Source organism: Lathyrus oleraceus, chromosome 5 (assembly GCF_024323335.1).
Source record: "Lathyrus oleraceus cultivar Zhongwan6 chromosome 5, CAAS_Psat_ZW6_1.0, whole genome shotgun sequence".
In the NCBI taxonomy this organism is placed as follows: Eukaryota; Viridiplantae; Streptophyta; class Magnoliopsida; order Fabales; family Fabaceae; genus Lathyrus; species Lathyrus oleraceus.
In genome coordinates, this window is record NC_066583.1 from 210,432,291 (window position 1) to 210,504,379 (window position 72,089).

Here is a 72,089-nt window from a genome sequence, read left to right on the forward strand (position 1 = left end):
GAACCGTGAAATGCAGTTCAATCTAACTAAGAAACCACAAACCTCTTTTTCTGTTTTCGGTTCAGGCATCTCTTATATTGCTTTTTCTTCTCTTTTTTTTAGCAGGATCAACCTCGATGGCTCTTTCGCTCACAATAAGCCTCAGCAACTTACCGGACCGCACTCCGAAAGTGCACTTATTCGGATTCAACCTCAGCTTGAATTGTCTCAACCGGTCAACAACTTGGCCAAGTCTACCGGATGCCCCTCTTCTGTTTGGAACTTTGCTATCATGTCATCAACATAACATTCAATTTCATGATGAATCATATCATGAAACAAAGTCACCATGGCCCTCTAATACATGGCACCGGCATTCTTGAGACCGAATGGCATCACCTCCGCTCTTGACACTCGCCTCCAAGGCGGCCCCAACTTTCACTTCTTTTCATACCTCATCGGTACCCGGATTAACAACCTCGACCTGCTCTTCATGCGGTTGAATCACCTTCTCCTCTTGTCTCAACAACCTGGCTAATCTTCCGGCAAATCACAAATCTTCTTCGCCTTCTTTTTTGGCATGATAGATCGAATTGTCGAAGTCATACAAAGGTGTAACCGAATTGTTATCAATGAGATCAGGAGAATAGTCGCATCTACATGAATGCGGATTCGTGCATTGCTTTTGAGGTCGGAACAAGACAAATCAAAAGGAAGGAAAATGAAAACAAACATTGCCATTTTTATTTTTTAAAACTGTAAAAATAAATGAAAAACAGGGAACACCGCTTTTAATGCGAAAAACATCCATTTATTACTGATGCAAAATGTTGCAAAATGAAACACATGAGATGGCCCTTACAATGGACCATTACGTTTCGGGCAAAACGTATGGCTTTCATGCAAACAGAATTGAAAAACAGAAACATTACTCTTCACGATGAGTGACAGTGATGATCTTTGAGGCCTTCCAGTTCCCTGGTACGCACGATTTTATCCACGAGTCAAGCTCGCAGTCACTGTCAATCTTTTCACCCACCACACATGCGTAACCTGGATCCAGCATTCCAGCACTGGTGAACGTGAACGATTGACGACGTCCTCTGTTCTGTTCAGACGAGTCTTGGCCCGACTGATAGCCAACCCCGAACCTATCTGCTTTGACCACAATGTCTATCATTCTTCCCCAGCCTGGGATCCCTCCATTTCTCACCACCTCCATGACATGTTTGTAAGAAGAAATGGACGGCCTTTTATCTTCTTTTTTTTTTAGCAAAAATGGCATTCTCCACCTTGACGGTTTTAAACGCTTGACATGGTATTTCACATATTTCACCGTCCATTTTCGCCTCTATCATTCTCTGAACCGCTTCCCTCATCATTGCACACCCATTTGTAGCGACAGCCGCACAACAATTATCACAACCAGGGAAAACTCCACTCTTCATCAGATGTTTCTGGACCACAGACATAGACATACTCAACTGATCCACATCTGTCATCTCTATCTTTCCCTTGTCCTCTGACATCACGTTTACCCCCATAGGACCATGCATTGGCACGGGGTCAACATTAACAACCGGTGTCGGTGCAAAACTGATGGCTTTAGAATCCACCAAATCTTGAACGACATGCTTAAAAGCTCTACAACCCTCAATGTGATGTCCGGGTGCCCCAGAATGGAAATCGCATATGGTGTTCTCATCGTAATTTGCAGGCCTCCGATTTAGTCCTACAGGAACCAATATCCTCGGCTGAACTAACCCAAGATCCCTCAACCTCTTAAACAGAAGGGTATAAGTCACGGGTGGCTTATCAAGCTGACGATCCGTCTTCCCTCTTTTCACTTGGCACCCAACTTTCTGTGCTCTTTGTTGAGGTGGCTGAGGTTGTTGTTGTACAGATTGTTTACCAGTAGGAGTAGTCACTGCAGTATACGGGTGGTAACGATCCCTACCGTGTTCCTTTCTGGTATGCACACCACTTGATTCAACCTCCTTCTTGTGCTGACCATTACCAGAGGGCTTATTTACTCCAGACGACAGAGCATTTCCCTGAATCTTCTCCATTCTCAGCCAGTTTTCAATCCTCTCCACCCTCTCAGCAATTGCTTTCTGCCCCAAGGAGAGCCCTTGCACGACATTGAACAACTCCCTCATCATCTCTTTCAATTCGAGAATGTCGGTGTTGGGTGGATTCATCATTCTGGGTTTGTTGAGTCTGGCAGGATATTGGAGTGGACGAGCTATGTGCGGAGGAAGATCCGGTATGCGGGACCAGTGATTCTTCTGTCAACCAAACAGGTTAGATACTGACACCTACAAAACAGAAAACAGGTTAATATGACTCACACATGAATGCAATGTCTATCCGTATGAGGAACATTCTGTCCTTCGATTTTGGCTTCATCGAGACGGATAATAATTCGACAATAACATTCTAACATCAATATGTCTCTCAACCAGAATCTCAATCGAGAATGTACCCTGAGTATGGATAGGCATGAGTTAGTTGTGGATGAATGCAAAATGGAAATGATGCAAATGCATGAATGCAAGTCACAGTGCCATCCTCCAAGTCATCTGAAGATCAACTATACTGGACCGGTCTCTGAACCAATTACAACCATCTGAGGGCCCGAGTAACCATAAATCCAACTCAAGAGGTTCCGAAATAAACGGAACGAAGGATATATCACCATCATCACAGGAGATCCACTGAACGGATAACACCAAGATCCTCTGAACCAGTACCCTTGGATTCAACCCGGGGATCCGAAATAAACGAAACCCACTGATAAATACCGCGGACAGCACTTCGGCGTGTCAGAAATAAATCTATAAATCCATTTGAACCAAAGTCACCATCACAGAATCACTGACAGAACCTGTACTGTAAGAATCAACCCTCCCCTCACAGGTGAAGTCTAATAAGGTCATCCTAAGGCAGATAATGGTCTCGACAATCGGGCAAAGATACTCAACGGGTTTGCCCTTTTGGGTGTGCCGTTGCAGCTCTCTTAAGATCATCTAACCCAAAGATCCGGGAATGAACGGTCAACAACTCAAAAGAGATAATCCAACCTGAGTGGAATACTCCAAACGGAAGGACTCTCTCAGATGAACCTCGTCCGGCTGTGGTATGTCACGTCGCAACTGTAACACCCCGAATATTTTGGATTAATTTAAATATTATTTTAATAAGATTATTGGAAGGAAAAAGGAATTATTAAATAATATTGGGAAATATTATTATTGATGTTATTTATTTTAATATTAATTAAATAAATAAAATAAATGGAATATGAAGAGTGGAAGGGTAAAGGTGGAATTGGATATAAGAGGCCAAAAGGAGAACTCAGTTGGTTTTCACGTGTTTTGCTTCAGAGTCAGAAAAAGAGAAAGAACTGCAGAAGAGAAAGGGAAGGAAGAGGAAAAGGCCAAAGAGTGCTCAGAGTTTCCTTCAATCCAAAGAGGTAAGGGGTCTGAATCTTATTAAACGTTAATATGCGAGCAATTTCGCGATATCTGTTGGATCGTTGATAGATTTTGGGAATTTTAGGGAGATTGGGAAAGTTGGGGTTTTTGAGGGAAATTGTCCGATCTGTGAGTTTTGTGACGTTATATGTATTGTAATCGAAGTATGTTGTGTATATATAACTGTTGAATGTTGATTTTGGATTGTTAGCCGTGTGGTGTGAGTTATAGCGAGCAAAGAGGCAAAGCTGCGCTGGTTTTCGTAGCAGGGGAGTTCTGTTCGCGCGCGTTCGCGGCGCGAAGCTCAGTTCGCGGCGCGAACTGAGCAGGATTCAGAGGAGTTCTGTAATTCACTGTTCGCGACGCGATCCTTCGTTCGCGGCGCGAACTGAAGCGAAATTGATGATTCGCGACGCGAACCTATGTTGGCGGCGCGAACTGATAAATCCAGAATCTGATGTTAATGAGTTTGGAGTACGTTGAGTTGCGAGACTCTTAGTAGGTCGCTGTAATTGTATTATAACAATTAATAGTGATTATATGATGGTGTATGAGGTGTTTATGATGATTACATGTTGAATGTACATGTTTAATAATAAATGTGTTATGTAATGATGTGAAATCGATGAAATGTTGTTGTTGTTTTGTTGAGTTGTATATCATGTTATTAATGATGATGATAACATGACTATATGATGTTGTTGTTGCTATGATGATTATTATGCATGTTTGATGTGCATGCATTCAAGAAAGGCCGATGCCTAGTGATGAACGGACTGAGTTCCAATGATGTTGTTGACTCCGGGCTTGTTGAGAGGCTTGGTTCCTTACGGGGAACTCGGATTCTATGGTGATGAATCTGGGAGTGGTGATCCTGTAGTGGTCACAAAATGGGTATACCGAGTCGTGTTGAGTCATGCATGGGTGTGTGCATTGCAATTGATGTGTTGTTTTGTTGATGTTCATAAGTTTGTTGATTATAATGATGATTATGATGAACTGTGTTGACATGTGTGCAATATAATTATATTATATTCTGTCGTTATATTATTGTTTAATAATGTAATTCTCACCCCTTCTGCATGTGTTTATGTTCATCCATGATGAACAATGTGCAGATAAAGAGGAGTGGCTAGTGTTGAGGTTGAAGAATAAGTGTAGAGTTATTCTACAGAGTCGAGTCAAATGCTCTGGTCATGTGACACCGGGGTTATGGGATTCGATAGATATTATGTTATTATTTCCGTTGTTCATGATGGTTAACATGTTGAGATCTTTTGTTGAGATAAATGTTGAAACATTTTATGAATTGTTAAATGATGAATTATAATAATTGTGTGTTGTCCGCTGCGAAGTTTTAATAAAATAAATAATATGATTTATGTTGTGATGCGATAAGTGTTATGTTGTAAGAAATGTAAACTCTTCTACATGTTGTACTCTGATAATCTATTTAAATATGTCGTTTGGGTAGAAGGGTGTTACAGCAACAACATGCTGATCCAGCAAGTGAGGAAACGTGAGACCACGCTAATCCTAGGTGTATACTCGGGCCTGGGTTTTAGCCCCACTCAGAACACGCACCCCAAATCAGAGGAACCAACCTGTACAGAATCCAACACAATGATAATATGATGCATGCAAACATATATGCAAAGTATATACAATCACAGTACAACAATCATAAATGCAATAAATAAAGCAGTAAAAGCAACCAAAACTATCCTAGAGAGCGCTAGGATTGACTCGCTTAGGGAAGATGGACCAGCAAGAGGTCAACTTCTATAGTCCCCAGCAGAGTCGCTAGTTGTCGCATACGCGAAAAACAACCGGCGGGAAAAGACACAGAGCCGCCACCGTGCGTTATTTATCCCAAAGGAGGGAAAGGAAACGCTCGAAGTAAACCTGGAAAAGAAATGGTCTTACGACCAGAGATTGCTAGATACGGGAGTCGGTTACCCAAGGGGAAGGTATTAGCACCCCCTCACGTCCATCGTACTCGACGGGATCCATGCTCGGAAGAATAGAATAAGGTTGCCAAATAACTGCTCAAAAACGTGCACAAAGCTGGAATAAAACACAGATGAAAGACACAGGAAACGGACTCGGTAAGATGTCGCATCCTGGGCCTACGTAGTTTGTCAGAAACAAACATCAGAGTTAACGTAGTTCGGGGACAGGGGAAACGTGCTCGCTAGGACATCGCATCCTATGCATACGTATCTTCTCTAGAGTAAGAATCAGAGCACTTGTAGCTCAGCTAACGCACGCCGAAACAAAACACTGAAACAGGGACGCTGAGACGTCAAACGAAACACACAACTGGAAACGGAATGCCAATCGCTGGTCTTACATCCAACTCCGAACAAACAACAAACAAACGGGAAACCGAATGCCAATAGATGGACTTACATCAGACTCCGAACAAACAAACGCAAATAGGATACGGAATGCCAATCGCTGGTCTTACATCCATCTCTTAACACACACAACACAAAAGGGTTGAAAAAGAAAAAGGGCGCCCGGAGAGATCAGCTCAATCTCCTGCCTATGTACCTCATCTGGTATGAGGATCAGGGAGACGTAGTTCCCCTTAACAGGGAAAAACTAAATCCTAACCAGAGACTAGGGAGATAACAACTAAAAGGGAGACTACGACTCGAGCCTAGAAGTTGTCATGCAAACGATCCCTAAGTTGAGGTCTCTAATCAGCACCTAACTCGCATAGGGAGCAAGCTAGCCTAAACAGCAAATAAGCAATCACAGGTGAACAGGTATCACACACTATATGCAAACAAGCGGCTCATACAAGGCTGGGCTTTAGTCGAAGGGTCATATCAACCTCGACAGACAAGCCAACACTGGAAGGGGTGTCTGAGGCTCTTAACCACTGACATTGACCGTCAGGGTGAGCAGATGAAAGGTAATGAGGATAAGACCTCATAGCTCTTAACCCGGGCCTGGGTGAGCTTGAATCAATGAAAGTGTGGGGATCCAGAATGAGAGACCCTATTCCACATGACTGACACAACAAGATTTTGGGTGTTTATCCAAAAGCATCAGCACGTAGTGCGAGCATAATGGAAGACTCAACTGAATAGCAGGGGATTGATTGCAAATCCCTTCTATCTGTCAATGCCTCTTCACTTAGGAAGACTTGAAGTGCATGGCATAAATATAAACAGTCACAAACATTGTCTCTTAAGGAGGGCTTCAGACAGGTGCCTGCCAAAAGAAATGACAGGGCTTCCAGACTACATGGAGTTAGAGGATGATTACCTAGGTGGTATGCCAACCATAAGCAAAGCAACTCAAGCAATGAGTTAAAGCGGCTAAAGTACCTGTAAGAAAATCAAACAAGTCAATATTCACATTCAGACAAATCCAACAAACAGTCAACAGTGTTTCTATCTGTGCACAAGTCAAGCTCTATGTGTAAGCATTCAAGTAATTCCACCATACTCAATGAACCTACAACACAAAGGATTAGTGGACAATATAGTTTGCATCTCAAGTCATGGAATCAACATAAATCATTGGGTCTAGGAGCTTGAACCTGAAATACAAAGCTCAAAAGATGAGTACAAACCACTAGCACAAAGGCTAGGGTCAAAGGCATAGCAAAAAGTCAAAACAGAAGTGGATATTCAACATGAAGCATCTTTAATCAAATAAGAACATGTTCTAAAAAGGACCAAATCCAAATCATCAAGCAAAATCATTACATGAGCAAGATATGGCAAAGGCAATTTCAAAGCACACAATTGGTCATCAAGAATGAAAATTCCATATTAAAATAGAAATGAATCAAACAATCATGGAAATTTTTATGTGCACACAACATGTCAAATACAAGCATCATGCAAAATATTGGAATCAGAAGAGCTCATTTGACCTATAAAGGAAAATGCACAAGTATGACATCAAATTGTGTGACACACATTGTCACACCATACATCCATGTGTTTAAAACAGAGATGAAAAATGATAAAAATACCAAACTAAGCCTCAAACATCATTCAACATGTTGGGAATCATCACACCAAATTTCAAATCAATTGGCCAATGTATGAGCATTTCACAATAGAATGAATGAAGCATGTCACATTTGCATACATGTCCAAAGGATCAATCACATTTAAAATTCCAGAAATGATAAAATCCAAAACTCAACACCACAAAATCATAGACAAACACATGAAAATGTAGGAAAAAATTGGGAATTAATTGGAATTATTTTCAATTTTTAGTGATTTTTTGAAGTTGGAAGAAAATAATGAAATAAAATGTGAAACATGTACATGAAAATGAAGTTGAAACATAAAAATGAGAAAACACATCAGGGAGGATCTGTAATACCCCAAAATTTACCCTTCATTTTTCCTGAAAAAAAAAACGAAAAATAAAAACGAAAAAAATAAAATAAAAACGAAAAATAAAAATAAAAATAAATAAATAATTAATTAATTAATTAATTAATTAAATAAATAAATAAATAAAATATAACAAATTATTTTGGACTTGGGTCTCCCTCATTTGAGCCCACTACCCACGAAAATCAGTCTATAAATACTGAAGTTTCAGTAGAGGAAAACACACTTGGAGTTACACTGGGAGATTCACTGGAAAAAGATAGTGAGAGAAAGAAGACAGAACAAAGGGGGATTTTGAGGAGAAACAAAACACTCTGAGGTTTCCTTGGAACAAAATCCTGAGGAAAAAGATAGTGAGAGAAGACCTGACAGAGAACTCAGAGCAGCCTCCAAACCCTGAAGGGAACTCAACTTGTAAACCTCACGGGTGCAACTCAATTTCAATCAAGCTCTCCAATCAGGTTTGCCCTATATCCATCATCTTTATGCCTTTAATTTGAATGCTCTAAATGTATGAGGTATTATGGGTGAATTTGATACCTTTTTTGTGAGCCTTTTGTGAATTTTGATGGAATTATTCATGTGGTTACATTTTGATTTAGGGGCAACTCTGGGTTACCCTATTTTGTTTCTCTAACCTGTCTTTGCGTTGCCATGGCATTGTTTTCCCTGGATTTCACCTTGTTTGTCTAACCTTTCTGTTGAGTTTTCGCGAGGGCTATCATACTCTTGCAGGGATACCATCCGGAGGTTTATCCTGATTAATCGTATTGACTGATTTTCTTTGATGGTCTAGCTGGAGAGATCTCAGGGTTGCTAATCCTTTAATTGCTGTAACTTCGGATCTTTATCCGTGTGGTAATTTTTTCCTTTTCTCGTACTTTATCGCTTTCTTAGCTGGAAGACCTCGATAGGAGGCAATGTTTGGGCCCCTTGGTGGCATTTTACTTTGAGATACATGTTTTGTGTTTTGTATTCATATCCCCACATGTAGTGCGGTTCCTTCGTCAAGGACTGCCTGTTTGCCCTCGAGCATCCCAAACCCTAAAACCCAAAGCAACACGTTTACTCCTTCTACTACAGGCGAGTAAGTCTCCAAAGGTCGAGCATCCGGTAGATTGCGTAGTAACGTCGTTCGTCCAAAACCCAATCCATAACCCCGTAGTTAGCCGAACTACGGCTTGCTCTCATTCTCATTCCAGATGAGATACGTAGGCATAAGACGCGATGTCTTAGCGAGCACACATCCCCCCAACCCATAGGTCAGCCGAACTACGAAGACTCTGATTCTCATATTCAGATGAGATACGTATGCAGTGGATGCGACATCCACGCGAGTCATTTTCATTTAACCCTTTTTGTTTTTTTTGGCAAACAACACAAGATAAACCCACACCCTTTAGACAAGAATTACAAAAGTGGATCCCGTAGAGTACTACGGATGCGTAGGGGTGCTAATACCTTCCCTTCGCATAACCGACTCCCGAACCCAAGATTTGGTTGCGAGACCCCGTCTTGTCCTTTCCTTTTTCAGGTTTACTTCGAGCGTTTCCTTTCCCTCCCTTGGGATAAATAACGCACGGTGGCGACTCTTCTGTCATTTTCTTTCGCCGGTTGTTTTTTCGCACACTGTATTTTTCAGGTTGCGACAGCTGGCGACTCTGCTGGGGACCCGGTTTCCCTAAGCGAGTCCCTCCTAGCTTTTGTAGTTTGTTTGTTTATTGGGTGTTCATGCTTTTGTACAGTTATTTATTTACCTGCTTTACCTTATTGCATTGTGTACATATCATTGTTGTATCTGTTGGCTGGCTATGGCTGCTTGGTGATCTTTGTGAGATGAGTTCTATACCCGAACTCGAGTGCACTTAAGATAGGAGAATGGCATAGTCCTGTCAACTTGTGTGGAGTATTCCTTAGCAAGTTGACTTGCAAGCCCATTCACTTGGTGGAGGTCATGTTGAGATCAATAATGTCACATAAGTAAGTTGTGGTTAGACATTACTTGTTCCAATATAGACCTAAGAAGCCAAGGACCTTAGTTTACCAAACCCATCTTGGCCTATTCGTAGGACGTAGTGCGAAAGTCGTTCAAGTGTAAGATTTGATACGATTGTTACGCGATACTACACTCATAAGAGTCTCTCTTGAGAATATTGTTGGAATACGAGTAGTCGTTCCTCTGATAATATCCGAAAGATTGGATTATGACTATGGGAACCTTTTGTAGAACATGTTTGGCAGGTTTAAACCTTAGTACACTCCTTTTGGGTGGTTCTTAACCTAAACTCCATGCTCGTGACTTGCGACAAACCCTTGATTCATGGTTGATCTGATCAGGTATCCTTAATATCAATGAAACTCGGGTATTGATAAGGTGTAAACCATAATCCGCCAAAATGGGTGGTTGATATTAAGGATAACATGATCCATCCCATGACCTTTGTTTGGTGTACTCTTAATTTCTCTCCAGACAGTGCAACCTGACAGATGTTCAAGTAGATACAGCAATCCTGATTCCCATGCCACTGCACTGCATTCACATCATTTTGCATCACATCATTTTGCATTCATAGTCATTCACACATGTTTATCCATTTCTGTGGGGTTTATATCTTCCACTTGATTCTAGTTGGAATTTTCTTGGTTCTCATCAACGGCTTAGTCTTTTCTTACACAGTTTATCAAATGTGAGACTGGAATCAAGGGGGTAGAATACCTTTGGAATTGATAAACATGTCATTGCATTTGCATATTCATTAGCATGTCTTGCATAACAGGTACTGCCGCAGGGGTGACCATTCCAGCTACAGCACCACTACAACAACAACAATCACAACGTCAACCAGCTCAGTATCAACAGCAGCAACAACCGGGTAACAGACCCACTTATCAACAGAGGCAAAGGATGATGGATCGGCGTTTCGACACCCTTCCAATGTCGTACGCCCAGTTACTCTCTAGTCTTCAACAACTATAACTTGTGCAATTGCACACTCTGGCTCCTCCTGTTGGTAGACTTCCGGTGGGTTACGATGCCAACGCTAGGTGTAGCTTCCACTCTGGGGCACCTGGCCATGACATTGAGAACTGCAAAGCTTTTAAGCACGTAGTTCAGGACCTCATAGATTCAAAGGCCATCGACCTTGCACCAGCTCCGAATGTCGTCAACAATCCCATGCCCCAGCATGGTGGTGCGAACGTTAATTTGGTAGAGGGAGAAGCCAAGTCCATTAAGGATGTGTTGAAGTTGAAGACTCCATTGTTGGATATCAAAGGATGCTTGCTGAAGGCCGATGTCTTCCCCGGTTGTGGGAAGGGTTGTTTGGATTGTGCCACTCAGAGTGGAGGTTGTTTGAAACTACAACAGGGTATTCAGGCCTTGCTCGACAAAGGTATCCTCCAGGTTGAGGGTCTGTCTGTCCAAGAGTCTGCGGAAGGGGTTGAGGAAGAAGGGTTTGAAGATGCTACTAATGAATTCGCAAATGTTGTTCCTACTGATTCTGTAATCCATGATGTAACTGAAATGGATTCCGATGTTTCGGATGTGTGTACTTCAACGCCTCAGACTCATCAGGGGCCGATTACTTTCTCCAGCGCTGGCATCATTCAGTATGGTCAAGTCTCTGCAGTCGACGAAGAAGATGGGGATAGTGATTGTGACATTGACAACTGGGTGCGTCCGAGGATCCCGGATGAAGTCATCAACAATTGGTCTTCTGAGGAGATTATCCAAGTCACTCTTCTTGAAGAGTAATTTTCTTTGTTTATTCATGCATATCCAAGTCTTACGTTCCGCCCAGGGCGTAATGACTCATTGTAGGGCTCATCTATGTGACACTTGCATTTTTTATCATAAATAAAGGACGTCTTTTTGCATTCAAATATTTCGTTCCCTGTCTTTCTATTTTTGCAGTTTTTCAAAATAAAAAAAATGGCAATGTTTTGTTTAGTTTTCACTTCTTGTTCACACTCATAAGCACATACCATCACTCATGCAGATGCACATCACCAGATCCTATTGATAACGGTTCTACTATGGCTCGCTTCGACTTTGAAAATCCAATCTTTCAAGCTGAAGAAGAGGATGATGAAGATTGTGAACTCCCTGAAGAGCTTACCAGGTTATTAAAACAAGAGGAAAGGGTTATTCAACCGCATCAAGAGTCTGTTGAAGTGATTAATCTCGGCACCGAAGACGCCAAGAGAGAAATCAAGATAGGGCCTGCTTTGAGAGATGATGTGAAGAAATGGCTGATTGAATTGCTGCAAGAATACGTTGACATCTTCGCCTGGTCTTATCAGGACATGCCCGGGCTGGACACAGACATCGTGGTACACCGCTTGCCTCTCAAAGAAGGTTGTCCTCCGGTCAAGCAGAAACTCAGAAGAACAAGACCAGAGATGGCTGTCAAGATAAAGGAAGAAGTGCAAAAGCAGTTGGATGCAGGGTTTCTAGCAGTCACCAATTATCCGCCATGGGTTGCAAACATCGTCCCAGTACCTAAGAAGGATGGAAAGGTATGGATGTGTGTCGACTACCGGGATCTGAACAGAGCTAGCCCTAAAGATGATTTCCCATTACCTCACATCGACGTTTTGGTGGATAATACAGCTCAGTTCTCGGTATTCTCCTTCATGGATGGCTTTTCTGGCTATAACCAAATCAAGATGGCACCAGAAGACATGGAAAAGACAACTTTCATAACCCCATGGGGCACCTTCTGCTACAAGGTGATGCCGTTTGGTCTGAAAAATGCCGGAGCAACATATCAGCGAGCAATGGTGACTCTGTTCCATGATATGATTCATCATGAAATCGAGGTTTATGTGGACGATATGATTGCCAAATCTCAGACAGAAGAAGAACATTTGGTGAATTTGCAGAAACTGTTTGAGCGTTTGAGGAAATTCAAACTGAGACTTAATCCGAACAAGTGCACTTTCGGGGTGAGATCGGGAAAATTGCTGGGTTTTATTGTTAGCGGAAAAGGGATTGAGGTGGATCCTGACAAAGTGAAAGCAATACAGGAAATGCCTGAGCCAAGAACAGAGAAGCAAGTCCGTAGTTTCTTAGGGAGGTTGAATTACATTGCAAGGTTCATCTCTCACCTAACAACCACGTGTGAGCTAATTTTCAAATTGCTGAGGAAAGATCAGGCTATCAGGTGGAATGGAGATTGTCAAAGGGCTTTCGAGAAGATAAAAGAGTATCTACAGAAACCTCCGATCCTTATACCTCCAGTTCCTGGGAGACCTCTGATAATGTACCTATCAGTGACTGAGAACTCGATGGGGTGTGTATTGGGACAGCATGACGAGTCTGGTCGAAAAGAGCATGCCATATACTACCTTAGCAAAAAGTTTACCGACTGTGAAATCAAATATTCGCAGCTTGAGAAAACTTGCTGTGCTTTGGCCTGGGCTGCTCGCCGACTGAGACAGTATATGTTGAACCATACTGCCTTGTTGATTTCTAAGATGGATCCAATGAAGTACATCTTTGAGAAGCCGGCTCTCACCGGACGTGTTGCCCGTTGGCAGATGATTTTAATAGAGTATGATATCCAGTATACATCCCAGAAAGCCATCAAAGGGAGTATTCTGTCAGACTATCTTGCTCAGCAGTCGATTGATGATTATGAGCCGATGAAGTTTGAATTCCCTGATGAAGACATCATATTCCTCAAGATGAAAGACTGTGAAGAGCCAGTTGTTGAGGAGGGACCTGATCCAAACGAAAAGTGGACTTTGTTGTTTGATAGGGCTGTCAATGCTAGAGGAAGTGGAATTGGCGCTGTCATCACAACTCCGAAAGGTGCCCACATACCTTTCACCGCTCGTTTGACTTTTGAGTGCACAAATAATGAATCTGAGTACGAGGCCTGTATCTTGGGTATTGAGCAAGCCATTGATCTGAGAATCAAGACTCTGGACATCTTCGGAGATTCAGCTCTGGTGATCAATCAAGTAAATGGTGATTGGAATACTCTCCAGCCCACTCTGGTCCCCTATAGAGACTACACGAGAAGACTGTTGACTTTCTTCACAACGGTAAAATTGTATCATATACCTCGTGATGAGAACCAGATGGCAGACACACTTGCTACTCTATCCTCCATGATCAAGGTAATTCATTGGAACCATGCTCCCAGGATCGATGTGATGCGCCTTGACAGGGCCGCGTATGTGTTTGCTGCTGAACTGGTAGTCGATGACAAGCCCTGGTATCACGATATCAAGTGCTTTCTGAAGAATCAAGAGTACCCTGCAGGGGCATCCAACAATGACAGAAAGACTTTGAGAAGATTGGCAGGCAGTTTCTTCTTGAACAAAGACGATGTGTTGTATAAGAGGAACTTCGACATGGTTTTTCTCAGATGTGTGGACAGACACGAGGCGGACATATTAATACAGGAAGTTCATGAAGGTTCCTTCGGTACTCATGCCGGCGGACATGCAATGGCTAAGAAATTGTTGAGAGCGGGTTATTATTGGATGACCATGGAATTAGATTGTTTCAAGTATGCTCGGAAGTGTCATAAATGCCAGATTTATGCTGATAAGGTGCATGTACCGCCGAATCCTCTGAATGTGATGTCTTCGCCGTGGCCGTTTGCGATGTGGGGCATCGACATGATTGGAAAGATTGAGCCGACTGCTTCCAATGGGCATCACTTCATCCTTGTTGTCATCGACTATTTCACCAAGTGGGTCGAGGCAGCGTCGTTCGCGAATGTCACCCGACATGTGGTTGCCCGTTTCATCAAGAAAGAAATCATTTGTCGCTATGGGATTCCCGAAAGAATCATTACTGATAATGGCTCTAATCTCAACAACAAAATGATGAAGGAGTTGTGTCAGAACTTCAACATTCAGCATCACAATTCTTCCCTTTACCGCCCTAAGATGAACGGCGCTGTTGAGGCGGCAAATAAGAACATAAAGAAGATTGTGCAGAAGATGGTCGTCACGTACAGAGATTGGCATGAGATGCTACCCTTCGCCTTGCATGGGTACCGTACTTCAGTACGTACATCGACCGGGGCAACCCCTTACTCCCTGGTGTATGGTATGGAAGCAGTCCTACCTGTTGAAGTGGAGATTCCTTCTCTAAGAGTCATGTTGGATGTCAAGTTAGATGAAGCTGAATGGATTCGGACAAGGTTCAATGAGTTGAGTCTTATTGAAGAGAAGCGAATGGCAGCCATTTGTCATGGGCAGTTGTATCAGAGTCGGATGAAGAGAGCTTTTGATCAGAAGGTGCGTCCTCGTTTTTTCCAAGTCGGAGATTTAGTGTTGAAAAGGATCCTTCCTCCTCAGACAGATCACAGGGGCAAGTGGACTCCTAACTATGATGGACCGTATATTGTCACCAAGGTTTTTGATGGTGGGGCTTTAATGCTTGCAACTATGGATGGTGAAAACTTCACTTCCCCTGTGAACTCAGACGCAGTTAAAAAATACTTCGCATAAAATAGACCCGCTGGACAGTAAAAAAGAGTAGTCCAGGCAAAAATGGGCGTCCCGGCGAACCAAGAAAATGAAAGGGTTCGGGCAAAAATTAGGGACAAAAATAAAAAAAGATTGTACACCCGGTAAGTTGAAAACCTGAAAAGGCAACTTAGGCAAAAATGGGTATCCCGGTGGATCGAAAACCCGAAAAGGGCGATCCAGGCAAAAGTTAGGGATTAAGCGAATGATTGTGTTCTGAGTCGTTCTGAATCTCATCTCGTGCCAATGACTGGAAATTTTTGAAGGATAGGAAACAGTCCAATCACTCTTTCAGAAAGCTGATCATCTGGAGGATCTTGAAGACGGGCAAGTCATAGCAGAATTGGAACCCAATAGAAATCCATTTCACATTGCCATTAGATTAATTTCTGTTTTTATCTATTGTGCGATTACCTCTTTCCAGGGATTGCTTCTTAATGTAAATGCCTATTCAGAGGCCATTCAATCAACAAAATCATGTTATTCAGTATATCTCTGTTTTCATTTTCATTTTACTGTTTTGTTTGCAAAAATGACGTCCGAATTTTTGATAAACATTGCATCATGACACATAAGGGCTTTACAGGTACATGCTTAATAAACATTTAAAATTGCTGTAAATTTAAAGTGCTTTGGATCGTCTATTCAGAACAGATACCCTCGGGGCATTTCCTTAAAATTCCCTGCAGATGATCGTGAATATCTTCCCCAGTGAAGTCACCGACAGACAAATTCGGTGTCTTATCCCTGCAGAGCTGATCAGAGCGTTGGATTCTTCAATCCCCAGCAGTTTCTCACCACCGTACTTCCCCAAGCGGTTGTTTCAGGACATACACTCCCCAGTAGAGTTGATAGTACCAGACTACATATCCCCAACGGGGTTGACAGTGCCAGACTTTATCTTCCCAGCAGAAGTGGCTGCTCCTTAGAGTTCGATGCCAAATCGATAATCCCAATGCCAGATCCATCGTTTCTTTCCTTGAAGCAGAACCTCGGTACCGTATCAGTGTTTGCTCCCCCTGCTGAGTCATCTCTCGCAAATCGTGGTTGCCAGAACCATTGTAGCTTTCCTCAGCAGCAGGCTTCCAATGTCATTCTTTCCCCGATCAGAGTCTCGGTATGGCCAGAACACCGCATGGCTAGTCATCTCCCCACAGAGTTCTTTGCGCTGTGCATCTCCAACAGCCTTGCCAGGGTCCAGAAGATGGTGATCATTTCCCCAGTAGATCCCCTTGCCTCAGCTTGGCATTCTACCCAGCATTTCGCATCCCTGCATGTAGAATCATATTGCATTGCATCCTTCCAAATCGCGTAGCATTTCCATTTTCATGGAGCATTACGCCATTGAAAAATTCAAGCATACGCATGTAAGCATAAAACATTCTCGGTATCCCAAGTGATAAGCTAGAAGTTGTTTCCAGTACTCAGACTGAAGATTGTTCATGACTTACCTTTGTTATCCCCAGCAAGTGTCATTGGCCCATGCGCCGCCTCTATTATCATTCCCTATTTCTGCCAATGCTGACAAGCATGAAGTTTTCCGGTATCCAGACCGAAGTGGCATTCAGGCCAGTTTTCCGGTATCCAGACCGAAGTGGCATTCAGGCCAGTTTTCCGGTATCCAGACCGAAGTCGCATTCAGGCCAGTGTTCCGATGTTCAGATCGAAGAAGTTTCCGACGGTCAGGTCGATGCGACTTGTGGCATTCAGGCCAGTGTTCCGATATTCAGATCGAAGTGGCATTCAGGCTAGTGTTCCGATATTCAGATCGAAGTGGCATTCATGCCAGTTTTCCTGATATTCAGATCGAAGTGGCATTCAAGCCAAGTCTTTCCGATGTTCAGATCGAAGAAGTTTCCGACGTTCAGGTCGATGCAACTTGTGGCATTCAGGCCAATTTTCCGATGTTCAGATCGAAGTCATTTCCAGTATTCAGACTGATGAGCGGCATTCAGGCCATGGTTATTTCTGTGTTACCATTTATTTTGGTATCCAGTTTAACATTCTTTTTCGATATTCAGACTGACTTTCACCGTACCAGACGGATTCTTCTTTCAAGACCACCTCTTTGCCGATTCTGACAGACATTGTTACTTCACTTCACTTCAGTGCAAATTTTTGGGCTTTTATTGTATTCAATCCCTTGATACCTCGAAAGCACGAAAGCAGCTACCATCTTCTTTCCGGGTCTCCAGTTGATTGAATAGGGGCAGCTGTAATACCCCAAAATGTACCCTTCATTTTTCCTGAAAAAAAAAAAAGAAAAAAAAAAAAAAAAAAGAAAAAAAAAAAAAAAAAAAAAAAAAAAAAAAAGAAAAAAAAGAAAAAAAAAAGAAAAAAAAAAGAAAAAAGAAAAATATTTAATTAATTAATTAAATAAATAAATAAAATAAATAAATAAAATATAACAAATTATTTTGGACTTGGGTCTCCCTCATTTGAGCCCACTACCCACGAAAATCAGTCTATAAATACTGAAGTTTCAGTAGAGGAAAACACACTTGGAGTTACACTGGGAGATTCACTGGAAAAAGATAGTGAGAGAAAGAAGACAGAACAAAGGGGGATTTTGAGGAGAAACAAAACACTCTGAGGTTTCCTTGGAACAAAACCCTGAGGAAAAAGATAGTGAGAGAAGACCTGACAGAGAACTCAGAGCAGCCTCCAAACCCTGAAGGGAACTCAACTTGTAAACCTCACGGGTGCAACTCAATTTCAATCAAGCTCTCCAATCAGGTTTGCCCTATATCCATCATCTTTATGCCTTTAATTTGAATGCTCTAAATGTATGAGGTATTATGGGTGAATTTGATACCTTTTTTGTGAGCCTTTTGTGAATTTTGATGGAATTATTCATGTGGTTACATTTTGATTTAGGGGAAACTCTGGGTTACCCTATTTTGTTTCTCTAACCTGTCTTTGCGTTGCCATGACATTGTTTTCCCTGGATTTCACCTTGTTTGTCTAACCTTTCTGTTGAGTTTTCGCGAGGGCTCACATACTCTTGCAGGGATACCATCCGGAGGTTTATCCTGATTAATCGTATTGACTGATATTCTTTGATGGTCTAGCTGGAGAGATCTCAGGGTTACTAATCCTTTAATTGTTGTAACTTCGGATCTTTATCCGTGTGGTAATTTTTTCCTTTTCTCGTACTTTATCGTTTTCTTAGCTGGAAGACCTCGATAAGAGGCAATGTTTGGGCCCCTTGGTGGCATTTTACTTTGAGATACATGTTTTGTGTTTTGTATTCATATCCCCACATGTAGTGCGGTTCCTTCGTTAAGGACTGCCTGTTTGCCCTCGAGCATCCCAAACCCTAAAACCCAAAGCAACACGTTTACTCCTTCTACTACAGGCGAGTAAGTCTCCAAAGGTCGAGCATCCGGTAGATTGCGTAGTAACGTCATTCGTCCAAAACCCAATCCATAACCCCGTAGTTAGCCGAACTACGACTTGCTCTGATTCTCATTCCAGATGAGATACGTAGGCATAAGACGCGATGTCTTAGCGAGCACACATCCCCCCAACCCATAGGTCAGCCGAACTACGAAGACTCTGATTCTCATATTCAGATGAGATACGTATGCAGTGGATGCGACATCCGCGCGAGTCATTTTCATTTAACCCTTTTTGTTTTTTTTGGCAAACAACACAAGATAAACCCACACCCTTTAGACAAGAATTACAAAAGTGGATCCCGTAGAGTACTACGGATGCGTAGGGGTGCTAATACCTTTCCTTCGCATAACCGACTCCCGAACCCAAGATTTGGTTGCGAGACCCCGTCTTGTCCTTTCCTTTTTCAGGTTTACTTCGAGCGTTTCCTTTCCCTCCCTTGGGATAAATAACGCACGGTGGCGACTCTTCTGTCATTTTCTTTCGCCGATTGTTTTTTCGCACACTGTATTTTTCAGGTTGCGACAGGATCGAACCCTGCGCGCCTCAAAATGCCGTCGTTTTGGTTAATGAGAGAAATTAAAAATAAAAAAAACTGGAAAAGCCTTCGCTGGGAATCGAAGCAGGTTCAGCGCGCGCCATCAAAACGACCGCGTTTTGGTCTTTAAAGCCCTAGGCGCACCAGACGGTGGCGGGCACTATTCCAGGCGGTGGTTTCCACCGTCTTCTTCATGAAGATGGTGGTGCTACAGTACCATGCATTTTTTTTGCATAAATTATCATGGCTTATACCGTTGGAAAGCTTATCTCACAAGGAGCACGAATCTACCACTAATTTGGCCTAAAACTTCATAAATTAAGAGAATCGAACAAGAACATTTTCATGCATCAAAACTTTAAACATTCATATCTCACTCAATACTTCACCATTTTTAATGAATTTTAGATCAGAATTCCCAGCATGAAACACTCTACACAATTATGGCAATGGATTAAAGAATTAAGAGATGCGAATTTCTGACCTCTTGAAGAACAGTCAATGGAAACAGTGGATCCAAGGCTTCTCCAACTCCAGTTCTCCTTCCTCAACCTTGCTATGAAGTCTAGAACATGATTTGATGCTTCAATTGGCTTGGATCTTGCTGAAACTCAAAGCTCCATGCTCATGTTCATGTATGGATTTGCTTGATTCTTCACCAATTTCTTCAAATCAATGCTTGATCTCTACCAAATGATGATCAAGGAACAAGAATATGCAATAAAATTCCACTGTTATGTGAAGAATTTTTGAATTTGGATGGAGAGAAAAATTGGAGGGAAAAATGTGATCTAGATCTAGAGTGTGAAAAACTGAAAAATTCTGTTAGGATTTAGGCTTTATACCATGTCTTAATCACATTGCTAATGATGCTTAGGCTTGGCTAATGAAAGTTTGATGCAAAATGAGGTGTTATGCACAATTGGAAATTTCACCCTATGCATGGCCATTATGAACGTGAACAGTAGCATGCATGGTGTATTTTCACTTAAAATGAGCTTATGAACATGATGGAATGGCAAAAAAACTTGTAGCATCTACCAATTTTAAATTCATGATTTTCCCTCCAAAAAGCACATGCATGGCCAAATGATCATGTGAATAAATTTCATGCAATGCAATGAGGGTTTTGGAAAATATGAATCATAAGGAGCATAATGCAAAAAGAGGCACTCAATTTGGAGTTTTAGATCAAAAGTTATGGCTCTTGGAAGTTCCATGCACACTTGATGATCATTTGCTCATAACTCCTCAACCATTTGTTATAAATTCATGATCTTGGACTTTTTGGAAATGGGAGAGAAATATCTTCAACTTTCATGTTGGACAAAAATTCATTTGAAGCTTCTTTGATGTTAGAAAGTTGAGTTGAAGTTGGTCCAAAAACTTACTATTTTTAGAAACTTGAAATTACAGGTCACTTTCCATTTTGGGAAACTTTTGATCTGGCTTCCAAATCTTCAATGTAGATGTTTGACATGATGAATAAGCCTCTTTGGGACATGAATTAAGTGTCTCAAACCATTTCTCCACCTCCTAGCCCTCCGTTGACTTTCAGTTGACTTTTATGGGCCTCAGATGACTTGAAAATGCACTGTGGACTTTGAGCCTCTAACACTTGATCAAGTTACTTCAAAATGAACCTTGATTCATGTAAGCTCTTTAGAATACTCATGTGGCCTTCAGCTCAAGGAAAAACCTTGCTCTCTTTGCACAGATGAGTTCTCTTGATGCCAGTTCTTGTTGATATGGTGCAATGCACTATGCAGTGTTAATGTAATGTTAATGACCTAAAGAATGAAAATGAATGCATGAATGGAGGGTGAAAATTTGAGGTGCTACACTTGGTTTAGCATATTTCCATCATGGTTAGAATATTTACCATCTGAAGATGCCGCATATTGCTTACCATGTTACCTTTTTAGCAAAAAACTAAGTGGACGTCTCGGATCACTTGTCTTTATTTTTATGGGTTTTAGAAATTGGAAGAAAGTTAGGAATGGAAAACATTGTTCCTTTCTTAAACACATAGGGAATGATCCTTGCTCACCACACAATAATGCAATGTTCAAGTCAAAGAATAAATAATCGGTTACGACTCAAGACTTCAATTGACACTATTCGTTGGTTAACACTACAAGCTTGTGCTTTTAGAGGTCACGACGATAGTAGCAAATCAAGAAATCAAGGTAACTTTCTTGAGTTATTGAAACTTTTAGCATCCTACAATGATGAAGTTGCAAAAGTTGTGTTGGAAAGTGCTCCACAAAATTGCAAGTATACTTCACATCAAATTCAAAAAGACCTCTTGCAAATTCTTTCTAGTAGGGTGAAAAAGAGTATTCGTGAGGAAATTGGTGATTCCAAATTTTGTATCGTTGTTGATGAAGCTCGTGATGAGTCAAAAAAGGAACAAATGGCTCTTGTATTAATATTTGTTGATAAAGTTGGTTTAATACAAGAGAGATTTTTTGATGTGGCACATGTTAAAGACACCACATCTTTAACTCTTAAGGAAGCAATATGTGATATACTTTCTCGATATAACCTTGATGTTTCTAACATTCATGGCCAAGGGTATGATGGTGCTAGCAATATGAGAGGAGAATGGAATGGTTTACAAGCCCTCTTTATGAAGGATTGTCCTTATGCATACTATGTTCATTGTTTTGCTCATCGATTGCAATTTGCATTAGTTACATCATCAAGAGAAGTCAAACCTGTTCATAAATTTTTTGAGAAGCTTATCTTTGTTGTGAATGTTGTTTGTTCTTCTACAAAGCGTCATGATGAGTTACAAGCTGCCCAATTAGAAGAAATTGCTTATTTGTTAGAGATTGATGAGATTGTAACTGGTAAAGGTGCAAATCAAGTTGGTACATTGAAACGAGTTGGAGATACTTGTTGGGGATCACATTATGATTCAATTTCTAGCTTGATAAACATGTATGAAGCAACTTGTTTAGTTTTAAATTTTTTTTGCAAAAGATAGAGGGAGTTATGCTACACGTGGGGATGCAGATAGTTGTTACAATTACTTGAAGGCATTTGATTTTATATTTATTTTGCACTTGATGAAAGAAATCATGGGAATAACAGATATGCTTTGTCAAGCCTTACAAAAAAAAATCAAGATGTAGTTAATGCTATGAACTTGGTTCGTTCAACAAAACATCTTATTCAAGGTTTGAGAGAAAATGGTTGGGATATATTATTTACTAAAGTGGTATCTTTTTGTGAAAAGCATGGTATTGAGATTCCTGATCTTAATGATGTTCATTCAACAACAAGATTTGGACGTTCCCGTCTTGAAGAGAATCAAGTCACAATTCAACATTACTTTAAAGTTGAAATCTTTTTCACTACCATTGATAAACAGTTACAAGAGTTGAATATCAGATTCAGTGAGCAGGCAATGGATTTGTTAACTCTTTCTTGTTCTTTATCTCCTAAGGATGGATATAAAGCTTTTAGCATTGATACTATTTTTTCTTTAGTTGAAAAATATTATCCTATGGATTTTAGTGATCAAGAGAAGAATAATTTGCAATTTCAACTCCAACATTTTCTATTTGTTGCTCGTCAAGTATCAAACTTGAATAATTTATCAACTATTCAAGAACTATGTTCATGTTTGGTTGCATCTGGACAGGCTGAAACTTACTTCTTGATTGATAGACTACTTCGTCTTATCATGACTCTTCCCGTTTCTACGGCCACAACTGAGAGGTCTTTTTCAGTAATGAAAATTATTAAGACTAAGTTGAGAAACAAGATGGATGATGGGTTTCTTGGAGATAACATGACAATATATATTGAAAGGGAGATTAGTGCAAGCATTAGTTCGGAGTCAATTATTGACGATTTCAAGTCACTCGGAACGCGTAAAGCATTACTTTAAGGTAGTTTTAAGTCATGTAATTTAAATTTTTAGTAATTAAATTTGTATTTATTTTAACTTTAATGTTTTATTTAAAATAATATTTACATTTTATTTATAATCTTTATTTTACGTTAGCGGCTATCCCAAATTTTTTTATCTGGCTCCGCCACTGACTACAACAGGTGTCTGAGACACGTTGTAGTAGTCTATCGCAATCTATTATACCACGTTGGACCAGACGATGTAATACTACTACACAACTCTATATTTGATTTTAAAAAAATTATCCAATTACATATCATCTAATCATGTCATATTCTTGTGCAGTTTATCTGGATGCCATATTTGGGTCTTCATCATCAGGTTAACCATGATGATGATGCAGTTTGAATTGCAAGCATGCGCCAGCTTCATTGGCGCCTCTTTTGAATGGCAATTGGATGCGCCAATTTAATTGACACATCAGTAGTGAAAGATGGTTATTTTATTATTTAAATTGAAAAAAGTGGCTATTTAAAAAAAATATATATCTTAATTATATATTAAGTATGACTTAAGAATTTTAAGTTTGATAATTGAGATGTTCAATCTTATTTAATTAAACTAATTCCAATTTTTTTTTTATTGTAGAAATGTCAATTATTACCTTATTATACTAAGTAAGACCTAAGAATTCTAATTTTGAGTATCTATTTGTTAAATCTTACTTAATTAGACTAAGTGTGATTTACGAACTCTAATTTTGATGATCTAGATGTCCAATCTCACATAGTTATACTTAGTAAAACTTAAAAATATTGATTTGTATTGATAAAGATTTCATATATTGTTTAATTAGATTAAGAACTCTTTAAGAATTTTAATTTTGATAAATTAGGTATTCAATCTTATCTAATTAAATTAAATATGACTTTAAAATTCTAATTTCAACGATTTATATATTCAAATTTACTTAATTAGACTAAGTGAACTTGCGAATTTTGATTTAAATCATCCAAATATTAATTCTTACATAATTAAACTAAGTACAATTTTAGAATCCGCGTGTGCGTGCGTGCGTGTGTGTGGGGGGGGGGGGGGGGGGGGCGTGCGTGCGTGTTTTTGTGTGTGTGTGTGTGAGAGAGAGAGAGAGAGATAGATAGAGAGAGAGAGAGATGATAATTACATTAACTAAAGATGAGAATGCCTCCAATGCATTTACACAAGTGTTACAAAATGATTAAAACATACAAGTACATAACTGAAAAATGCAAAAACTCGAGCCTGTTACCGATTACACTAAACTTGTAACTAGTTACAACTGACATGAAAATAGTAACACTTTCAGTGATAATCGATTAACCTCAAATGTTAACCAGTTGTTTGTCAGCTTTTTTAGTGTACACACATGTCAAAATATAATCATATATTTTTTATTTAATTTATTTTTTAATTTATATTATCTGGGTAATAAACTTTGTAATATACATTCTCATATTATCACACACACACACACATACACACACACGCACGCACGCACACACACACACACACACACACACACACACACACATATATATATATATATATATATATATATATATATATATATATATATATATATATATATATATATATATATATATATATATATATATCACATAGGGATGGCAAAACAAACACGTATCAGCGGATATCTGCAGATAAAATCCATTGCAGATATGGGGTGGGTAGTTTAATGGATATCAAAGGATAAAATAAATGGATATTTAAATACCAGTTTGTTAATAGATATGGATGCGAGTTTATTGATACCCATGTCTGCGACTATCCGTATCTGTTAAGATGTCAATTTGCATCTATTAATGGGGATCCCTGTGGGGATTATCTGTGTGGAGCTCCAAAGTCGGGAATTCTTTTTCCTGTGGAGATGGGGATGGAGGTAAAAGTTCCCCCGATGACACTTCGGGGTGGGGATCAGGGAAGTACCCTTCGCCCCGTGAGTTCCTTGACCCCAACCATATTATTTAACTTTTATATTGAATATATTATATGATATATAATTATATAATTTTGCATGTTTTTTTCATGAAAATAATAATTAATATATTAGAAAATGAAGAGTTACCAATGGATCATATGTTTTTGTTTCATTGTATAATGTATTGTTTCACTACCCAGGTACCCAACCCTAAAAAAGTGTATCAATTACATACAGTATACACACTATCTCCTCTTCTTCTTTTCTCAATTCGTTGTCTCCTCCATTCCTCATATCCTTTGATCTCATCACCATCATCATCATCATCATAACAATCAATCTCTTTTATTTATTGTGCTTATGATAATTACTCTTCAACTTCACTATACTTCAATTAATAACCTATTTTTCATTCAATTAGTAAATTAGTGGTTATGTTTTCGTAACTGCAAGTGTTTTTTCTTTTTTTTGTTATTGATACAATATATGTTTTTATTTATAAAAAATAAAGATGCAAAATAGATCTTTTTTTAATAGGAAAAAATAACGAAATACTAGTGTCATAGTTTTATCGAAAAATATAGAAAATTTTTTAAGGCTCGGTCTCCGTGGATCTCTGATTCTCTGTGGGGATGGGGATAGAGATGGGGATGGGGAATAATATCCCCGTGAGGCGGGAAACAGGGATGGGGATGGGAAAAACATTGGGGGGCGGGTAATGGAGAAACATCCTCCGCACATTCTCTACCTCATTGACATCCCTAGTATCTGTTAATAAATTATAAAAATTAATTAAATATCATTAGTTTATTGTACCGTGTTTTTCCATCTTGTAAAAAAATTAGTCTTCGCGTGTGTGTGTATATATATATATATATATATATATATATATATATATATATATATATATATATATATATATATATATACACTTAAATTCCTTTGAAGAAAATCTTTCACATTCCATATAAATTCTATTAGCCATTTCATATTTAAGTTTTTCAATACTCCATACCTCATTTCAACAATTCCACCGTCCATCCAACCAGTGTCGTCCTTCCTCTGTCGAACCAATACCTCATTTCCTACTTCTCTATCATATGCTCTTCCATCATAACTCACAATCACAATATCTATTATTTGGTTGGTTGAAAATAAAATGTATGGATATTATGTTTGGATCTTATCATGTTTTGGTGAAAAAGAAGAAAATTAATGTGATAATTTTTTTTGGTTAAATTAAGAGTGAATTGTATGAATCTTATGTGATAATAACTTTTTGTGTCTCTAAAAGAATCTAAAATTATATTTTTTTTCAAAAAAATAATTTTAGAAAAAAAATACTATTCATGAATATTTGTAAATATTAGCAGGTAACGTAAAACCCGCGAATTACCCGCTTAACGGGTATCCACATGGATATGAGGCAGATACTGATATCATATATATCCAATAGGAAGGATACATCTATCATAATATTCGTCCTTATGGATATCCATTTACATTCCTACACACACATTGCCGGTGTCAGCCTTTCTAAACCAAGAATATAGTAAATTATGAAAATATGTTTTCTACTTTTCTCTTTTGTCCATGTCAAACCAATAATAAATGTAAAACTCAATAATTTTCGACAATAATTGTTATCCCCTTTTAAGTGCTCGCACGTATGAAAATATAAACAATTTTATGTTTAATTTTGATTTTACTTAAAGTATTTGTATAAAAAACATGTGATATGTAATCATTCATATTGAGTTTTTAAAGATAAGTAGGAATTGTGGTACAAATTGAAATAGACATCTAAAATAAATATCTATAACCATAATTAAAATTCGAGCATTTAACTTGACACTCCTCCATTTAAACCTGACACCCCTCCGTTTGGAGCGAAATGACCATGATACCCTTGTAAAAATTTCAGAAATTTTCAACTTCGTATTGGAAATTTTATGCAGATACCAGAAATTTTGTGAATTTATATGTTTTTACCGTTGTTGTAAGACATGTACGGAAAATTTCAAATTTCTGGAAGACATGTATTGGAAAGTTCAAAATTTTCGGAAGAGTTATATCGAAAATCATGACTTTTGCGTAAAATGGTTAAAAGCTCTGGAAATTTTGAATTTCCAGTATACCAGAAATTTCAAATTATGTCAAATTTCCGGTATACTCCCAGAATTCTCAAAAACATGAAATTTCAATTTGTTTTGTGCAACGACCTGCATAAATGGTTCGACTAAAAAATCATCATATAATAGATACATATTTACCATAAAAGTTGTTCTACGTACAAGATTACAATATTATTTAGGATAATTTCCTAACTTCATCTTCCCAGTGTCTAATTCGTCATGCATATGCTGATTCTTATGCTTTTGCATCTTCAATACAATTATGTCTCAAACGGCCAGTGACGGGTGGCAATTGACTATCAGGTTTCAATTTTACCTGAACCCTATGATTGTCTTTGACAAAACCAACAACAATGATTTTATACCTGCTTGTATACATAGGTGGAGTCAATGTAAGAGGGGAAAAAATAATGTTAAGTCTCTTTGACAAGGAGACAAATATGACAATGTACCTACTAGCAATAGGATAACCCATATCAAGAATCATCATCCATTTTTCTCGACCCTACACACCCAAGTGTTCTACTTTTAATCGCATTGTATGTAGATCTAGCTTTATACATTTGGGTAATACTGGTGAGGTTTCCTGAATCTTTGTCTTTCAAGGTAGAAATAATGTACTGTGGAGTCATGTTGTACTTCGTCATGTCATTCACAAACTGTCTCTCATGAACTTTTAGACGATCTAATATTTCATGGCCATATAAATCATCAGATAGTTTATGATTGTGAAACCCACACCTAACCATCATCTTCCAATCGATAACATTCGGCGCAGATCTCAGCCTAAAAAGGACATTTCACTTTCATACTATAAGTGCCATATGAGGATTTATTGCTTTCAGGTATATTCTTCCTTTTATAATTACCTTCTCTCTCACAACCCAAAATCAATTTATCTTTCCTACCTCGATGGCCATTTGCAGTATCAGAATGAATAATCACAACTATAATACTATGTTGTTTGCCAATATTTTGTACCCAGACTAATACTTTAGATCTGGACTCAAATTAATGTCATTTACATCACGGAAATAGTATACTATCAATATCATATAAGGACGAGAAAATATTTAATTTAAACTTATTACATAATAAAACATATTTTATATGTGGTGAAGAATTGCGTACAATAGCTACACGAATCTACAGATGATCCTACTGGCTCCGAACCATACAAATAGAGTATTTTTTGAAATTTAAGCTCTCTTACCGAAAATTTCAAATATACTCAAAATTTCCGGTATACCGAAAATTTGGAAATTTTCGGTACTTGTTTGTCCACGAAAATTTAGAGAATTTTCAGTATTGTATACCAGATTTTTTGAAATTTCCGATATTTTTTATCGGATTTTTCCAAATTTTCGGTATAAATGCGAAAAAATGAGTAACGGATATTTCAAATTAACTACCTAGTAAGTTTGAAAAGGTAAAAGTTATGGAAAAAAAGGTAAAATTTGATGTGTAAATATTTGCAAGAGTATTTTGGGAATATTAAAAAATTGGAAGGGAGTGTGAGGTTTAATTGGGGGGTGACAGAAAGAATTCTCCTAAAATTCAAATGCTACACATACATAATTTCTCACATGTAAATTATAAATAATAATTTATTGAATAACTTTGATTTTCATACAATAGAAAAATCGATTTCATAGTAAGAATTACCGCTGTTTCTATTTTTTATCTCTCTTAATTTATACAATTTAGCATGCATAAGGAAATCTCTCTAAATTAATTGCAAGTGAAGGATAAAATAGAATAAATTAATAAACCTTGCAAAATCTCGGTTGAATAACAATATTTTTTTAGAAAGGAAAGCTTTTAAATTTATTGAGAGTTTACGAGTTTAAGTGTTCAATCAAAGAGATTTAAGAAGCAGAAAAAATAATAAAACCTTTCCATTTCTCTTGACCCACGACCACTTATTTTTATTGACCGCCTTCCTTCTCTATTTTAATATGAATCTTTATTTTTTTTCTTCTTTATATTGTGTTACAATTCATAATATAGATAAAAAAATATGTATATGTACTCCAAAAGTAATTTAATTATAATAAAAACATCAAAGAACACAAATTAGGATTAAAAAACTGGCAATGACAAAGGATCATCAATTGGAACTAAAATTAAAGTAAAGTTCAATTTATATTTTATTCCCTTAACTTAATTTAATGTTTTTCTCTAATTCTTTATCTAAAAAACGTTATAAGTTAGTCTCTTAAAACATTTTCGTTAGTCAATTTAGTCGTTTCCATAAAAAAATTTAAAAATCGTTAACTTTTACCTACGTGGCAATCTAGTTGGATTTATTTTTATATACGTGACTTTTTATTTTTTCTAAAACTATTATATATGTGGCTTTATTGGCCTTCCCTGTTACCTAAACATTTCTTTATTTATGTCCTCTCTTCCCCAAATCCACATTTTTCTCCTTAGATCTTTTTCTTTCTCTGTTTTTATTCTTTCTGTGTTTCTCAAAAGTCAATAATGCTTCTTTTATCGTCGATAGAGTTTTGTTTGATTCCTACTTTACTAGGTTTTCTCTCTTTTCAAATTTTTTTGGTTTGAAACTTTGTTCTATGTAATGGATCTAGATTTGTTTTGGATCTCGAAGTCAATGGTAGAACTCGAAGGTCCTTTAGAAGAAGACATGCTCATGACAAACACTTCTTCAAGAGACTAAGGAAGATGGGAAAACGCCGCGTGGCTTCTGGAAGAACAAACGCCGAAACCGACACATAGAGTGGTGGTGGTTTTTGGATCTTGAACAGACGCCTGAACCCTTTGTTTAGGTTGTTTTTGGATCTGGTTTAAGAAAACCAAACTTGTTCAAAAAGATGGTGGTGTTTTAGATCTTTAATTTGGAGAAAAGAGTTTATTCCCTATGGTATTTGTTCAGATCCCCATGTGAAATGAGAAAGAGGTAAATAACAATTATTAATTTTTTTTTACAATAATACTATTTGTATGCTAAATTTGTTGTTTCTTGTTATTGTTGATGTAATGTAACTAATGATGTTTTTGTTCTTGTTGATCTAAATTTGTACTGACGCGTGTGATTAGAGATGTGTACAAGGCTGGTAATCTAAAATCTGCAATGAATTGTAGTTATGTGAAGGATTATGAATTTGGTACAAGGCTGATAATCCTAAAATGGAGATGTAATTCCTCTCCAATATTGTGGTAATATTACCAGTGACTCTATGATCTGCTGTCGCGCGCGGGTCAACACGAGTGTTTTTCAAAAACGTAGTACGACGACAATTTTAACTCGGATATCGTTCTCACAAGGATTCTTGATTATTATTATCCAAAGGTAAATCGAATTAAGGGGGGGGGGGGGGTTGTTCGGTTTGGTGTTCGATTAAGAAAAAGTGATTATTAAAAGCAATTCTTGAAATAAGCTATTATGAAATAAGTGATTATGAAATAATTCAATCTACCGATTCAGTTCCTACTATCATCGATTAATATAATTTTAATACCCTAAGCGGATTGTCTATTCCTATTTGGATACAAACTCAATGACAAACGCGGTGAAGTTTGTGAGATGTATGATCCTATTGTCTGAATTAAGCAAACGGGATAAGTTTTCATGGATTAAGCAAACATGATTGATCAGATACAAAAACGAATTAAGCAAACGTGACGTGCCTATGTTAGGGTCATACAATCAACCAAATTGAATCAATATTTTTCATGCAATCGAATTAAGCATACAATAACACAAAATATCATTGGAAGGAATTAAACTAAAATTAACATTATAATAATCTCAAGTTTTGGAACCTGAATTACGACAGATCAAATCAGAGGGATTAGTTCTCCATGGAATTCGCACAAGCTTTCAAATTTTTGTGAATAGTGATCCCGTGTACTATTTTCGACTGCTTAGGTTATATGAAAAGTAGAATAAACCTAATTTGGTCAAAACATAACCCATGCCCAAACTAAATAACCCAACACAAAATATAAATCTAGTGCTGAAGGCTTCAACGGATTTTTCAACCATGCTACAGTCCAAATTAGCTTCTGACTTCTTCATGAAAGTCATAGCTATTTCTCTTAGCTTTCCAACGACTGGTAGCACGCCTCGATCCGATACTCCTAACTCTAGTTATGAATTTATTCGTGCAGACTGCTAATGCTGAAAATAAACTGCAAAAAACAAATAAGTGTAAAAATAAGATAAATTATAAAAACACATTAAAAGGAAAAAATAACCAAACTAAAACATGTAAATGCATAAGTATAAATATAGAAGAATGTTCATCAAAATTCACTGATCAAATTCCCCCACACTTGAACTTTTGCACTCCGAGCAAAATTTAAAATAAAACAAAGAAAACACAAACACATCATTAGTTACTCATCCTAGGCTACAAGTCTTCTTCGATTAAGTTTGCATCGATAGGTACTAATCTTGCACACTAAGGATATCGTAGGAACACTAATCCATAATTGTGCAGTCATAAACCTCCTGAATACACAAATCAACTCGGATCATGTTATTGTGTTAAAGCATAACTTACTCATTCTTCTTTTTGCTCTTTTTCATTCAGGCGCAATCACATTAAGCCTGTTATCTCCACACACCCATAGCAAGGCGACCAGTTAGTGACTCTGATCCTTTTTGCACGGGATTCTAGTACTTATGTGGCATAACCCTTTGCTTACTCAGTTGTAATTGCGGGGGATCGGACCGTAATCCGCCCTACCAAGTTCAGCACCAGAAACCGCTGAACCAACTGACAACGAGTCTTACTTTTCAATTTTTTTTGAAGGTTCTACATCCGTTGGGTTAAGTGATGGGGTGAAGGTCACCAAACTTAGAAGGTGCATTCCCTTTTCTTTCTTTTTTTTTCTTTTTTGGAACACTCACTTATATTCATCGACTTCCCTGCGTAGAGTGTGTGTGAGATGGTGCTGACTGCTGAAATAAACTACTCAAGAGCTGTCAGAGAATGAGAATTTAAGGCTAAAACATAATAAGAATTCGAATCAATTTCCATATGCAGGAGACTTACGGTGTTAAGACGATACCGATCTTGTGAATTTTTCCCAAATCTCTGCAAACTAATCTCAAATTAGTCAGTCTATAGCCTAAAACTTTCAAGAAGATGCATTCTTTTATTTTTTTTCTGACTAAAAACAAACAAAACACTAACAAAAATAAGGAAAACAAACTATTTCCCTCCCCCACACTTAAAATAAGCATTGCCCTCAATGAAAAGACATTACTAATAAAGTAGAGAGAAGGAAAGAAAGACTCCCTGATCAAGTTGCAGGGTAGTTAGGTGCTTCCAAAGAAAGCTCCTCTATGCTGACATCTTCAGTCATTGAACTTTCATGGAATAACTTCAAGCGATGCCCATTGACTTTGAAAGTCTTGTTAGTACCTGCACTTTTTATTTCTACTGCACCATAAGGGAAAACATTAGTAATAACAAAAGGGCCAATCCATTTGGATCGAAGTTTCCCAGCCATAAGCTTAAGGCAAGAGTTAAACAGTAAAACCTGTTGGCCCAAAGAAAATTCCTTCCTAGAAATCATTTTATCATGGAAGTGCTTAGTTTTCTCTTTATAAATCCTAGAGCTTTCATAAGCCTATAGTCTAAGCTCTTCCAACTGTTGTAATTGGAGTTTTCTTTCAATACCTGCTTGTTGCATCTCCAAATTATAACTTTTCACCGCCCAATAAGCACGGTGTTCTATCTCAACAGGAAGATGACATCTTACCAAAAACAAGTCGATAAGGAGACATCCCAATGGGTGTCTTGAAAGCTGTTCTTTGGGCCCAAAGTATGTCTTCTAGACGACGGCTTCAGTCTTTCCTGTTTGGCTGCACCATTTTCTCTAAAACCTGTTTGATCTCCCTGTTTAAGATCTCAGCTTACCCATTAGTTTGTGGGTGATATGCAGTAGAGACTCTGTGCACAACTCCATACTTCCGGAGCAAGGCTTCCATGGTGCGGTTACAGAAATGAGTGCCTTGGTCACTTATGATAGCTCGTGGTATTCCAAACCTGCAAAAGATATTAGACCTGACAAAATCTGCAACAACTCTAGAATCATTAGTCCTAGTGGGGATAACTTCCACCCAATTTGAAACATAATCAACAACAAGCAAAATGTAAAGGAAACCAAATGATATAGGTGTTGGAGAATAGCCATCCAAGGCGCAGCGGAATTTAAAAATTTCTCCATTTAGTGATCCTTACGAATGGGCATGATCAGTGATAGAATCGTTACCTCTTGTGGCGATTCAAACCTTTGGTGCAGATCTCTGATAATGATCAAAACCTTTGATACAGATCCACGGGGCGATCACGAACGTTGAACGATGACAACGTCTCTACTCAGTCCACACGAACGGATTCCTTCAATCGCAGTGCTAGCTGTTATGAATGAAGGCTTTGAGTGAGAGAAAGAGGGAAACAAAAATTCCAAGTCTCTACTTGAATTTCAGTCTGAGTGGAGTGGAGTGTAGTGACAATGCTTCTACCCAAGGGGTTCTATTTATAGAACCACTTGTGTGGGCTTCAAGCTAAAAAGCCCACTTAAGTGTATTTTGGCCCATATCTTATAATATGCCCAAAATCACTTAAGTATTTGGTATCTTACCATATTTTGTCTCCCACTTAAGTGCACCGTACCTTACAGTGTTCCTTAGTTATTCTATCTCTCATCAATCTGTCCTTTGTGTGTGACCCTATAGGTTTTCGTGGCGTTGACAATTATATTAAATCACGTATTTAACAAAATAAACAGTGAGCGGTATCTAGCAACACATCACTGCTACCCAAGTCACGAAAATGTCATGTGATCTGACAAAACCTCCCGTGATAATAATTATGTGTATAATTACCCCTTTGCCCTTATGTCTATATTGAACACAAGGTATAGACCGTGTCACCCTTGTCCAGTTCAATATTGGGCCCATAGACATTTATCCTGTTACGCAGGATGGGAAAATTCCATCTAGGACACTCATGTCCCTCAGCATGCTTTGTGGAGTACCCATCAACTGTCTTTATGGTTATCCAGTTACGGACAACGTTGGATCAGCAACAAAGCACTCGACTCTACATCTAGGATCCATAGTGGTTTCAGGTCGAAGAGTGGTATACACTATTATCACCATGAGAATAACTTATGACACTTTGCATAACTTTCTATATAGTATTCTCATAGCGGGTCAATCCGGTATAAATATTACTCCTAATATTTATACCTATGTTTAAAACTTGATAACTCTTTATCCATGATCCATGAGATGTGATCATCAGTCTACAAACATAATAGTCTTAATGCTTTAATGTTATCCCACTTCACATTAAAGCTCGACTACGGATACTTTAAGAATATTGTCCTTATGTTTAATGTGTTCTCATGATTAAGTCACACTTAATACATTAAACGGACTATCTATTCTAGGGACTTTATTAATCAACCATAATAAAGAAAATGCCTTTAAATAATTCGATACAAGTACCAAAAGTATTGACCTCTAGGGCTTACACCAACAATCTCCCACTAGCACTAGAGCCAATCAGGCATACCCCGTATGCCCATTGATCTAGTATGGCCATCATGCTTCTGCTGCGCAAGAGGCTTTGTCAGTGGGTTAACAACATTGTCAAGTGTAGGTACTTTACATATTTTCACACAACGTCTAAGTATGTGTTTGGATCGTTGGTGAGATCTAGGCTCCTTAGCTTGTGCGATAACACCATTGTTATCATAATAGAGACCAATGGGATCCACAATGCTATGGACTATGCCAAGTTTATTGATCCAAACAGCTTCCTTTGCTGCACTTAAGGCAGCAATATACTCGGCCTCAGTTGTAGAATCAGCAACTGCATCTTGCGTTGAACGTTTCAAGCTCACAGTGCCACCATTTAAGCAAAACACATGACCAGATTGGAATCATTCATATTAAAGCGTCTCAACACTTTGTCTATGTACTCTGACTTAGGCCAAGCATTTCATGATCTATCTCTATAGATTCTGATAGGCTGCTTCACCCAGGTCCTTCATAGAAAAGCATTTCCCCAACCAAGACTTTACTTGTTGCAGGGTAGGGATATCATTTCCAATGAGTAATATGTCATCTACATATAATACCAGGAATACGATCATGCTCCCACTAACCTTCTTGTAGACGCAAGGCTCATCTTTATTCTTGATGAATCCATACAGTTTTACTGTTTCATCAAGGCGAAGATTCCATGAGTAGGTCACAGGCTCATCTTGATCCATGAGTAATACATCACCTTGATCAGATATCCATATATCTCAGGTAGGTGACGTATCCTGCCTGACCTACGCTGGTCTTGTTCTACTTGAGCAGGTTGCTCTTACACAACTACTTGTGTTTCCTGCTCTAATTCCTCCATAGGTGTATCAATACTTTGTGATTCTTGAATTTCTTCAAGTTCTACTTTCCTCCCACTGATTCCTTTGGAAATAAAATCCCTTTCTAGGAAAACTCAAGTTCGAGCGACAAACACTTTGCCCTCAGAAGGATTGTAGAAATAATATCCTCTTGTTTCTTTAAGATACCCCACAAATAAGCATTTGTCAGATTTGGGCTCAAGCTTAGTTGAAATTTGTCGTTTCACATAAACTTCGCAACCCCAAATCTTCATGTAAGACATATGTGGTCTCTTACCACTCCATATCTCATATGGTGTCTTTTCAACCTTTTGGATGGAACACGGTTAAGTATGTAAGCTGATGTCAATGGTGTATGTCCTTAAAAGGAGTTTGGAAGATTGGTGTGACTCATCATGGATCGGACCATGTCCAACAGGGTTCGATTTCTTCTCTCAGATACACCCTTCCATTGGGATGTGCCAGGAGGAGTAAGTTGGGATAGGATCCCACACTCTTTCAGATGGTCATCAAACTCTAGGATTAAATACTCATCACTTCGATCTGATCGAAGAGTTTTAATATTCTTACCTAGTTGGTTTTAACTCGTTAGGTTTCACCCTTTTGTATTAATGTTATTAATAGGCATTTCAAGATCAAGGACATATAGTCCATTGTTCATTTGTGCAGTAGCATAGAATATATCATTCAAATAAATTGAGCAACAATTGTTCTTTATTATAAATGAAAAACCAAACTTGTCCAAACAAGCAATGGAAATAATATTCCTGCTAATTGCAGGTACATAATAACAGTTCTCTAACTGAATTATTAAACCACTAGGTAAAGTCAATACAAAAGTTCCTACGGCTAAAGCAACAACCTTTGCTCCATAGCCAACTCGTAGGTCGACTTCACCTTTTGCCAAATCTCTACTCCTTTTTAGTTCCTGCACATTTGTACAAATGTGAGAACCGCATCCAGTATCTAATACCCATGATGCAGAAGTAGATAAATTAATAACAAAAATACCTTAAGTTGAAGTCTCTACTCCATTCTTCTTATCTTCCAGGTACTTTGGGCAGTTCCTCTTCCAGTGTCCGATCTTACCGCAATGGAAGCAGGTGCCTTCTTTTGCTATGCCTCCACTAGGCTTCAAAGCAGCAGTGGGTCTGGGATTGGCAACTTCCTTGCCCTTCCCCTTATCACTCTACTTAGTGGGCCTTTTGTTTTGTCTCTTTCCATTTCCGATCATCAGAATGGACTTCCCTTTTGACTTCAGATTCTGCTCGGCAGTTCTTAACATGGCGAGCAGTTCAGGAAGAGATTTGTCCATATCAATCATATTGAAATTTAGGACAAATTGACTGAAACTATCTGGCAACGATTGCAAGATCAAATCAGTTGCAAGTTCCTTTTCGAGGGGAAAACCCAATCTCTCAAGGTTTTCCACATACCCAATCATCTTGAGTACATGGGGACCTACAGGGGCTCCCTCAGCTAACTTGCTTTGAAAAAGGGCTTTTGAAACTTCAAACCTCTCATGCCTTGCTTGCTCTTGATAGAGCAACTTCAGGTGTTCGATCATATCGAACGCTGACATGTTCTCATGTTGCTTTTGCAATTCTGAGTTCATGGTAGCTAGCATGAGACAAGCAGTTTCATTGGAATCATCGACATGCTTCTTATAAGCATCTCTTTCTGCCTTAGGTGCAGAACTAGGAGGTTCCTCTTCAGGAACAGGTGTCTCCAAGACATACAGCTTTTTATCATGTTTGAGGACAATCCTCAGGTTTCGGTGCCAATCCAGGAAATTTGTCCCAGACAATTTTTCCTTATCAAGGATTGATCGCAGGATGTTGTTAGAGGTGTTTGTTGTCATGGTAATCTACATAAGGATTAATGAAAATATAAGTATCATGGACATATTTAATTAGGCCTTTAATTAAATATGCTCCCACATTTTACTCAAAACAAATGACCCTCATCATCTGATTCGGAAAATCCCGTTGGAAGATTTTCTAGTGGGTCGAGATCCATATTTCACTTCGTTCTAAGTCCGCGTAGGCGGATTACACAAAACTAGGTTATTTAGGTAGGAACTCCTTCCAGTTGTATCTCATACAACTCTCAAAATTTTCAATTGGGTGAATAACTCCTTATTCCAATCCATCATATGGATCATTCCCAACTCTTGCTTCTAAACATATATAATATTATTATAACTAAGTTTGAACCATTGTCTTAGCAGTTGGATATTACATTTATCCCATCGCACCCTACTAATATAGAACATGCACCTCGCGTAGGCGAAACCTACATATCCTATACCAATCTTGATCAGTGCTAAAACTTGGAAAGCAAACATATATAATATTCTCATAATTTGTTTAGTTAAGTTTGACCCATTGTTTTAACAGTTGGATATTACAATTATCCCATCGCACCTTACTAATATATAGATCATGCACCTCGCGTAGGTGAAACCTACATTATCCATTACTAGTCTTGATGAGTGTTAAAACTTGGAAAGCTTAAACTTAATATTTATTTTGAGGGAATTGCAATTTTTCTGATCTCACCGGCTTGTTTATCATATAAACCGTCTCTCACATGCATCAACATACATTCACATGCATCAACATACATACAAACATAATGAAACAGTTATGGCCCCTAGCGCAATTGTTCTCCCAAGCCAATGAGAGAACCTAAGCTAACCTACAACGATCTAAGCTTCTCCAAGCAAGATCTTCAAGGTTGTCCTCCTTTGGCACTGACTTCTTTGCTTTCTTCATATCATTACATTACAAAAGAAACTCGTTTTACATACGAGGGAGTGAGATGAGAAAAGAAGTTACATTTGGGAGATTAAGAGAGAGGCACGACACACAGGTCGTATTTTAAAAACCCAAAACAAAACAAAGGAAAACTAAGGCCATAACCGATCACCACAAGACAATAATAAACACTTTATTATTATTATTATTATTATTATTATTAATTCCTTTAATTAATTAAAATCAAATTAAATTTCGACGATCGATCACACTACGCAGAGTTAGCCGGGGGTCCGCTGCCCGGACAGCGGGAACAATTCATTTAAAATTGACGTCGTTTTTCGTACCAACACTTGATACTTCAAAGCACTTTTTCTAGCCGAACGGGTGAATTTTTCCTTGCGTTAACCGGTTAACCATATGCGTTAACCGGTTAACACTGTTTGAAAACTTTTAGAAAACTCTTTTCTTCCTTGCGTTAACCGGTTAACCATATGCGTTAACCGGTTAACACTGTTTGAAAATGTCTTGGAAAACTGTTTTCCGCCTTGCGTTAACCGGTTAACCAAATGCGTTAACCGGTTAACACTGTTTGAAAATCTCAAAAAATTTATTTTGCATTGCGTTAACAGGTTAACACTGTTCCAAAATTTAAAAAATTTATTTCGTATTACGTTAACAGGTTAACCATGCGCGTTAACCGGTTAACACTGTTCGGAAAAGTGTTTAGGACGCACAACTCTTGTGCAGTCAAACCCCAATCGCATAACTCTCTGACAACACAACCCTTGTGTCGTCACTAACCCTGATGCACCAATTTCAGACCGTCAAACACATCTCGATTGTTAATTCAGTATGATTGATCAATACGTCATTGCTTCACCATACTAATGTCGGATCAAGAAGAAAATGACCATTGATCGCTCAAAGGAAAACAATCATTGAGGGTTTGAATGAACGAAACGAGAACACTATATCATATATAATGTATTTTGCATCAGGATTACATATATCACATATATGTAACTTGATCGATCTCAATTTAACCTTTGATTCATTCTGTCTTTAATCATATTATTACAGAACAAAAACAGTTATCAGATTCATGGTTTCGTAAGTGGCTCTGATACCACTGTTGGAGAATAGCCATCCAAGGCGCAGCGGAATTTAAAAATTTCTCCATTTAGTGATCCTTACGAATGGGCATGATCAGTGATAGAATCGTTACCTCTTGTGGCGATTCAAACCTTTGGTGCAGATCTCTGATAATGATCAAAACCTTTGATACAGATCCACGGGGCGATCACGAACGTTGAACGATGACAACGTCTCTACTCAGTCCACACGAACGGATTCCTTCAATCGCAGTGCTAGCTGTTATGAATGAAGGCTTTGAGTGAGAGAAAGAGGGAAACAAAAATTCCAAGTCTCTACTTGAATTTCAGTCTGAGTGGAGTGGAGTGTAGTGACAATGCTTCTACCCAAGGGGTTCTATTTATAGAACCACTTGTGTGGGCTTCAAGCTAAAAAGCCCACTTAAGTGTATTTTGGCCCATATCTTATAATATGCCCAAAATCACTTAAGTATTTGGTATCTTACCATATTTTGTCTCCCACTTAAGTGCACCGTACCTTACGGTGTTCCTTAGTTATTCTATCTCTCATCAATCTGTCCTTTGTGTGTGACCCTATAGGTTTTCGTGGCGTTGACAATTATATTAAATCACGTATTTAACAAAATAAACAGTGAGCGGTATCTAGCAACACATCACTGCTACCCAAGTCACGAAAATGTCATGTGATCTGACAAAACCTCCCGTGATAATAATTATGTGTATAATTACCCCTTTGCCCTTATGTCTATATTGAACACAAGGTATAGACCGTGTCACCCTTGTCCAGTTCAATATTGGGCCCATAGACATTTATCCTGTTACGCAGGATGGGAAAATTCCATCTAGGACACTCATGTCCCTCAGCATGCTTTGTGGAGTACCCATCAACTGTCTTTATGGTTATCCAGTTACGGACAACGTTGGATCAGCAACAAAGCACTCGACTCTACATCTAGGATCCATAGTGGTTTCAGGTCGAAGAGTGGTATACACTATTATCACCATGAGAATAACTTATGACACTTTGCATAACTTTCTATATAGTATTCTCATAGCGGGTCAATCCGGTATAAATATTACTCCTAATATTCATACCTATGTTTAAGACTTGATAACTCTTTATCCATGATCCATGAGATGTGATCATCAGTCTACAAACATAATAGTCTTAATGCTTTAATGTTATCCCACTTCACATTAAAGCTCGACTACGGATACTTTAAGAATATTGTCCTTATGTTTAATGTGTTCTCATGATTAAGTCACACTTAATACATTAAACGGACTATCTATTCTAGGGACTTTATTAATCAACCATAATAAAGAAAATGCCTTTAAATAATTCGATACAAGTACCAAAAGTATTGACCTCTAGGGCTTACACCAACAATCTCCCACTAGCACTAGAGCCAATCAGGCATACCCCGTATGCCCATTGATCTAGTATGGCCATCATGCTTCTGCTGCGCAAGAGGCTTTGTCAGTGGGTTAACAACATTGTCAAGTGTAGGTACTTTACATATTTTCACACAACGTCTAAGTATGTGTTTGGATCGTTGGTGAGATCTAGGCTCCTTAGCTTGTGCGATAACACCATTGTTATCATAATAGAGACCAATGGGATCCACAATGCTATGGACTATGCCAAGTTTATTGATCCAAACAGCTTCCTTTGCTGCACTTAAGGCAGCAATATACTCGGCCTCAGTTGTAGAATCAGCAACTGCATCTTGCGTTGAACGTTTCAAGCTCACAGTGCCACCATTTAAGCAAAACACATGACCAGATTGGAATCATTCATATTAAAGCGTCTCAACACTTTGTCTATGTACTCTGACTTAGGCCAAGCATTTCATGATCTATCTCTATAGATTCTGATAGGCTGCTTCACCCAGGTCCTTCATAGAAAAGCATTTCCCCAACCAAGACTTTACTTGTTGCAGGGTAGGGATATCATTTCCAATGAGTAATATGTCATCTACATATAATACCAGGAATACGATCATGCTCCCACTAACCTTCTTGTAGACGCAAGGCTCATCTTTATTCTTGATGAATCCATACAGTTTTACTGTTTCATCAAGGCGAAGATTCCATGAGTAGGTCACAGGCTCATCTTGATCCATGAGTAATACATCACCTTGATCAGATATCCATATATCTCAGGTAGGTGACGTATCCTGCCTGACCTACGCTGGTCTTGTTCTACTTGAGCAGGTTGCTCTTACACAACTACTTGTGTTTCCTGCTCTAATTCCTCCATAGGTGTATCAATACTTTGTGATTCTTGAATTTCTTCAAGTTCTACTTTCCTCCCACTGATTCCTTTGGAAATAAAATCCCTTTCTAGGAAAACTCAAGTTCGAGCGACAAACACTTTGCCCTCAGAAGGATTGTAGAAATAATATCCTCTTGTTTCTTTAAGATACCCCACAAATAAGCATTTGTCAGATTTGGGCTCAAGCTTAGTTGAAATTTGTCGTTTCACATAAACTTCGCAACCCCAAATCTTCATGTAAGACATATGTGGTCTCTTACCACTCCATATCTCATATGGTGTCTTTTCAACCTTTTGGATGGAACACGGTTAAGTATGTAAGCTGATGTCAATGGTGTATGTCCTTAAAAGGAGTTTGGAAGATTGGTGTGACTCATCATGGATCGGACCATGTCCAACAGGGTTCGATTTCTTCTCTCATATACACCCTTCCACTGGGATGTGCCAGGAGGAGTAAGTTGGGATAGGATCCCACACTCTTTCAGATGGTCATCAAACTCTAGGATTAAATACTCATCACTTCGATCTGATCGAAGAGTTTTAATATTCTTACCTAGTTGGTTTTAACTCGTTAGGTTTCACCCTTTTGTATTAATGTTATTAATAGGCATTTCAAGATCAAGGACATATAGTCCATTGTTCATTTGTGCAGTAGCATAGAATATATCATTCAAATAAATTGAGCAACAATTGTTCTTTATTATAAATGAAAAACCAAACTTGTCCAAACAAGCAATGGAAATAATATTCCTGCTAATTGCAGGTACATAATAACAGTTCTCTAACTGAATTATTAAACCACTAGGTAAAGTCAATACAAAAGTTCCTACGGCTAAAGCAACAACCTTTGCTCCATAGCCAACTCGTAGGTCGACTTCACCTTTTGCCAAATCTCTACTCCTTTTTAGTTCCTGCACATTTGTACAAATGTGAGAACCGCATCCAGTATCTAATACCCATGATGCAGAAGTAGATAAATTAATAACAAAAATACCTTAAGTTGAAGTCTCTACTCCATTCTTCTTATCTTCCAGGTACTTTGGGCAGTTCCTCTTCCAGTGTCCGATCTTACCGCAATGGAAGCAGGTGCCTTCTTTTGCTATGCCTCCACTAGGCTTCAAAGCAGCAGTGGGTCTGGGATTGGCAACTTCCTTGCCCTTCCCCTTATCACTCTACTTAGTGGGCCTTTTGTTTTGTCTCTTTCCATTTCCGATCATCAGAATGGACTTCCCTTTTGACTTCAGATTCTGCTCGGCAGTTCTTAACATGGCGAGCAGTTCAGGAAGAGATTTGTCCATATCAATCATATTGAAATTTAGGACAAATTGACTGAAACTATCTGGCAACGATTGCAAGATCAAATCAGTTGCAAGTTCCTTTTCGAGGGGAAAACCCAATCTCTCAAGGTTTTCCACATACCCAATCATCTTGAGTACATGGGGACCTACAGGGGCTCCCTCAGCTAACTTGCTTTGAAAAAGGGCTTTTGAAACTTCAAACCTCTCATGCCTTGCTTGCTCTTGATAGAGCAACTTCAGGTGTTCGATCATATCGAACGCTGACATGTTCTCATGTTGCTTTTGCAATTCTGAGTTCATGGTAGCTAGCATGAGACAAGCAGTTTCATTGGAATCATCGACATGCTTCTTATAAGCATCTCTTTCTGCCTTAGGTGCAGAACTAGGAGGTTCCTCTTCAGGAACAGGTGTCTCCAAGACATACAGCTTTTTATCATGTTTGAGGACAATCCTCAGGTTTCGGTGCCAATCCAGGAAATTTGTCCCAGACAATTTTTCCTTATCAAGGATTGATCGCAGGATGTTGTTAGAGGTGTTTGTTGTCATGGTAATCTACATAAGGATTAATGAAAATATAAGTATCATGGACATATTTAATTAGGCCTTTAATTAAATATGCTCCCACATTTTACTCAAAACAAATGACCCTCATCATCTGATTCGGAAAATCCCGTTGGAAGATTTTCTAGTGGGTCGAGATCCATATTTCACTTCGTTCTAAGTCCGCGTAGGCGGATTACACAAAACTAGGTTATTTAGGTAGGAACTCCTTCCAGTTGTATCTCATACAACTCTCAAAATTTTCAATTGGGTGAATAACTCCTTATTCCAATCCATCATATGGATCATTCCCAACTCTTGCTTCTAAACATATATAATATTATTATAACTAAGTTTGAACCATTGTCTTAGCAGTTGGATATTACATTTATCCCATCGCACCCTACTAATATAGAACATGCACCTCGCGTAGGCGAAACCTACATATCCTATACCAATCTTGATCAGTGCTAAAACTTGGAAAGCAAACATATATAATATTCTCATAATTTGTTTAGTTAAGTTTGACCCATTGTTTTAACAGTTGGATATTACAATTATCCCATCGCACCTTACTAATATATAGATCATGCACCTCGCGTAGGTGAAACCTACATTATCCATTACTAGTCTTGATGAGTGTTAAAACTTGGAAAGCTTAAACTTAATATTTATTTTGAGGGAATTGCAATTTTTCTGATCTCACCGGCTTGTTTATCATATAAACCGTCTCTCACATGCATCAACATACATTCACATGCATCAACATACATACAAACATAATGAAACAGTTATGGCCCCTAGCGCAATTGTTCTCCCAAGCCAATGAGAGAACCTAAGCTAACCTACAACGATCTAAGCTTCTCCAAGCAAGATCTTCAAGGTTGTCCTCCTTTGGCACTGACTTCTTTGCTTTCTTCATATCATTACATTACAAAAGAAACTCGTTTTACATACGAGGGAGTGAGATGAGAAAAGAAGTTACATTTGGGAGATTAAGAGAGAGGCACGACACACAGGTCGTATTTTAAAAACCCAAAACAAAACAAAGGAAAACTAAGGCCATAACCGATCACCACAAGACAATAATAAACACTTTATTATTATTATTATTATTATTATTATTAATTCCTTTAATTAATTAAAATCAAATTAAATTTCGACGATCGATCACACTACGCAGAGTTAGCCGGGGGTCCGCTGCCCGGACAGCGGGAACAATTCATTTAAAATTGACGTCGTTTTTCGTACCAACACTTGATACTTCAAAGCACTTTTTCTAGCCGAACGGGTGAATTTTTCCTTGCGTTAACCGGTTAACCATATGCGTTAACCGGTTAACACTGTTTGAAAACTTTTAGAAAACTCTTTTCTTCCTTGCGTTAACCGGTTAACCATATGCGTTAACCGGTTAACACTGTTTGAAAATGTCTTGGAAAACTGTTTTCCGCCTTGCGTTAACCGGTTAACCAAATGCGTTAACCGGTTAACACTGTTTGAAAATCTCAAAAAATTTATTTTGCATTGCGTTAACAGGTTAACACTGTTCCAAAATTTAAAAAATTTATTTCGTATTACGTTAACAGGTTAACCATGCGCGTTAACCGGTTAACACTGTTCGGAAAAGTGTTTAGGACGCACAACTCTTGTGCAGTCAAACCCCAATCGCATAACTCTCTGACAACACAACCCTTGTGTCGTCACTAACCCTGATGCACCAATTTCAGACCGTCAAACACATCTCGATTGTTAATTCAGTATGATTGATCAATACGTCATTGCTTCACCATACTAATGTCGGATCAAGAAGAAAATGACCATTGATCGCTCAAAGGAAAACAATCATTGAGGGTTTGAATGAACGAAACGAGAACACTATATCATATATAATGTATTTTGCATCAGGATTACATATATCACATATATGTAACTTGATCGATCTCAATTTAACCTTTGATTCATTCTGTCTTTAATCATATTATTACAGAACAAAAACAGTTATCAGATTCATGGTTTCGTAAGTGGCTCTGATACCACTGTTGGAGAATAGCCATCCAAGGCGCAGCGGAATTTAAAAATTTCTCCATTTAGTGATCCTTACGAATGGGCATGATCAGTGATAGAATCGTTACCTCTTGTGGCGATTCAAACCTTTGGTGCAGATCTCTGATAATGATCAAAACCTTTGATACAGATCCACGGGGCGATCACGAACGTTGAACGATGACAACGTCTCTACTCAGTCCACACGAACGGATTCCTTCAATCGCAGTGCTAGCTGTTATGAATGAAGGCTTTGAGTGAGAGAAAGAGGGAAACAAAAATTCCAAGTCTCTACTTGAATTTCAGTCTGAGTGGAGTGGAGTGTAGTGACAATGCTTCTACCCAAGGGGTTCTATTTATAGAACCACTTGTGTGGGCTTCAAGCTAAAAAGCCCACTTAAGTGTATTTTGGCCCATATCTTATAATATGCCCAAAATCACTTAAGTATTTGGTACCTTACCATATTTTGTCTCCCACTTAAGTGCACCGTACCTTACGGTGTTCCTTAGTTATTCTATCTCTCATTAATCCGTCCTTTGTGTGTGACCCTATAGGTTTTCGCGGCGTTGACAATTATATTAAATCACGCATTTAACAAAATAAACAGTGAGCGGTATCTAGCAACACATCATTGCTACCCAAGTCACGAAAATGTCATGTGATCTGACAAAACCTCCTGTGATAATAATTATGTGTATAATTACCCCTTTGCCCTTATGTCTATATTGAACACAAGGTATAGACCGTGTCATCCTTGTCCAGTTCAATATTGGGCCCATAGACATTTATCCTGTTAGGCAGGATGGGAAAATTCCATCTAGGACACTCATGTCCCTCAGCATGCTTTGTGGAGTACCCATCAACTGTCTTTATGGTTATCCAGTTACGGACAACGTTGGATCAGCAACAAAGCACTCGACTTTACATCTAGGATCCATAGTGGTTTCAGGTCGAAGAGTGGTATACACTATTATCACCATGAGAATAACTTATGACACTTTGCATAACTTTCTATATAGTATTCTCATAGCGGGTCAATCCGGTATAAATATTACTCCTAATATTCATACCTATGTTTAAGACTTGATAACTCTTTATCCATGATCCATGAGATGTGATCATCAGTCTACAAACATAATAGTCTTAATGCTTTAATGTTATCCCACTTCACATTAAAGCTCGACTACGGATACTTTAAGAATAATGTCCTTATGTTTAATGTGTTCTCATGATTAAGTCACACTTAATACATTAAACGGACTATCTATTCTAGGGACTTTATTAATCAACCATAATAAAGAAAATGCCTTTAAATAATTCGATACAAGTACCAAAAGTATTGGCCTCTAGGGCTTACACCAACAACTGGAAAGGGACCCATGAAGTCGATTCCCCATACATCAAATACCTCACAGAAAAGCATAGGTTGCTGAGGCATTTCACTCTTGCGAGTGATGTTTGTACCTGCTATCTAACACTCTTTACAAGTGCGGTAAGTCTCATAAGCATCCTTAAAAACAGTTGGCCAATAGAAACCTGAATCAAGGACTTTTCTTGCAGTCCTTTACGGACCAAAGTGTCCGCCGACTTGAGATGTATGAGAAAATTTCAAAATGGATTCAATCTCATAGTCGGGGACACATCTCCTAATTACCTGATCACTACCAAACTTCCAAAGATATGGATCATCCCAAACATAATATTTGACATCACTCTTGAGTTTGTGAATCTGTGATCTAGATGCACCTGTTGGAAAAACACCAGCAATAAGAAAATTAACAATGTCAGCAAACCAAGGTGTAATCCCGTGCAAAAGAAAAAGCTGCTCATCAGGAAAGTCATCCTGAATAGGAAAAGGATCTGCATCTCTCTCTATCCTGCTCAAGTGGTCAGCCACTAAGTTCTCAACTCCACTTTTGTCTTTAATCTCTACATTAAATTCTTAGAGCAACAACATCCACTGAATCAATCTCGGTTTTGCATCCGGCTTCTTCAACAAGTACTTTAATGCTGCATGGTCAGTAAAAACAACAACCTTGGAACCTAACAAATATGATCTGAATTTATCAAGAGCAAAAACAGTAGCTAGCAGTTCTTTTTCAGTGGTAGTGTAATTTGACTGTGCAAAATCTAAAGTTCTAGAAGCATAGTAAACAACATGGGCAACCCTGTCAACCCTTTGTGCAAGGACAACCCCAACAACATAATTAGACGTATCACACATAATCTCAAAAGGGAGGGTCCAGTCCGGTGGCTGGATTATGGGAACGGAGGTCAATGCTTTCTTCAAGAAGTCAAACGCTTATTTGCATTTGTCATCAAAGTTGAAGGTGACATCATTCTTCAACAAGTTTGATAGCGGAAGAGCTATCTTGCTGAAATCCTTGATGAAACGCCTATAAAAACCTGCATGACCAAGAAAAGAACGAATCTCGCGAACGCAAGAAGGGTAAGGCAGTGTAGAAATCACATCTATTTTAGCAGGGTCAACAGAAATTCCTTTTTCTGAAATTATGTGACCCAATACAGTTCCCTGATCAACCATAAAGTGGCATTTTTCATAATTTAAAACGAGATCAGTTTCGATGGATCTTTCTAAAATCAAGCTTAAACTGCTCAAGCATGCATCAAAAGAGGAACCATAGACAGTGAAATCGTCCATAAAGACTTCCATGAAATTTTCAATGAAATCATAAAAAATGCTAATCATGCATCGCTGGAAAGTGCCAGGAGCATTGCAAATACCAAAAGGCATCCTCCTGTAAGCAAAAGTACCAAAGGGACAAGTAAAAGTGGTATTCTCTTGATCTTCCGGTGCAATATGAATCTGAAAGTAACTTGAAAAACCATCAAGAAAACAATAATGTGATTTACCAGCAAGTCGTTCAAGCATTTGGTCAATGAGTGGTAAAGGAAAGTGATCCTTTCTCGTAGCCTAGTTCAATCTCCTGTAATCAATACAAACTCTCCAGCTGTTCTAAACTCTAGTGGGAACAAGTTCATTCTTTTCATTTTTTACCACTGTGAGTCCTGTTTCCTTAGGTACAACCTGCACCGGGCTTACCCATTTACTGTCAGAGATAGGATAAATGACACCTGCTTGCAAGAGTTTGGTTACCTCCTTCTTCACAACATCAAGAATCAAAGGATTAAGCCTCCTTTGGGGTTGCCTTACTGTTTTCGCTCCGTCCTCAAGTAATATCCTGTGCATGCACATTTACGGACTAATACCTGGGAGGTTGGCTAATGTCCACCCGATTGCCTTCTTGTGATTCTTTAAAACCTGCAAAAACTTGTCTTCCTGATCGAAATCAAGGTTAGAAGAAATAATAATAGGGAGTTTTTCATTAGTCTCCAAATAACCGTATTTCAAGTTTTTAGGGAGCTTTTTCAGCTCTAAAGACAGGGGTTGCTCGATGGATGGAATGCTTGGGGCAGTCGGGATGTCAAGAGCATCAACTGCAAAAGCAACTTCATCGGCAACAACTTCACCTGTAGGAAATGTATCAGGCTACAAGGCAGCATCAATCTCAGCACACACAACACAAAGGTTAGTGTCAGTACAATCAACACATGAGTAAATATCATCGAAACCAGATAAAGATGGAAAATCAAGTGAAAATAAATCAGAACAAGTGTCCTCAACCAGCTCAGATATCAATTCCATATGAAAAACGGAATGCTCTTCCAAGGGGTGTTTCATGGCATCGAAAATGTTAAATTTTGCGACAATGTCACCAAATTCCATGGACATGGTTCCATCGTCAACATCAATTTTTGTCTTCGCCGTTTTCATGAACAGTCTGCCTAAAATGATGGGAGTTCTGCTTGTCTTATTCTCTCCTTCCATGTCCAGAATGTAAAAACTTGCTGGAAAAATTAAATCGTTAACTTGGACAAGGACATCTTCCACTACGCCAGTCGGGCGTGCATTGCTCCTGTTCGCCAGTTGGACGATCAAACCTGTATGTTGCAAAGGACCAAGATTAAGGTTATTATAAATAGAAGTAGGCATAACATTAATGTCCGCTCCTAAATCAAGCATGCAATTCTCGAATTTACTATCCCCGATGGTACAAAGGACAATAAAAGTTCTCGGATCCCTCTGCTTTTGTGGCAAGAGCTGAGTGATGGCCGAAACATTTTTCTCGCCTGTAACTTTTTCAGATGAAGGCTTGGGCTGAATAAAAGCAGAAATATTTCTTCCCAAGTTAACTCTCTCACTTCTTTTAATCCTCCTCTTATTTGTACATAAATCCTTCAGAAACTTTGCATACTTAGGAACCTGTTTAATTACATCAAGAAGCAGAATATTTACCGCAACTTTTCTAAAAACATCCAATATCTCTCTTTCCTTGTCTCCCTCCTCAATTCTTTTATTTTTTAGAACTCTATGTGAGAAGGGGAATGGTGGCACATACTCATTTTCTTTAATTTTTTCAGATGAAACAAGTTCAGATGGAGTAGGTTCAGGTTCAAATGTTACCTCAATAATTTTTTTATTTTTTTCAGAGGCTGTTTCTGAAACCTTTCCAGATCTCAATGAAATCGCACTCACATTAGCATTAGAATCCTTTGGATTGACAACTGCTTGGGTTGGAAGCTGGTTCGACCCTTGGGCTTGCATGTTATTTATTTGAGTAGCAAGTTGTCCCATTTGTATGTTCAAGGTCTGAATGCTAGAATCGGTCCTTTGTTGGAATTGGAGATTGTTGGCGGCCATTTGTTTGACAAGATCTTCTAAGGATGATCCGGAAGGTGCAGGGGCAACCACTTGAGGTGGGTTCTGTTGTGGGTTTCCATATCGAAGGTTGGGATGGTTCCTCCAATTGGGATGGTATTTGTTAGTGGACAGGTCAAGAGTATTATTGTACCTGTTTTGATTGTAAAGGTTGGCTGCATAAGCTTGAGGCATCTCGAGAATGGTCTCGTCTCTCAAAATAGGACAAGTATCGATCGGGTGCTCATGAGAAGTACAAATACCACACATTGTTGCTGTTTGAGGTTTTGCTACTGCCAGTTGTTTGACTAAGGCAGTGAGCTCGTCAATTCTGGTCTCTAAAGCTTTGTTGGAAGAAACCTGAATTTGATTCACGCCTTTGCTTTGCACAGAATTGTCTCTAGTAGTGAACTGTTGGGAATTAAGGGACATATTTTCGATAAGAGCTTTGGCAGCAGCTGAAGTCTTATCAACAAGTGCTCCACCACTAGCAGTATCAAGAATGTTCCTATCCATCGGTATTAAACCCTCATAAAAGTACTGGATGAGTAGTTGCTCGGTGATCTGGTGCTGAGGGCAGCTGGATACCAAGTGTTTGAATCTCTCCCAATACTCGGTCAATGACTCATTACTCTGTCTAATACCACGAATCTCTTTTCTTATCGAGGCAGCTCTGGAGGCAGGAAAATATCTCTCTAAGAACACTTTTTCAGGGCATTCCAGCTTGCAATTGAATTTGACTCGAGATAATATATCTAATCCTTTGCTGCACCCTGTAATGAAAAAGGAAAAACTCGAAGTTTGATGTGATCTTCAGTGATCCCTTCAGGCTTCAATGGTGTAGAACACACCACCTGGAATTCTTTCAAATGTTTGTGCGGATCCTCACCTGCAAGACCACTAAACTTGGGCAACAAATGTATTAAACCCGATTTTAATTCAAAAGGAACAACAACAACATCATATTCAATACAAGCCATTATAATTCACATGAGGTGCAACCAATTGCCTTAAGGTTCTATTGTTAACCATTTCAAAAACAAACACAAAGAAGGGAATTGATCAAAATAAATTCAGAAAAATAAAGTGACACCGAATTTAATCTAATGACTTAAAAATATAATTTTGAGAATTTTTTCGATTTTTTTGACTCTATGAAAACAGTAAAAAATTCATAAAAATAGAAAAAAAAGGAATTTGAGAATTTTTTTACACAAGACTGTCGGAACAAATTTTCAATCGGACGCAATTTTCCCAAATACCGATTTTTTTTCACTTTTTGGACTCTAAAACGCGCGCTGGACAGAACCGTGAGGAAACTAGGACCTAGACGCGTAGGCACTAAACCTATGACTCTAAAAACGATTAATATAATCAAGAATCCCCGGTAACAGCGCCAATTTGCTCTGCTGTCGCGCGCGGGTCAAAACGAGTGTTTTTCAAAAACGTAGTATGACGACAATTTTAACTCGGATATCGTTCTCACAAGGATTCTTGATTATTATTATCCAAAAGTAAATAGAATTAAGGGGGGGTTGTTCGATTTGGTGCTCGATTAAGAAAAAGTGATTATTAAAAGCAATTCTTGAAATAAGCTATTATGAAATAAGTGATTATGAAATAATTCAATCTACCGATTCAGTTCCTACTATCATCGATTAATATAATTTTAATACCCTAAGCGGATTGTCTATTCCTATTTGGATACAAACTCAATGACAAGCGCGGTGAAGTTTGTGAGATGTATGATCCTATTGTCTGAATTAAGCAAACGGGATAAGTTTTCATGGATTAAGCAAACATGATTGATCAGACACAAAAATGAATTAAGCAAACGTGACGTGCCTATGTTAGGATCATACAATCAACCAAATTGAATCAATATTTTTCATGCAATCGAATTAAGCATACAAGAACACAAAATGTCATTGGAAGGAATTAAACTAAAATTAACATTATAATAATCTCAAGTTTTGGAACCTGAATTACGACAGATTGAATCAGAGGGATTAGTTCTCCATGGAATTCACACAAGCTTTCAAATTTTCGTGAATAGTGATCCCGTGTACTGTTTTCGGCTGCTTAGGTTATAGGAAAAGTAGAATAAACCTAATTTGGTCAAAACATAACCCATGCCCAAACTAAATAACCCAACACAAAATATAAATCTAGTACTGAAGGCTTCAACGAATTTTTCAACCATGCTACAGTCCGGATTAGCTTCTGACTTCTTCATGAAAGTCATAGCTATTTCTCTTAGCTTTCCAACGACTGGTAGCACGCCTCGATCAGGTACTCCTAACTCCAATTATGAATTTATTCGTGCAGACTGCTAATGATGAAAATAAATTGCGAAAAACAAATATGTGTAAAAATAAGATAAATTATAAAAACACATTGAAAGGGAAAAAATAACCGAACTAAAACATGGAAATGCATAAGTATAAATATAGAAGAATATGCATCAAAATGCACTGATCACTCTACCATAGTGGTATAAAGTTCTATTTAATATTTTTCAACTTTATTCTAACTATTGAAAAGAGATGAGACCATTGAATAGCAGAAAGAGAATGTTTATTACTTAACACGATATTTTAGTGGATGTAAGAGGTAATTTTAGTGTTGTAGTAGGCAATTTATATTTTGAATTCAGAAACAAGCAGCACTTCATGAAGTGTTGCAGAATGCGAAATAATATAGCATTTGAAAATTATTGCTGGGAAATAGTGCAACATTTGAAAAATGTTGTTGTAGGCGAAACAGTGCAACATTTAGCAAAAGTGTTGTTGATAGTGTGTGTTTCATCAAGGGTCACAACCTTATGAAACAACATCAGTTTGACTTATAAATTGAGCATTTTGGATTCAGAAAAAAGATATTAGAAAAGCCTATCATCTTCACACAAAATTCCATATTTCATCTTCCTTACGTTCGAATTTTCATCGGTCTTGTGCAAACTCGAGTACAAGCTGAGTTATCCTGAGTATTACTGCGTAAAAACTCTAAGACAATTTGAGAGTACTTAAAATATTATAAGGAAAGTAATTCGTTCACGATTCTAGTATCGATCCATTTAATTTATAATCAATTTTCTAACCGTGAGACACCAGTTTGCATGATGACCAATGTAAACATTTGTTTCCTTTCCATTTGCATAAGAAATTTCTAACTCTGGTGGAGAACTTAAGAAACTCAATTTTTCAAGGTTTTAAAAAAACCTTTCACTCCTTCAAATATCTTAAACATAGGGGCTTATTTTGTCAAAGGCATGTTGGCAATTTCTTCTTCTCTTTCCATGCTTGTAAAAAATCTTTAAATTTTTTTTCATCTCTCTCATTTTGAGGCTTGGCCAACCTAATTCTTTAAGGGAATTCAAGATTCAAAATTTCCTTGTTCTAAAATTGTAGATATGTCCCTTTAATAAAGAAATTAAAAAAAGGTTTAGCATGTAGAAAATGGAGATTTTATTATGTGTTGGAGTTAATTTTTAGTCCATGGAAAATTTATTTGATCACATATTTGAAATCACCATTAAATTGGGATTCTTGTGCACAAAAATTTATGAAAGCTTATTTCTCCTCCATTCTCTCTATTGTTTGTGATCATGGAAATTTATAAAGTTTTTATTTTTAGTAAGTTAATATTTTAAGGTAATGAATAAATTGATGATTGGTAAAGAAAAAATTTATTTAGAAAAAATAGTGCTTGAAGTTAGAATTAGATTATTTGACCTGAAAAAATATTATTTTAATTGGGAGAAAATTTAGTTTGTTGTGTTTCAAAAATATTGATAATTTTTGCAATGATGTGGCAGCAGAGAAAATTTTATGTATCTATTTATGTGAAAGTAATGTCCTTGACATCTTTTTAGAAATGAAGTGAAAATATTTTTGAAAGATGGAGATAGAAATTGATAATAAATTATAAGGATTACCAATTTTATATATTATAATCAATTATTAAATATGAATACTATAATTGATAAATTATTTATCAAGCTTTGCATTTGAATGAACTAATTTATAATCAACTATTAAATATTAATACTAATTATTGATAAATTAATTTATCAAGCTTTGATAAATTATTCATAAAATAAAATTAGACAAATAATTTACAGACATGAAAATTATTTATAAAATAATTTGCAGACATGAAAAGCCATTGAGATGAGATAAGAAGTGGACTACATATCCTCTTGTATTATTAAGATGAAAGTTGACATAAAACATAATAAGTAAAAAGGAAAGACAGTAGGCTAGTAATTTTATTGATAAGAAACCTAGAGGTGGATATTAATATTCGTAGCGACTGCCACGAAACAAAGTCTTAAGCTTCTTAATTTCTGAAATATCAAGAAAAGTTGACTGTGCAATTGTAGAAGTTGGTAAGTCGTTTGCAAAGAGTAGATGATCAAGAAACTGAAAGCTAGGGTTTGAATTACTATAAGCAGCAAAAGCAACAGCTTCTTCACTTCCTGAGTTAACTGCAAAATGCACCTGTCCTTTTGGAAAAGCGATAACATCACCCGGCTTAATATCTTTGACATAAGCATGATCAGGTGTCACAAATCCAGCTGTTAACTGGCCTTTAACCATGATTAGTAACTCAGAAGCATCTGGATGAGTGTGCATTGCAATACTTCCATTTACACCGACCTCCACTCTTGCCGCAGAGATATCAAGCCCATTGAGACCTGGGAAATTATTGACGGACGCAACGGTTAATGTAATATTGAAAGGCTTTATTGTTTTTCCGGATGCAAAGTTAGAGAATACGAAATCGTCGACTGTTACGTTTTCTTTGCATTGGTAGCCTGAAGGAGTGTATGGAGTGGATAGATTTGCTACACAGAAATCAGGATTATAATTTGCAGAACAACAGACTTGAAAGAGAGCAACACAGAAAAGAATAATAACTTTCATCTTCATCTTTCAAACTAGATTTTCGTTATGGAAACATCGGATACCACCCTCTTGCTATTTATATATTAGTCATTAGGTAATCATGAATTATTAAATCATTTATATATTACTGATTAATATAAACTTAGTTTATTGTAATGGAAATTATTTTTTAATAAAAACTTACTTTAAAAATGATTTTTCATTTTTCAAATAATTAAATTCTTATGCTTAACTTGTGTTTCATGATCTGGAACTTGTTTTTTAACTATAAATGATACACTTTTTCTACTATAGTTTACACGGTTTCTTTGAGAAGTATATGAAATTATATATTCATTTAGATGGGGAATTTGCATTCTATTGGCTATGATGTATGATGTAGGTTAGAAATGTATAAAATACATGTTAAGTCGGTTTCACCAATAGGAATCATGCATGATAGATGGATTTGGAGTTTTCTAATAACAGAATAGAAATTTATCTCACAAGCAAAAGCATGGAAATATTCCTTTTGTTTTTGTTATGATCATATTAGAAAAAGATTATGGCTTTAGTTAGATAGCATCTCTTACACTCAACCTGGTGTTAATTATTTTGTTTATTCTATTTTTAAATATACGATTTAAATATCTATTTACAAAAGAGCAAATTCTCATTTTAAAAGTTAATTTTGTAGATTTGAGTTATACTCAATCATAATTTTTAAGATGATATCAAAATCTTATTTAACACTCGTTAAACTATCTATTATCAGATTTTCGATATCAAATCGCCCATGTGAAAAGTTTATATCAAAAGTTTTACATGAACAATATATAACTTGAATATGTATTTATAGATTAGGGTAATCATCATCTTACCGATTGATTTTGATCTTAATATATATATTTATAAGTGGTGATAATTTTCACCTTAAAATGCAGTTTTGTAGAATTGAGTGTTAGTTTCATCCACAATTTTATGACTATTAATGAAAAGATATTATATAAGTGTAAGTTAAAAGTTTCACATGTTTTAAAAATTAGAGATTGAATATTTTATAAATGAAAGACTGACATATCTAATAAGAAGATATTAAATTTTTTATAATAGAAAGATATTAAAAAATTTAAACCAACAATTATATCGTGTTCCAGAATTTGACATTTCCTCTAGTGAGGTTTTTATTGAGAGACATATATACCGTAGGTATATGTGGCTTATATGCATGAAAAATCTATTAATGGTGTAATTATGGATATACGTTGTTTTATTTGTGTGAGAATTTTAAATATTCTAAAAAATAGTAATGGAATTTGCTGTAAAAAATTTTAAATAATATTTTTTCGTCTCACAATGAGTAATTTAATTGATAATTTTACACTGTTTAAAAAAAAGAAATAAATGAAAAAGAAATGATGATATTTTTATCAAAGTATATTTTGTCAAGTATTAGAAATAATAAAAGTAATATTAATTAAAATGTAGAATTAAAAAAATTATATTGAAATTTGAAATAGATTATTTATTTTAATATATTTTTTATTTTAAATATCTCATTTGTGTGAGACAGATGGAATAATATAAATTATTGAAAAATGCAAAAAATTAAAATTTTGTTTCCACTAGCTGCCCCAACCTAAAATTTTCCCCAAATCCCTCGCTTCATCGTCCCTTACTTCTTCTTTTCGCTGATGCTTTGGTTTTTCAAACCTTCATTGCTACTGACAATACTTTTCTTTCATTGTTTCAGTTCTTAATTTTTATGATTCGTTTAGATTCATCAATTTAAGGTTTTGCATGAATTGTTTTCTCTCTCACAAATCATACTTTTTGTATTTTTCTTGTAATTTGTTATAAAAAAATTGTATAACTTTGATAAAAATAAGTTTATGTTTTGTTCAATGGGTTTTCGACACAAGCAGCTAAATACCATAGGTTTATGGTTTAAGTAATTTTTGATGTATTAGTGTTGTAAAATAATAGTTATAAGGATACTTCGAAGCTTTAGCGTGATGAAATTTGAACAAATCGTTATTGGGTATTAACAATCCTAAATGTATTTTGCGCTTGTTGTATAACTAGCTTGTTATTCTATCCCTCTCTATGTCTAAATTGATTGATATCAATAATTTATTAGATAATGTGTTAAAGAAGATTTCGAAAAGACATCCATGTTTAGGAATTTTTTCTTGAACAGGGTTCTTAATGGATTGTTTATGTTTGAACCGTATTCATGTTTGCTTTGCAATTTCAGTTTGTCAAATAATTAGTAACTTTTTACACTTTTTGTATCTATGACAATATATAGGATTTTCTTTATACTCAATTTTCATTTTGTGTTTCTCTTGTTAGTCTTTGCTGTGTGTCGTAGCGTGGAAAATGACCACGGGCGTTCGCACGCTCGTGATGATAAAACAGTCGCCACCGAAGTTTTTTTATTTCAAAAGGAAAGGGAAAATATCAATAAAACCCTAAAAGAAAAAGAAAATGGTCGTTGGAACCAAATTCGGGTTCGAGACTCAGTTATGCGAGGGGAAAGTGTTAGCACCCCTCACACCCGTTGTACTCATCAGGAACCATTTAATTAGATTTGTGAATAGAATGTTAGTTTTTGTTATTTGTTTTCTTCTAGTTATAAATTTTTTTGAAAGAAAAGAGAAAGGAGCGCAAAATAAGTTTTTTATTAGGGTGCTTGACAAGATTGTGAATCTTGCTCCTACGTATCCTTAAGTGCGATGAGAAATTCAAAGCCACATAGTTCAGAAAAAGACAAATGATATTTTTGGGTTTTTTATTATAGTGATTGACAAGGCGTTCAATCCTGCTCCTGCGTATCCCCATGTGTGATGGGGAACTCAAAGCTACGTAGCTCTTGGTAGAAAATCACATATTTGTTGGTTGATTTTAGTGAATGAATGTTTAGTTCACATTCTAACAGTTAAATGTTGCTTGTATGATTGCGCATGGGAGGCTTAAGCATTCGTTTGTATCGTAGTAGAAAGGATCCTGCTTGATCACATTCAAGTGGTTAAATGTTGCTTTTATGTTCGCGCATGAGAGACTTAAGAATTTGTTTGTATCGCGATAGAATGGACAAAACATTGTTTGTTTGTGAAAAGATATTCGATCGCCCGGAGGCGAGAATAATAGTATGATTAGTTGAGTTATTTTTAGGTGGATGACGAATGCTCGGATGGTCGAGCTATACGGCTCGTATCCAAGTACTCGGGGAGGAAAGAGGTATTAACCCAATTAATCATTTTTCATCCAAGTTTATTATGAAATTTGTGAGACGAGTTAAGCCACGATTCATTAACAGAAGACAAGCATCTAAACGATCGAGTTATATGGCTCATATATAAATACTTGGGGAAAAGGGTGGCATGCACCAAACTAGTCTTTTTTCATCCACCAAAGGATGAACTAAACTCGGTTAATTATTGTATTTTGAATGGAAGAAAAATACTTGAATGGTCAAGCTATACAGCTTGTATTCAAATACTCGGGGAAGAAAAAGGTATACACCTAATTTTTCCTTTTTTTGACTGATTTGTTATAAAAATGAGATTTCTTAAGAATTTGATTGCAAAAGAAATTTGGTATGAATCGGGTCAAGAATCCTCAAATATGAAGAGCACTTGAATTAGATCGAATTATTAAGTTTTAAGCGGATGAAGAATGCTCGAATGGCCGAGCAATACGGGTCGTATCCAAACTTTTGGGGAAAAGAGTGGTATACACCAAACTATTCCTTTTTAATCTTATTTATGAAAAAATGTTTGAAATGATTATGTGTCTTTGATTTGATATGAAAATGAACTTAATAAGACCAAACATTTGATTTGCGTTGATGGGAAACAATTCAAAAAGTTTTGATTTAATAGTAAGGAGTAGTGAAGTTTGAAAACTACTTAATTTTGATCAAAGTTTTAAATTTTAAATTTTGAAATGTTTAATTTTATTTACAATTTATTTAATTAATTTAATTAATTAATAAAAATAAAAATAATAAAGAAAAGATAGGAGGGGTTATAATTTGTGTATGAGAAAAAAAAGTTGAAAAATAGTGGGTTAGGCCCAAAGGATCAAATAAAAAAACAAAAAAAAAACTAAAATAAATAAAAGTGGGGCGTAAGAAGCAAAATTTTGATTTCTCATGACACTAGGAATAGAAAAATTAGGAGTAATTCAAAGGATAACGAAGCTGGGAAAGCTGCAGTAATTCTTTGGAAAAGCCCGGTTCTCTTTGTATTCGAGCTTTCATTCCTAAATTCACTATTTCGTTCATTCATATACCTCCCCACCAATAGATAGAGACAAATGGGAATAACTGAACCACGTCTACAAAATGTCAGTACCATGCAGCTGCTTCAAAGCCAACGTGATGCTCCTTGGTCAGATGACCAAGATAATCCAAAGGGCATTGCAAGGCCCAAAGGCGTTCAGTGTAACACCTTAAAACCCCCACTTACAAATATACGGAATAAATCAATAACATTTATGTACATTGGATGATATCATCCGAGTCTAGCTGTGCATTTTAGCGTTCTTGCATTAGGAAGCATATCAACATTGTTTGAAATGGTCTAGAAAATATTTGTGCATCAAAATATTTTGTTGAGCATGACAAACTTGGTTTTAAGTGCAAAATCCTCATTATAGGCCGACACATACAACTACAGGTCGATCTATAGATGACTTTTTTAAAATTTAGGTCGACACATAAATGGTACAGGTCGACATGTACGCTGCAGTATTAAAGTTTGTAGCTTCTGTCTCAAGTGCCGAATCTTCAGATCAACCTATAGGCAGCACATAACCTTACAGGTCGACACATGCTTCCAACAGGTCAACATATAACTTGAATAGGTCGACACATGACTCGTACATGTCAACCTATTGATAATTTGTTTTTAAAAAAATTGCACCGGTTTCCATTCCTTTTGCATTACTTTTGCTTCTTATGAGTCTTACACATATATATACTTGGTACATGCATCATTCTCTAGTAAGGTTTCTAGAGTGAGTAAAACCTACATGAATCCAGGATTTCAAAGGATCTCATCCTCTTCAATTCGATCTATGCATACACACAATCAAAATACACATAATCATTTTTTGATCGGGTGCCATCTAGATTAGGATTGATAACGTCCAATTAGGTTTGTTGTACCGAGAATATTAGGTTGAGATCTTTGAGGGATTCAAATCAGAAAACCGAGGTGGGGTTTTCCTTCAAGATCTTTAGGGTTTAAAGGTTTTGGACAAGATTGTGCAATTTGGATATGATCGAGTGAAAGTCTTGGGACTAGGTGTGTCGCGCAATGGAGTAGCGTGAAACTGTGGATTGTGTTGAAAAATCTTGGGTTCAACAAGTGTGCGGTTGGGATTAATTCAGCCGGGTGAAAGCCTTGATACAAGGAAGTTGTGCAAGGAAGTAGCAACAACATGTGAATTGAAGCAACATTGTTGGTGCCTTGATTAAACTTTGATCAAGTTTTTTGGAGGTGCTAGAGTCAAGAACAAACTTAGGGTTTATGGGATTTGATTTCTCATCTCTTGTATACATACATTTGCAAAGTAATATTTATTATAATAATATCTCAATTCGGATTCGAAAGGACATCGTACCCATAGAGAGGTCGATTGAGGATTTGCCTAAACAAATCCTTGTGTACTCTCTATCTCTCCATCTCTTCTATTTTTCAGTTCTCAAATTGTTGATTACTTTGATCTCTTGATCAAAATTGTTTGGTTAATAATTTTTTAAAATTTTGTTGTTGTAGTAATCACATACCATTTGGTAGTGGTTGGATATCTATGAACTACAAACACTATACAAACATCCAAACATTGTTAATCGCACGCAAAGTGTTCGACAAATTGTTTCAACTAGTTTTCTGTGTGTTGTTATCATTGGAGATAAACCTTTACTGTAGTAGAGTATTTAATTTGTTGTTTAAATTATTGTTAATCAACTTGTGGATTATTATCATACCATTGACACTCTTATGCATATTCTATCTTTTCAATAGTAGGTTCGGTTAGACGATTTTTGATCCGGGAAATATTTGAAACTTTCTTCCGCGCCATAAACTTTTCTAAATCAAATTTTAGGATAAATTTTGAACTTAGGATCTATTCACCCCCTCTATATCTATGAATATAGTCTAACAAGTGGTATCACGAGCTCCTGTTGTTTCCGATCTTAAGATTTGCTTATTAGATAATGGCTACCGAACCTAAAGGGGCGTATCCGTAACACTTATTTTCACCGGCAAAAATTATGGCTATTGAAAAGCTTGTATGCGTATCCATATCAACTCTGTTAATAAGGGTGTATGGGACACCATTATCAATGGTCCTAACGAAATTACAATGGCAAATGGTGAAGGCGTCATCGTACCAAAACCAGAAGGCCAATGGAATGATAATGATAGAACATTGTGGTCACATGATTGGAAAGCACAAAATATTCTCATATCCGCTTTAGTTGTTGATGAGTACTATCATATTTCTCATTGTGAAACCGCCAAAGCTATGTGGGACTCATTAGAAGTTTCCCATGAGGGAACTAATGAGGTCAAACAAGTTATAATCAACACATTAAACAAAGAGTTTGAACTCTTTCGTATGAATCATGGTGAAACCATTGTCGACATGCAAAAAAGATTCACATGTCTTATTAATAGATTGAATGCTCTAGGTGATCCTATCTCCAATACCATTGTCGACATACAAAAGAGATTCACACATCTAACTTGGCAGGGCACCATGTTTAAGTTTGGGCCAAATGAAATTGACTTGTGCATTTTAGGCCAAACTTAGGTCAAACAATCCTTGACATGATCTTACCAAGATGCAAAAATAATTAGGTCAAAAGGAGATTTTAGGTGAAAATGACATAGGTGTAAAGTAGTGGTCATGACATGGTTTTGGGCCTACCTTGGCAGCTTGACTTGTTTTAGCCAATACAAAATTTGAGGTATTTAGAGATCGCATTAGGGTTTGAGTCTTGAAACAAAGTTGTAGAGGATTCCATTTGTGACATTTGGCTCGAAGTAGATCTCCAAGAGGTTGAAAAATGAGAAAGTTATGAGGTTTAGACCAAATGGTAGGCCAAACTTGGAAACTAGCCCAACCAACCATGCACTAAATTGTATTCTTTGACAATTTCTTGAATCCCAAGGCACAATGATGGCCATTTGAGGACCAAATGAGGAAGCCTTGATTGATCCTTGATTAACCATGATGATATCTTGAAGCTTGAATGGTATGACATGGAAATAAACTCATGAACCATACTTGAACCAATGTGGCAAAATGTATCCCTCTTTGACCATGATGAAACCCTAATTCCATGATGAATAAGTCTTGATTATGATCCTTTGTTCCTCTTGCTTTGACTTGAAAGCAAAACCTTCTCAAATCCATCTTGCACACTTGGATACAAGGTAAAGCATCAAGAAAAACCCTAATCATCAATGCCCATACATTCTACTTATGATCAATCATACTTGAGAAACAAGAACCAAATGTTATGCTAATGCTAATAAGATGATATACTAATGAATGAGATGATATGCTAGGATGAATGTATTCAATCAGTGATCTAGGGTCAAAATTAGGGCGTGACAACGTATTATTTCCTTCATCCATTGAGCATAAGGTACAATGGGCTCTTCCCTTGGTGTCTTTAGGATTCCCTTATTGAATTGTCCCCAAGCATGAATGATCATCTAGATCGTAGGATGGTTCATATTTGTTTCTTGTAGGATGAAACCCTCCAATAATTTATCTTCAGGTTTATATGCTAAAGGATGCTCCAATTTCCTTGCGGCCAATATAGGGTTATAGGTTATGCATCCTCTTAACCCTACAAGAGGTACATTAGGAAATCCTCTGCAGCTTAAGATCATATCCTTGTGGTTAAGAATCTGGGGGAATCACAAAATGTCCTTTTGATTGAGTGAGACCAAATATTGGGCTCACTTGTATCCGTTCATTTCTTCAATAGTGGTTATATCCTTAGACAACTGCGAAATAAGCCACTTATAAAGTATAGGCGCATAACACATCAACATGCCTCTCCTCTTGGTATTTCTTTGGTATATGGTATAGTAGACATCAACAAGGAGAGCAGGTACATGATCTTCATCTCCAACTTTTACGGCCAAAAATAGATTGATGGTTGTATAATCCACAAAGTCCTTTCCGGTGGGAACAAGTATTAATCTGAAGGTACTGAGGATCATAATGTTATCCATGGCATCCCATTGTAGGGAAGTAGCAGAGTCATAAACCCTTTTCTCTAGATATTGTATTAGAAATCCTTTGAAGTCTCCATAAACCCTCAAGTTGGCTTGCAAGTCAGTTTCATGGATGCTAAGGTGATAAGCCATTTCCTTTATTATATGACGATACCCTATCATTTTGAATGGGCACTTCGTGGGTTTAGAAATCTCTAGGATCTTGTCAAACTCTTCAAGAGTCGGAGCCGGTTGGAAATCTTGAAACTGACAACATCTAAGTGTAGGATCAAAGAATTATGCTAAGGCAGTCAGAGCTTCCTTTTCCACAGGGACACTCAAGATGTCCAATATCTTTCCAAATTTGTAATTCAAAGAATTCTTCATAACTTTGCTCAGCTCATGGCATAGTTCCTTAGGTTATCAGCCTTGAGTTCCCTTATCTTGAGTTGAATGGTTTTCCTCTTACCAGATTCCATTATACTTTAGGGTGCTTGGGTGATGATTAAGAATCCTGAAATGAATGAATGCAAAAAATGATTTTGATGATGATATGATTTCTTGAGTTTTGGTTTTTAGGATAGGCAAGGGTAATATGCAAGTATGACTTAGGTAAGGTAGTCTTCTTATAATCGGTTAGCTTTACGTTTAGACTATCCAATCCCCTCACTTGTAAGATATAAGTTTAATATAGTAACTCTGAAGACAAAGACTATACCATTGCTTTACCATGAGAAGGAACAAGTCTTCCTATGACAATCCTTTGGGATAAGTCTTACGTAGGCAGGACCTAGTAACAACCCTTGGGGGTTGGTAACATATGGTCACTGTCATACGGTGAACTGGACTTTTTGTGTTTTTAATCGCAATGTCGCAGTTAGCAAGAGTCGCCACCGACTTTTCTTTTATCCCATAAGGAAAGGTGGAAAAGAACAGGAAAGACCTTAATTTAGATTCTTAGGTTCGGGAGGTACGTTATACAAAGGGAAGGTATTAGCACCCTTTGTATCCATGGTTATCCATGGGCTCTTAATTGCTCAATCATTTATGTTTTCTAGTTTGAAAAAGGTGGTTGAGAAATGTGTGAAAAATGTTTTGAAAATGAGAATTTAACTTTGTAATGATTCTTGCATGAATGTATACAAAGTGGTTATCTCATTTAGATTTGAAAGTCATTTAGAAAAATATAACTCAGCAATGATCCTAGTACGGATGTATGCCAAGTGGTGATTTTCTAATGGAGGTTTTGAAAGGTGTAAGGTGTGAAAAGTAGTTTTAAATTATGAATAAGCAATTAAGAGTTATACCTGTCCGAGGTCTTTCCGGGCATTTCCTTTCCTTATGAGGGTAAAACTGTCCTTACTATTGAGAAGTAAGTAGTTTTATCCTTGGGATGTAGAAGGGTCATCGTAGGGTCATTGATAGGTCATTGAAGGCAACAATTGTGAGGATACCTTAGCATTCGAAGGGACTATCATCATTTAACCGTAGGCTACACCGAAGGGTCATCGAGGGACAAAATCGTATTTTCGAAGGCAACATCCGAGGGACCATGATGATTTAACCGAAGGGTCTTTGCTAAAGGCATCCCCACATTCGCGGGACATGACCGTATTACGTAATCGTGGGGTAATAAAGAGAGGTCCGATATCATTTATTTAAAGTCCATATTTTAAGTTCATTAGGTAATTATGATGATTCCGCATTAAATCGATACATTAAAATCAATACATTAAGAATCAATACATTAAAATTAGTTAGGCAATCAATATGAATCTTCACATTAAAGTGAAATAATTTAGAATCCATCTCCATGAAAGTCTCCCACACATAAAGTGGAGTACCTAGCCAGCCACTTCCTTGAGAATATGCAAGCTTTAACACAAATTAAACACACGGGTGAGAATACCAAGTTAAAGTGCAATTGAAAATTGCACTACAGAATGAACACAATAGTCACAAGGCCAAATAATGCATGATTGCAATAAGACAAACATAAAACGAAACATAAGAACAACTACTGGTACGTTCGCCTCTGCTTCGCCTAGCGAAGGATTAGCGAATATTCGCTACAGGCTCGCTTAGCGATGTGCTAGCGAGCGGCCACAGATTTTGAATTTTGGCAATCGTACCGTCTCCGAAACCTTGAATTATAACATTAAATTACAGGCACAGCATAGATAGCATTCATGATGTTCAAGCATACTTAAATTGGCATGTGAAATCAGGTTACATATCAAAATTTAATCATGATGCATTATGTAGGTAACGGTTATCAATTGGAAGCATATAACAGCGATAATACGCAAACCTGTTTGCAATTGCTATGTTGAACTGATCACTCTAGGTATCGGATTGAGCTGGGCGGTGGTAGCTTCGAGGCGGGTGAGCGGCCTTCAGGGTTTCCGTCTTCCGTCCGTCTTGGTCTGTTCGTCTGTGTTTCTGTGTTTCTCCCTCTGGGTCTGTCTGTCCCTTTTCGTGGCTGAGGAGCTGGTATTTATAGTAGTAGTGGTGGTGACCTAATGGGCTTAAGATGAGGTCCAAAACTTCAGATTTTCGCAAGCTTCGCTAGGCGAAGGAATTGCTCGCCTAGCGAGCAAGCTAGTTCTGGGCTTTTTCTGGATCTGATGCTTCGCTGGGCGAGCGTCATGATGAAATGTTCGCTAGGCGAAGGAATTGCTCGCCTAGCGAGCAAGCTATTTTGGGCCGCCTTTGGATTGGGCCTGTTGTGAGCTGGGCTTTTGTTCACTTGATATCAGTGCCTTGCAGAACAAGTCAGAGGGTCTTGAGAAATGCTTTGTAGTATCGACGGGCAAATTTTGGGGTATGACAGCTGCCCCTGTTCAATATTCTTGAACCGAGAGAGTAGAATGGTATGTGCCGTTCGTAGTCTGGAGGTAAAAGATTATTGAACACTAGAATGCCCCGAAAATTTGCGCTTGTCCATTAGTCTCGATGGGGATGGGCTTAAAGATGCCATCCAGGTAGTTTGATGATGGGAGCTTCAGGTTGTGTCGTATGTTAGACGATATCTGAAGACATGGATGTCATACCGGGTCATACGCTAGACCGTATAGTGAATCATCCATCATGCTGTTGACTTCGCCGGGGAGTCAGAGTATGCTATATACTGCTGGGGATAAGGGATCAGAATGGATCATACGCTAGATCATATCTGAATACCAGAGTGAGTTGTTCGTTAGGCGGGTGGCTTTGGTGGGGATGAAAGATCAGAATGGATCGTACGCTAGATCGTCTCTGAGTTGCAGAATGAGCCGTACATTAGGTTGTATCCGACGAAGGTGGAATCAGGGTGGATCGTACGCTAGATCGCATCTGAGTTGAAGGTCCAAATGGGTCGTACGTTAGACCGTATTGGAGTTGCAGAATGAGCCATACGTTAGGCTGTGTCTGCTTTAAAGGGAGTAGTCGTATACTAGACTACCATTCAGAAATGTACCTGTCCGAAGGTAACATCTGAGGAGATGAAAGTTTAACTTGGTCGTACATTAAACCATATCTGAGCAGAATGAGCCGTCCGTTAGGCTGAATCTGCTGAAAAGGGAGTAGCCGTATATTAGACTACCATTCAGAAACGTACCTGTCCGAAGGTAGCATCTGAGTAAGGGAGTAGCCGTATACTAGACTACCATTCAGAAATGTACCTGTCCGAAGGTAGCATCTGAGTAAGGGAGTAGCCGTATACTAGACTACCATTCAGAAATGTACCTGTCCGAAGGTAGCATCTGAGTAAGGGAGTAGCCGTATACTAGACTACCGTTCAGAAATGTACCTGTCCGAAGGTAGCATCTGAGTAAGGGAGTAGCCGTATACTAGACTACCATTCAGAAATGTACCTGTCCGAAGGTAGCATCTGAGTAAGGGAGTAGCCGTATACTAGACTACCGTTCAGAAATGTACCTGTCCGAAGGTAGCATCTGAGTAAGGGAGTAGCCGTATACTAGACTACCATTCAGAAATGTACCTGTCCGAAGGTAGCATCTGAGTAAGGGAGTAGCCGTATACTAGACTACCATTCATAAATGTACCTGTCCGAAGGTAGCATCTGAGTAAGGGAGTAGCCGTATACTAGACTACCATTCAGAAATGTACCTGTCCGAAGGTAGCATCTGAGGAGATGAAGGTTTAACTTGGTCGTACATTAAACCTTCATCTGAGCTGCTGAAGATCAGAATGGATCGTACGTTAGATCGTATCTGAGCTGGAGGTCCAAATGGGTCGTACGTTAGACCGTATTGGAGTTGTTGAGAGTCAGAATGGATCGTACGTTAGACCGTATCTGAGCTGAAAGAGTCATGTGTCGGGCTGAATCAGAATGAACCGTACGTTAGGCTGTATCCGATAATATTTGTTGTATTTGTAGTGAATATCTGAGGTGGGCTTAGAGATGCCACCATTGGGAGAGTGTCAGAACGTTCGTCAGATGGATTATATCTGTGAGCTGTATTCGAACCTTGAATGTGATCAGGAGGATAATTAGCCTGAAAAATAAAGTTAGTTTCATGCAATGTCATGATGCATGAGATGCAAATGTTGTATGCATGCATGTGCTGTGATGTGATGGGTGAATTATGCGTCTGGAACAAATGCGAGTATTGTATGCATGTATATGAAATGATGTAATGTATATGATGCGGAATGAAAATTGTATATAGGTATGTGATGTGAAATGATGTAATGAATGCATTAGGCGTCTGAAACGTTCTTCCAGGGGACACTACTGGGGAGATAAATCTCAGTCTGCTGGTCGGAGGCATTGGTATTGATGACCCTGTCTCGGCTGGGGGATACTTGATTTCTGTCTGACGATGAAAACACTCAACAGAGCCCGGCTGGGGATGGAAGAGATGACCTATCTGTCTGGTGGTGCCGACCTCTTCTGGGGAATAATTGGCGTTGCCGGGGAATCGAATTAGCAACGGATTCATTGGAAAGCATGGTTAGACCTTCTCCTTGGTCCTGAAATCTCGTAGTAATTGCAATTTCCATTTTAGGCATGTATTTTTGATAAACATTGATCATATTCAAATGCATATATCAATTCAAATTAAATCAATGGACGTTTATGCAAACAAAACAGAAAAGTAAAATAACAACATTTTTTCGAAATGAAATTGTATTGATTTTGAAAGAGGGCCTATAAACAGGCAAGTGAGTACAAGGAGACAGAAATCCTAGTAAGAGGAAATTGTCAAGAAAACCAAGAGAAAGCTACGCAGCAAAAGTCCTATTGATTTTAATTCCACTACTGTCATCATGTCTTCAAGCATCTCATCTCCTGCTGTCGGATAGAGGTGATTGGCTTGTTCAGTCCCTTGAACTTGGTTGAAGCTGACAGAGAGCGAGACATAGTCATACGCTTGAATCCCTAATTTTTGCCTGGACCGCCTTTTCAGGTTTTCAGTCCACCAGGATACCCATTTTTGCCCAAGCCGCCTATTCAGGTTTTCGACTTGCCGGGTGTACATTTTTATATGTTTATCCCTAATTTTTGCCCGAACCCTTTTGGTTCGCCGGGATGCCCTTACTTTTGCCTAGGTACGTCGACCTAGCGGGTCTCTGTTATGCGTAGTATTTTTTAACTATGTCCGTGTTCACAGGATGCGGGAAGTCTTCGCCATCCATTGTAGCAAGTATCATGGCTCCACCGGAGAATACCTTCTTAACCACAAATGGCCCTTCGTATGTGGGAGTCCACTTGCCTCTGGGATCCCCTTGTGGTAGAATGATACGCTTGATCACCAAGTCGCCAACTTGATACACCTGTCTCTTGACTCTTTTGTTAAATGCTTGGGTCATGCGCTTCTGATATATCTGCCCGTGACAAACAGCCGCAAGTCTCTTCTCATCAATCAAGTTTATCTGATCGAGTCGAGTCTGAATCCATTCATCTTCATGTAAGCCCGCCTCTTTCATGATTCTTAGGGAGGGAATCTGGACTTCCACTGGTAAAACAGCTTCCGTTCCGTAGACTAAAGAGAAAGGAGTTGCCCCTGTCGAAGTGCGTACTGAAGTGCGATAACCATGGAGAGCAAATGGTAACATCTCATGCCAGTCTTTGTACGTTACTGTCATCTTTTGTATGATCTTCTTGATGTTCTTATTAGCAGCCTCTACGGCGCCATTCATCTTTGGCCGGTACGGGGAAGAGTTATGGTGTTTAATTTTGAACTGCGTGCAGAGTTCAGTAATCATCTTGTTGTTCAAATTAGTACCATTGTCAGTGATAATCCTTTCAGGGATGCCGTATCGACAAATAAGGCTATTCTTGACGAACCGTGCCACCACATTCTTGGTGACAGAAGCGAATGAGGTTGCCTCTACCCACTTGGTGAAGTAATCAATAGCGACGAGAATGAAGCGATGTCCATTAGAAGCCGTGGGTTTAATCTCTCCAATCATATCGATGCCCCACATTGCAAAGGGCCAAGGCGCTGTCAAAACGTTCAACGGAACAGGAGGCACATGTACTTTATCCGCATAGATCTGACACTTGTGACAGGTTCTGGAGTAATGGTGGCAATCGGCTTCCATGGTAGACCAATAATACCCTGATCTCAGAATCTTCTTGGCCATTGTATGTCCATTAGAATGAGTCCCAAAAATACCGTCATGCATGCCTTCCATAATCTTTTCTGCTTCCTTTTTATCCACACAGCGAAGCAGAGTCGAGTCATGATTACGTTTGTATAACACTCCATTACTCAGAAAGAATTTAGCGGAGAACTTCCTCAAGAATTTTCTGTCATTGATGGATGCCCCTTCAGGGTATTCCTGACCTTCTAAATATCTTTTTACGTCGTGGAACCACGGTTTCTCCTGTACCCTCTCAGTGTTAAGTTCATAACAGTATGCCGGTTCATCTAACCGTCCAACGGTAATCCTGGGAGCTTCACCGTCCCATCTGACTCTGAACATAGATGACATGGTAGCTAATGCGTCTGCCAACTGATTCTCTTCTCGTGGAATATGTTCAAATGTAATCTCTTCAAAGTATGGAAGTAATGTCATTACCTGCTCTCGATAAGGGATGAGATTTGGATGTTTAGTATCCCATTCTCCTTTGATCTGACTGATTACCAAGGCCGAATCTCCGTACACACTCAAAATCTTGATTCGCCAATCTATAGCAGCTTTGAGTCCAAAAATACATGCTTCATACTCAGCCATATTATTGGTACAATGAAAACATAGTCTAGTTGTGAAAGGCGTATGGTAACCCTCGGGAGAAATGAGTACAACCCCAACACCATGACCCAACGCATTAGAAGACCCATCAAAGACCATAGTCCATCGGGATCCCAGTTCGGGTCCTTCATCCGGTTTAGGTTTTTCCTCATCAGTAACAAGCATGACATCCTCATCTGGGAACTCAAAATTCATAGATTGATAATCGTCTACCGCTTGATAAGCCAAATGATCAGCGAGCACGCTTCCTTTGATGGCTTTCTGGGTAGTATACTGGATGTCGTACTCTGTTAGGATCATCTGCCATCTCGCTATTCTTCCGGAGAGGGCAGGCTTCTCGAACATGTATTTGATGGGATCTATCCTAGAAATCAACAAAGTGGTATGATTCAACATATACGGTCTTAGTCGGCGAGCAGCCCAGGCCAAAGCACAGCAAGTTCTCTCGAGCAGTGAGTATCTTGTTTCACAGTCGGTGAACTTTTTGCTCAGGTAGTATATGGCATGCTCTTTTCGACCAGACTCGTCATGTTGCCCCAACACGCACCCCATTGAACTTTCTAACACGGTCAAATACATGATCAGAGGTCTTCCTTCAACTGGTGGTATCAGTATTGGGGGTTCCTGGAGATATTTCTTGATTTTGTCAAAAGCTTCTTGGCATTCGTCATTCCATATCATCTCTTGATTCTTCCTCAGTAATTTGAAGATGGGTTTACAGGTAGCGGTCAAGTGGGAGATAAATCGGGCAATGTAGTTCAAGCGTCCCAAGAAACCTCTGACCTCTTTCTCCGTACGGGGAACTGGCATTTCTTGGATAGCCTTCACTTTAGCCGGGTCAACCTCAATTCCTTTACCACTGACAATAAAGCCCAAGAGTTTACCGGATCTTATTCCAAAGGTGCATTTGTTCGGATTCAATCTCAACTTGTACTTCTTCAACCTCTCGAACAGTTTGTATAAATGATCGAGATGTTCTTTTTCAGTATGAGATCTGGCTATCATGTCATCCACGTATACTTCTATTTCATGATGAATCATATCATGGAACAAAACCACCATAGCGCGCTGGTATGTTGCCCCGGCGTTCTTTAAACCGAATGGCATTACTTTGTAACAGAAAGTGCCCCATTGCGTCACAAACGTAGTTTTTTCCATGTCCTCAGGTGCCATCTTAATCTGGTTATAACCCGAGAAACCATCCATGAAGGAGAATACTTTGTGTTGAGCGGTATTGTCTACCAGAACATCGATGTGCGGGAGTGGAAAGTCGTCTTTGGGACTTGCTTTGTTCAGGTCTCGGTAATCTACGCACATTCGCACCTTACCATCCTTCTTTGGCACTGGCACC

At 38.0% G+C, this 72,089-nt stretch overlaps 1 protein-coding gene across 1 annotated transcript; it reads right to left on the minus strand.

The window, feature by feature from the left end:
• Positions 1-54,561: 54,561 nt before the first annotated feature.
• LOC127082963 (auxin-binding protein ABP19a) lies at positions 54,562-55,404 on the minus strand. Its single transcript, XM_051023199.1, has one exon. It carries the CDS (start codon positions 55,320-55,322, stop codon positions 54,687-54,689), a length of 636 nt encoding a protein of 211 aa, XP_050879156.1. The 5' UTR covers positions 55,323-55,404; the 3' UTR covers positions 54,562-54,686.
• Positions 55,405-72,089: the final 16,685 nt, after the last annotated feature.

Bases quoted from the DNA above. Each gene is read 5' to 3' on its own strand.
- LOC127082963 (XM_051023199.1), bottom strand. From the start codon at position 55,322: ATGAAGATGAAAGTTATTATTCTTTTCTGTGTTGCTCTCTTTCAAGTC.